The sequence below is a fragment of the Lolium rigidum genome, chromosome 2 (assembly GCF_022539505.1).
Source record: "Lolium rigidum isolate FL_2022 chromosome 2, APGP_CSIRO_Lrig_0.1, whole genome shotgun sequence".
NCBI lineage: Eukaryota > Viridiplantae > Streptophyta > Magnoliopsida > Poales > Poaceae > Lolium > Lolium rigidum.
The window spans coordinates 17770984-17842823 of record NC_061509.1 but is presented as its reverse complement, the minus strand read 5'-3'; the positions used below and the strand labels follow the sequence as shown (position 1 = coordinate 17842823).

At 44.4% G+C, this 71840-nt stretch overlaps 4 protein-coding genes and 6 non-coding genes across 10 annotated transcripts in view; 2 read left to right on the top strand and 8 right to left on the bottom strand.

The window, feature by feature from the left end:
* LOC124691359 (phosphopantetheine adenylyltransferase-like) overlaps positions 1-1602 on the top strand; it is a 2894-nt gene extending 1292 nt beyond the window's left edge. Inside the window, exons 3-6 of the mRNA XM_047224643.1 lie at positions 96-155; positions 361-455; positions 990-1059; positions 1164-1602. Coding sequence (XP_047080599.1) covers positions 96-155; positions 361-455; positions 990-1059; positions 1164-1325 — 387 coding nt within the window. The 3' untranslated portion in view covers positions 1326-1602. The remainder of the gene's footprint in view (positions 1-95; positions 156-360; positions 456-989; positions 1060-1163) is intronic.
* Positions 1603-1878: 276 nt separating this feature from the next.
* LOC124693973 lies at positions 1879-1965 on the bottom strand. Its single transcript, XR_007000410.1, has one exon. It is a non-coding gene; the product is annotated as a small nucleolar RNA SNOR75 (small nucleolar RNA).
* Positions 1966-5460: 3495 nt separating this feature from the next.
* Positions 5461-6537, top strand: LOC124689276 (BTB/POZ and MATH domain-containing protein 1-like). Its single transcript, XM_047222830.1, has one exon. The coding sequence runs from the start codon at positions 5461-5463 to the stop codon at positions 6535-6537; it is 1077 nt and encodes a 358-aa protein (XP_047078786.1).
* A 7501-nt stretch (positions 6538-14038) lies between these two features.
* Positions 14039-14125, bottom strand: LOC124693972. The gene has a single exon (XR_007000409.1). It is a non-coding gene; the product is annotated as a small nucleolar RNA SNOR75 (small nucleolar RNA).
* Positions 14126-33903: 19778 nt separating this feature from the next.
* On the bottom strand, positions 33904-34487 carry LOC124689275. Its single transcript, XM_047222829.1, has 3 exons — positions 34392-34487; positions 34080-34316; positions 33904-33995 (listed from the first exon to the last, which is right to left on the bottom strand). The coding sequence occupies exons 1-3, from the start codon at positions 34485-34487 to the stop codon at positions 33951-33953; spliced, it is 378 nt and encodes a 125-aa protein (XP_047078785.1). The 3' UTR covers positions 33904-33950.
* Positions 34488-48853: 14366 nt separating this feature from the next.
* Positions 48854-48940, bottom strand: LOC124693971. The gene has a single exon (XR_007000408.1). It is a non-coding gene; the product is annotated as a small nucleolar RNA SNOR75 (small nucleolar RNA).
* Positions 48941-49084: 144 nt separating this feature from the next.
* LOC124693898 lies at positions 49085-49171 on the bottom strand. Its single transcript, XR_007000342.1, has one exon. It is a non-coding gene; the product is annotated as a small nucleolar RNA snoR1 (small nucleolar RNA).
* Positions 49172-49330: 159 nt separating this feature from the next.
* Positions 49331-49419, bottom strand: LOC124693897. The gene has a single exon (XR_007000341.1). It is a non-coding gene; the product is annotated as a small nucleolar RNA snoR1 (small nucleolar RNA).
* Positions 49420-49482: 63 nt separating this feature from the next.
* LOC124693900 lies at positions 49483-49573 on the bottom strand. Its single transcript, XR_007000344.1, has one exon. It is a non-coding gene; the product is annotated as a small nucleolar RNA snoR1 (small nucleolar RNA).
* Positions 49574-64142: 14569 nt separating this feature from the next.
* Positions 64143-64981, bottom strand: LOC124686028. The gene has a single exon (XM_047220036.1). It carries the CDS (start codon positions 64950-64952, stop codon positions 64152-64154), a length of 801 nt encoding a protein of 266 aa, XP_047075992.1. The 5' UTR covers positions 64953-64981; the 3' UTR covers positions 64143-64151.
* Positions 64982-71840: the final 6859 nt, after the last annotated feature.

Here is a 71840-nt window from a genome sequence, read left to right as displayed (position 1 = left end):
GGCTATGGCCATGGCAATGTAGCTTTGGCATCTACACTTTGTCCTAATCAAATTATCTGAAGGGCATCTTTGTTTTTTGGTGGCTTGTGTTGCAGTATGCCTACCTTATACAACCAATCGAGATGCGAATGGAAAATGTCAAGGGTTATATCAAGGTATACTCCCAACAGATCCTGCAAAGCTTTTTTATATGTAGATCAACAAAATACATTAGTTGCCACCAAATATCTCATGGTCCATGTAAGCAACTTTGCGACAATTTTCAGCTAGTGGGCTCGGATTGAGATTCTTAGCATGTCCTTATATATATCGATTGTCTTGTCCTAAAAAAAGATTCTTGACATGTATCTACATTTACAGTCCGTCAAGCCTGATCTCGAGGTTCATGTCGAGCCAATCATCGACCCTTATGGCCCCTCCATTGTTGATGAAGCTTTGGAGGCAATCATCGTCAGGTTAGGCAGGCTTCTCTTTATTTCAGGCTCAAAGTATTATTTTTTTAAATGGAACCTAACAGAGTAAAAAAAAACTCGAACAGAGTAATGCGCTTTTGCAAATGTAATTTCAAGGACTGGATAGAGTCCTGCTAGACACGGAAAAATGCTTGTGATTACATTTTCCAGTTATGTGATCGATTATACTGTTTTCCTTATTACCATAAGTGTAGTTTTTTTTACAAATTCGTAGAGCTTTATTGATTAACGAATTAGGATCACCCCAAAGGCATCTCCTCCTATCAATGCTAGCTTGGTAGCACATAGATGGGATGGGCAGCCATGTTTGCTTCACGTCCAGAAAAAGCAATGCTAACACTAGTCAAAGCTCTACTTATCTCCCTAATTTCTTGGCAAATAAGTCCTAATTTCCGAGAGGTTATCATCATTCGCACTACATAGGTTCGCAGAAAAATCGAGAGTCTATGATCACCTGTTTTGGTTTATAGCTCCGCAGAGATTCTAATTTTATTTGCCTGCAATTCTTGAGGGCAGCAAGGAGACACTGCCAGGTGGGCATGCTGTCAACAGGAAGAGGGCAGAGAGAGGACTCACACAACTGAAGGTTTGCTTGCGAGATCACTACCTATTTATTTTCTTTAGTTCACAAAAAGTGTCTACTGGATGAGTGTAGGTAGATCGTTAACTGTTTTTTTTCATTCCTTGTAGATTGAAGTGGTGGAACTAGTGCCAGAAACATCAACAGGAAACAAGATCAGCTCTACAGCATTCAGAAAGATGGAAGCTGACAAGGAACTGGAGGAGCAAAAGCTGAATCAGCAGGGGCAACAACAAACGGTTCAGTTGGAGTGCAAAACAGTCTTAAGCTGAAGAACAACGTATTGGAAGTTGTGTGCTATACAGTCTACTTTACATACAAGTATATAAAAAGCACAGCAAAATGGAACTGCTCTGAGACTCATGTAACACTTGTTTCCAAGCATAAACTACAGAAAAAAAATCTCAGTTGAACTGCAGGAGACGTATAACAGAAGATGCATTATATTTTTTAATTTGCATACAAGCATACACGTATAACAGAAGAACTCTGCTTCCACTCCTGTAAATTTGCTACAAAGCTTAAACTGCAGAAGAATTACAAAATTCTAAAATCTAGCCACAAGTATTTCAGAATTAGTTAACATGAACTGCTGCAAGTAAACGGGACAAATGTTTCACATTTCCTGTCGCTGAAAGGGGTTTTCGGAGTTATCATTCAACATGCATAATATCTCCCTTTTGCAATCGAGATTGGGTGGGTATTGAGAACTATGTACGGATCATGAAATAGAGCATACACCAATTTTTTACTCGGTATGCTAAGAAAAAATTAAACTTCAAACTGCTGCGAAAAACTAGCAAGGTAAATACTAAACAAACACTGTTCTCTCAGACAAATGCCTTGTTTGTCCACATGGTGTAATAGAATGGATTACATCAATCTTGTCATATGTTTTCATCATCACAGAGAACACGAACGAAGGGAAGACGCAAAACAAGATCAAATCGTGAGGAATAAACAGATCCTGCTTAGATTTTTTTATGTGTCCTGCTATACACACGACAAGTTATGTCTGATACTCGTACGATTCTAGGTACTCTAGCTATGAATCTTCTCCTGCGAGGCAACTAGAGGCAAACGCAGTTTGGGTTTGGGCTGGGCTGAGACTTTGGTAGATCCCGCGTGACAAATATTATTCTTTTGAGAAAAGTCCAATTTACAACCCTGAATTTGTCTCAATGTTCACTTTACAACCCTTATCTTTGCTTTGGTTCAAGTTTAACCCCCAAACTCCATAAACTGTTCGGAATACAACCCTTACCCGGATTTGATAGGTTTTGATCCGGTTTTCTTGCCATGTCATCGTTTAACCCAAAGCATACATATCATCAGCACATACGCATTGTCTCTCCAAAGTACATGTTCTCGCTGCACGTATCCAGAGTTTCAGACTGCAGGCCGCTAGTAGGGTTGGGCGTTCGTCGCTGCACAGGGCGATTGAGGAGGAGCAATCAATCCTGCCGTGTAATGCGTCTTGTGCCTATATACTAGATGCATCGGTTGAATGCAGGCCGGCCGGCATACATGTGAGGCCGGTCTCCATGGACTTGTGAGACTTTGAGTCTTAGTGTCTGACCGTGAAGTAAAGCTGGGTGGTACGGACATCGCCCTCTAATGGCGATGGCGACGCCGCAACAAAAGCTACGATTAAGTGTATCAGTCTCAGTTCCTTTGCTAGACATACATGTGCATGGGAGGTAAAAATGTTCATGTGATTCATTAAGCCATAATCAGGCACTAAATATCTAACTACGGATTTGTTGTAATTCAATTCTTTTGATTCATTTCTTAATTAAGCCAATTGGTCAGACAGTCAATATCCAACTGTGGCCTTGGAAATATCACGGCGGTGGCTTGGGCAGGGGCAAGGGGCACGACTGCAGCCAAGTAGGGCACCGATGGTAGCCTGGGCAGGAACATGGCGATGCTTGATTGATGAGAGATAGACGATAAAGATGTATGTACGAGGAGGTACATGAATACTTTTTTTTGAAACGAGGCAAAGGCTTGCCATTTTCATTAATAAAGAAGAAGTACAGAATTTGGCCAGATTATTAGCGGGAAACCGGCCGAAAACCGAAACAAGTGCCCCGACGATCGTCATGGAGCACGACCGCCGCAGGGGCACAGAGCCACCCTGGCAACCCACACAAGATACACAGGCCACCGGAGCGAGAAGTCGTCGCGGTTGACCTTCAACGTCATCGTCATCACTCTTCAGCGACTCCGACTTCACCGAAGAACCAACCACCAAGACCTCGCCGAAGCGGCACCGTGAAGCTCAAGCCGGCCACCGCCAAACAAGCGACTCCTCGTGAAGCAACAGGCAGCTCCGACTCTGATGACGAGCTCTGAAGAGGATAAGCGCAAGGCATGCGCCCAAGAAAATCATCGCCAGAGGGCCATCCTGCAGGTCATCGTACGCTGCTCAAATGAAGAATCTCGACAAACCATAGCAGCTCCGACTCCACCGCAAGCGAAGCACAAGACGAAGAAGCTCGGACGCTCGCTGAAGCCAAGGTCTTGACGCTACCAGACCATCGCTCACCACCGCCATCGTTGCCACACAAGCCACCACACGGACCTCACACATCGCCGGCCACCTGCCGCGATGTCGTACAAGTCCAGCCTCAGGAAAGCACGCTGGGGAACAAAGTCTTCAAGACGACGCCCCCAAGAGGGAAGCGACGTGGATCGACGCCGTCGTCCGGCCCTGCCACGGCCTAGGCTTTCACCCGAAAAACAATGCTCCGGGAGCGGAGGAGGTCGAAAGCTCCATGAAGGCCCCCAAGAGGATAGCGACATCCGCAGCTGCCGCGCCATCAGCTTTCGCTCGGAGCAGCCAAACCTCCGCACTCCCACGTTGCCGAACGGAGATGAGGGAGACCCACAACGCCGCCGGCCTGCGAACCACTGGCACAAGCACCTCCCACGCGGCGACGACGCCACACCACGTAGGACCATCAACCTCACCGCCGGCAGACCCCACTGCAGCACGAAGCACCAACCATGCCACAGCCCCTTGGAACAGCCACCATGCCCGTCGCCACGCCCGCCCTCTACAGCCTCGCCGCGGAAGCCAAGAAGGAGGACGCGGCCACAGCCCCGGCCGCCAACAGCCGCAGCGCAACCCCCTGGCAAGCCCAAGCAGGCCCGCCGGAACCCATCTGGGCCCGCGCGCGCCGCCTTGCGCCATCCTCCCCCGCAGGCCGCAGCACCTCAACCGCTCCATGGCCGGCCACCACCACGCCCGCACGCACAGCAGCCCCGCCCGCGCGCGTCCAAACCTCCGGTCCCTGTCATGGAGGCGTCCCTCCAGATCCTCCGCGCCAGGAGCCGAGAGGGGCTAGATCCCCGCCGCCCCCTTCACCGGCGTCGCTCGGCTTTGCCCGGCGGCAGCCTCGGGGGGCGACGAGGAAGGGGAGATGGTGGGGAGAGGTGGCGGCGGCGGGGGGCTAGGGTTTGCCCCCCCTGTCGCCCGGAGGAGACGACGAGGGGAGCGGAGCGGGACTTCCTTGTCGGTACATGAATACTTGTACATGTAAGATGTTGCGTTGGAGTACATGAAAAAACCTCTAGCAAGAAAAACCGGGTCAAACCTATTAAACGGTTAAGGGTTGTATTCTGAACGGTTTAAGGAATTCAGGGATGAAATTTGAACCAACTCAAATATAAGGGTTGGAAAGTGAACTCTAAGACAAGTTGAGGGGTCCAAATTGTACTTCTCTCTATTCTTTTTTACTTCCCCTTATACTCTTTCGCTGCTTGGGCGGACTGTTCTAGTAGGAGGTAGCAGCCACTTCTATTGTTTCGGTGCCGATCACCAACCATGATAGTCCATTCGATTATTTACACAAGGAAAATTTGAGTTGGTGCACATTAGAATGTACTACCGGATTTCGCACACGTTTTTGAGAGGCTTGGCCCATTCAAATTAGGTAACCTCGCTGGAGCTCGACGCATCTCAATCCAAAAAAAAATGTCATTTGTTCATCCCGGTGAAAGTATATTAACTTGATAAGTGATAACCCCAATTACAACTCTAGAACAGAGGGAGACCAAAGCAGACGCAGCTTTGTTTCCTACAATCATACTCCTTATCGTGGACGGCTGGTTAGTTTGCATATAATACTAGTAGTTGTTTGTGTTCGCGCGTGTTATACTAGTTCCTGTCCGTCTCGTCTTCAAGTTAGAGTCCGATTGGGTTGAGGGGTTGCCTGCAGTTCGTGCGACTATATATACACAGCGGGATGTGTATTAGCTATAGAGGGAAGAAAATAAGAAACAAAAAATCTGAGCCAAATTCTGATCGCGCCCGTGAACTTCAGCAATCAAGTTTTCCCAACTTGGACGCAGCATCGAGGTAGACGAGCGGCAGTACTCACGAATTCACCCTCATCTGCAATGGCGTTTGCCGGCGTGTCTATCGTTGGCGACGGTGAGGTTGTGGGACATGCCATCAATGTCTCCACGGCCAGTGGGTACCACCTGCTCGTGGTCAACCGCTACTTGCATTCCAAAGCCACTACACCTAATGGAAAGAGAATCCAATCTCTCACTTTCATGGTCGGAGGCCACAATTGGTGCATCGACTGCTATCCTAATGGTAACAGAGAGTGTGCCAACTATGTATCTCTCTATCTCCGCCTTGTTGATGAACATGTTGCAGAGGCCTTGAAGGTGCAGTTCGAATTTAGTTTCGTCGACCAGCTTGAGAAACAAAATTCGACATATATTCGTGCATGCCAGCCAAAGAACTTTTCGAGCAGTCATCCATCTTGGGGTTTCAAGAAATTTATGAAAAGCAAAGCCCTTGAGAAATCAAAGCATCTAAAGAACGATTGTTTCACCATCCGATGTGACCTCGCCGTTGCCACCACCGTGGACCTCTTCATCAAGGTACCGGCGTTTTGTCTGCAACAACAAATCAGCGATCTCCTGCAGTCTAAGGAGGGAACCGACGTGACATTCAAGGTTGGCGATGACATGTTTGCTGCCCACAGGTGCATCCTTGCAGCTCGGTCCGCAGTCTTCAAGGCAGAGCTATTTGGCCCCATGAAGGAGGGCACGATAGCAAGTGTCATCCACGTAGAAGACATGGAAGCAATAGTGTTTAAGGGCTTGATAAGCTTTATTTACACCGATTCACTACCCGAAATGGAGAATGACATGGTAGAGGAAGGGGAAGGTCAGGAAGCACTGTGGCTGCAACATTTGCTTGCAGCAGCGGACAGATACGATCTTCAAAGGCTGAAAGTACTATGTGAAGAAAAATTGTGTGAACACATCGACGTGAGCTCGGCGAGGGATATATTTACTCTAGCTGAGCGGTACAACTGTTATGGATTGAAGGAGGTCTGCCTTGAGTTCATCAAAACTCCTACTAATTTGAAAGAGATAACGGTGGGTGACAGCTTGGACGACATATTTAGAACCAGCCCCTCTCTTCTAAAGGAGCTCATCAAGAAGTTCGCTTTATAAAATCGATAGAAATATTTAACTCCTGTTATCTAATATCCTTGATTTAGGGTTTGTACTAGTGGTAGATTCTTTTCAAATTTTAGACATGTCAGTCAATTTTTTTTTTTGTAGAAGTCGACCCCAGTTGGAACAACCTGGCAATTGGATTGACCTTTCCGTTTCATCAGTTCCACGATTCAAATTCAATCCTTGTGGCTTACACTAGTTTGAAATAACATAAATCCAAATCATAAAATTATTACTTATGTGAATTACGATGATTCGTTTTACTTCTTTATTTTGAGTAATACCAGAATTCTTAGAGAGAGATCAATTAGTCGATTAGCTTACCCCGTGTTGACAAAGTATGCCGTCGTCGTCTCCCTACCCTCGATGCTACCTGAGTAGGTCATCGAGCATCGTTATTCAGCTCCCTCATGGTAGACAGTGAAGAACGATCGCATGAGAGGTGTCAAAGAGGCATATCTCTTTGTGCCTCCAAATTATTCAAAAATTCCTAACAACCAAAGTTGCTACATCTGGTTGAGCAGTTAATTTCTACTTGAGATTTCACCAAACAAGCGGACAAATGCTCGAATTTGATCGCGCGGCTGGAGGTGTCTCCACTGATCCGGCGCAATTCTTTCTAATGATTTTTTATTGAGAAAATAATAATTTACATAGGGAATAAATGAAAATATAAAACTAAAAGGTCCATGTAGCGTCACTACCCTAGTCTACTCCTCATCCTCGTTGTCGATCACGACGAATTTCAGGATTGCCCACAACCTGTTGGCAGCCGGCGGAGCATACGCCGGTGCTGCCGGTGGTGGAGGTGGAGCAGCCCACGGATTGAACGATGAAGGTGGATGCGGCGGCGGGTGCGAGACTGGGTTCTACAACGCCTGTTCGAGGGCCTTATTCTCCGGGAGGCCTGACGGCATTATGTCGGTGGCATACCGGGGCAACGGCGGAAGCGGCTGCGGCACCTCCTCTTGATCTCCTCGCCGGCAGGTGCACGTCCCGCCAGTTGCCGGCTTGCCGCAGGGCAACCAATTGCCGTGCATTAGCCGCGCCATGTCGACGCCGAGCGGTACCCTGTTCGGTCGCGCCTCCTTCTTCACGCCGTTGTCGGACACCTCGAAGTTGTTCTTCTTCTTCCCCATGGTGATGCGTTGGCGCGCGATGGCAATTGAGGGAGTGGAGGTGGCGGTGGTGTGGGTGATGGCAGGGACGATGTCGGTCGCCTTTTAAAGGCTTGGCGTGCAGGACACAATGCCATTGGTGGCGGCAGGCCAGCCGCTGCCCAACAGGCCTGGTGCGCGTGCAAAAGACGAGGCAACGCTATAGATGGCGAAGACTGCGGCACAGACGCGGAAGCGAAGACCGCCGAGGTGATGTATTCGAAACAAGCATTGAATTAGGTCACTACCATGCGGGCCCGTGGGAGAAGCCAGCGGTCACACGGCGCGACCGAGCAGCATCCGCCCATACGCATCCGAGACGCAAATTTGAACCGGCGTTTGCGTCTCGGCGGACAACCCGGTTGCTATACGTCGGGCCGCTGGACTAGGGTGCAGGCGCATATTTTGATCGCCCAGCCACAAACGATCATTATGCATCCGTTTCCATCGGACTATTAGAGATGTCCGGAGTGTCAGTTATATTGGCTGCGGATGAAATTCAGAGATGGCCCTTGTTGGACTGGGCAAAAGAGGCGCACGAATTAGTTAGTGTTGTGCTTTTGCTACGGATGTGTTTTACAGAGATCGGATGTAACTTGTCGTGCGTGAAGCAATTTCGTCTTTTTATGTAGGTCAACAAAAATACTTTAGTCGTCATCAAATATCTCTGGGTCCGCCTAAACAACTTCGCAACCATTTTCAGCCAGTAGGCCTGAACTGAGATTCGATTTACAGTCCATCAAGCCTGATCTCGAGGTTCTTAACATGTATCTCGATTTACAGTCCGTCGAGCCAATCATAGAACCTTATGGCCCATCCATTGTATATGAAGCTTTTGAGGCAATCATCCTCAGGTTAGGCAAGCTTCTCTCTATTTCAGGCTCAAAGTATTTACTACTCCCGCGCAAAATAACTTTTTTTTAAATGGACCCGAGCAAAGTAATGCACAAGTGGTTTTTTTTTTGCAAATTTAGAGCTTACTATTTTGCATAGGCATCACCGAAGAGTATCAGCATCTCCGAAGAAGCGAGAAAACCTAGGTTATAGTAAATCCACATGCATCTACTCCTATCAATACTAGCTTGTTTAGCACATAGATAAGCTTCACACTTTAACATCTGGAATAAATATGATAACTTCATATGGAGTTTGGTTTCTGTCTATGGGGCTGCCCAGGATGCCGGTAAACTTGTTTTCCTTCGTGAGATGGTTAAAGCAAAAGACAATCTGCATCCTATCATTATTGGGGGGGGGGTTAATTTGCTAAGATACCCCCAGGAGAAGAGCAGGGGCATGTTCGATACTCATTAGACTTTCTTATTCAATGTTGTCATTGATAGCTTGGATTTAAGGGAGGTTCCAATGGTTGGGAGACAATTTACTTGGGATAATAGTCTCCCATAGCCTACTTACGAGAAACTTGACCGGGTACTGGTGGACTTAGATTGGGAACTTAAGTTCCCTCTAGGCTCGGTACGAGTCCTGCCTCGCATAGAAGTTTTGTCGGATCATGCTCCTATTTTACTTACAACTGGGACACCTTCTTCACAGCGTAGACGTCCGTTCAAATTTGAACTTAGATGGCTACAAAGGGAGGGTTTCACGGATATGATTAAATTTATATGATACAAACCGGTTGCTGGGAACACCCCAATCCAAAGATGAAATAATAGGCTACGCGCTACGTGTAGATACCTTGAGGAGTGGTCTAAGCACATGACTGTGCAACTCAAAAGGAAGAAGCTCATCCTATCATCAAAAATAGATGATCTAGAGGCACTCGCTCAGGTACGACCATTGACAAAGCATGAAATTAAACTTAAAAGTCAATACAATGCAAGGTTAGCTGGTCTACTACAGGAGGAGGAACTCAAGTGGTACCAAAAATCTAAGGCCCAATTCCTGTTGGAAGAAGATTCGATATGAGATACTTTCATAGTGTGGCCAATAGTAGGCACAAAAAGAAACTCATTCATTCTCTAGTCCAGAAAAAGGGCTTGATTGAAGGTCATGAGCAGCCCCAAGTCCTATATTACATCGCATTATAAAGGCCTGTTTGGCGCCCCTGAGGAATCTGATATATCTATGAACGAGTCCAGGATTGATGATATACATTAAGCGTCTCCAGAAGAAAACGCGATTCTGTCCTCTCGTTATTCAGAGGAAGAGATAAGAAAATCGGTTTTCCAAATGGAACATAATAAGGTGCCAGGTCCGGATGGTTTTTCAGTTGAGTTTTATCAGACCTTCTGGGACATAATTAAAGAAGATTTATTGGAACTGTTTAGTGAACTCAATAAGGAGCAACTTGAGCTGTTCCGTATCAATTTTAGTGAAATAATTATTTTACCAAAAGTGATAGATGCGGAACGGATCCAACAATACATACAAATTTGTCTTCTTAATGTTCGCTTTATATTTTTTTACCAAAGTGGCGACTATTAGACTAAATTTGGTGGCTGATCATGTGGTGCTTCCATCCCATACTGCTCTTATGCGAGGTAGATGCATCCTAGATGTTGTTGTCACTTTGCATGAAACAATTTATGAGATGCACCGCAAAAATTTGAATGGGTAATACTCAAATCGACTTTGAAAAAGCCTACGATAAGGTTAAGTGGTCTTTTCTTCAACAGACATTCAGGATGAAAGGTTTTTCTGAAGAGTGGTGCGCTCTAATTAATAACTTTGTTTTTGGAGAAAGTGTTGCCATAAAGGTCAATGATGACATTGGTAGATATTTCCAGACAAAAAAAAAGGTTTGAGGCAAGGCGATCCACTATCCCCAATGTAGTTCAACATTGTGGCGGATATGCTTGCTATTATAATTGAGCGGGCTAAAGTTGATGACTAGATTGAAGGGGTAGTTCCTCATTTGGTTGATGGGGGCTTATCTATCCTTCAATACGCCCATGACAAGATTCTATTTATTAATCATGAGTTGGACAAAGCAAGAAATCTGAAGTTAATTCTCTCAGCGTTCGAGCAGTTGTCAGGTCTTAAAGATTAATTTTCATAAAAGTGAATTGTTATGTTTCGGTGAAGCCAAAGACGATGCTAGCCTATATGCCGAGTTATTCGGATGTGCGCTTGGGAGTTTTCCAAGCAGCTATCTAGGCATTCCGATTCATTATCGAAGACTAACGTTAGCTGAATGGAAAATTATTGAGGAAAGACTCCAAAAAAGTCCGAGTAGTTGGAAAGGAAAATTATTATCCCTCGGGGGAATTTTAGTACTCATAAATTCAGTACTTACAAATATGGTATTCTATATGATATCTTTCTTCCAGTTGCCCAAAGAAGTCTTGCATGGATTGGATTATTTCCGATCAAGATTCTTCTGGCAAGGGGATAATGAGAAGAAAACATATCGGTTAACGAAATGGAGTGTTGTTTGCCGTCCAAAAGATCAAGGAGGACTAGGAGTTCATAATCTTGAAGTTAAAAACATGGTCTTGCTAGGAAAATGGTTGGCCAGGTTGTTAACTGAGGATGACCGATGGCAGCAATTATTGCGGAACAAGTAAGTGGGCTCAAAAGCATTATCTCAGGTTCTTTGGAAACCAGGAGATTCACACTTTTGAGTTGGCAGTATGGCTACTAAGAAGCACTTTTTCCCATTTGGTTCCTTCTCCATTAGGAATGGGCCGAGATAAGATTCTTGGAGGATAGATGATTGGGTACAACTACTCTTCGAGAACAATATACGGCTTTGTACAATATTGTTCGGCATAAGGGAAGTACCTTACAGAAGGTGATGGAAACTTCTCCACCCTCTATATCGTTTAGGCCTGATCTTATTGGTCCCAGACTAGTTTCATGGACTGAATTGCTACAGAGGTTAGCTTCAATCCAGCTGGTTTAGGGAGTCGATGAATTCGTTGGAGTCTTACCAATAATGGTAAATTGTCGGTCAACTCCATGTACAAAGCTTTAACTATACCTAGCCAACCGTTGTTAATAATAAATCCATTTTAAAGATGAAGATACCTCTTAAAACAAAGATCTTTGTAGGGTATCTTCGTCGGGTTGTTATTCTAACTAAAGATGACCTGCCAAACGTAACTGGCATGGTTGTACGACATGTGTTTTCTGTCATGAACAAGAGAAAATAAAACACATTTTCTTCAGCTGTCGGGTTGCAAGGTCTATATGGTCAATCATTCAGATAGGTTCTACCTTATATCCACATCGCAACATTGCAAATATTTTTCGCAATTGGCTAAATGGGGTCGAGTCTAGGTATAAAACGCTTATCAGGGAGGGAGCGATTGTTGTCGTTTGGTCACTTCGGCTATGTAGAAATGAAAAGGTTTTTAATGATAAAATTCGTCTCTTTTGCAGGTTGTTTACCGCGCTACGACTTTGCTCCGTTCATGGTCGCCGCTCCAACGTCTGGAGGATCGCAACCTATTTACGGAGGTGTCTACACGGTTGGAGAATACGGCCAAGAAGTTTATTTCCTAATATGGGTGGTTGCATAATAGGTGTATTGAGGCCAACGAAGTTTAGCCCTATCCATTTCTTTTTTGTTTTTTCTTCTATGAGTACCATGTTAAAGGATATTGATACTTAAACGATATGTGCATCTTAGTTATGCAAATGTTGGGTGTAATGCTTAAAACTTTTAAGTATAAAGCAGCATTTCTCGGAAAAAAAGCTTTCGCACCCAGCAAAATTAATGCTACTCTAGTCAAAGCTCTACTGATCTCCATAATTTCTTATAGACCTAATTTCTGGCCTCTCCGCTCGATTCAATTCTTGAGGGCTGCAAGGAGCCGCTGATAGGAGGACATGCTGTCAACAGGAAAAGGGCACAGAGAGGACTCACACAACTGAAGGTTTGCTTGCTAGATCACTGACTATTTATTTTCTTTAGTTCACAAAAGTACACGCTGGAGTGTAGGAAGATTATCAACTGTTTTTATTTCATTCTTTAGATTGAAGTGGTGGAACTAGAGCCAGAGAAATCTACAGAAAACAAGATCAGCTCTACAACATTCAGAAAGATGGAAGCTGGCAAGGAACTGGAGGAGCAAAAGCAGAATCAGCAGGAGCAACAAACGTTTCAGTTGGAGTGCAAAAAATTCTTATTTTTTGAGAGCTGCAAAACAGTCTTAAGCTGAAGAACAATGTATTGCAAATTGTATGCTATACAGTCTACTTTACATACAAGTATATACAAAGCACAGCAAAGAGGAACTGATCCGAGACTCCTGTAACATTTTTTGCCAAATATAAACTACAGAAGGATTACAGAAAAATTTCTCGGTTGACCTGCAGTACGTTAGCCAATCCCCTGATGTGAATCTCAAGTTAAACTGCAGAATATGTTGCAGAAGATGCATTATATATTTTAATTTACATACAAGCTTACAAGTATAAGAGAAGAGCTCTGTTTCGAGTCCTGTAAATATGGTACGAATTACAAAATTCTGAAATCTAGCCACAAGTATTATAGTATAGTTAACATGCACTTCTCCAAGTAAATAGTACTAAATGTTTCACATTCCCTGTCGCTGAGAAGGATTTTCCAAGTTTATCATTCAACATGCTATAAGATGTCATGAAATGTAGCATACAATTTTTTTTTAATTGTTATGCCAACAACACAATATTAAACTTTTTTTTTGCGAAAAAGTGAAGATAATACTAGCCCATCGTTCTTACAGAAAGATCCAGAACAAACAGAAAAATACAAGGAAGCCCTTCTAGATTCCAACTCCGGCGACGAACAGGAGCCGTCGGTGGCGCGCCGCTGCCGCTGCTCCGCCTTAGGCCTTGGATTGGAGCCAGCCCCGTGGCAGCCGGGAAGTCGCCAATCGCCGGATCCGTAGATCCTACTCGCTGGAGCGCCGTCGTCGTCGCGATGGACGCCACCAGCCCACCACCATCTTCACTTTCATCTTCAAACTCCGGATCCTCCACCACGCTAGATCCGGCCGGGACACTACAAGCGCACCAGATCCGTAGACTGGCGAGCTCGAGGAAGTCAGCCGCCACACGATGAAGCTCTAGGGAGCGCCGCCGCGGAAGGGGAAGCCAGCCGACACCAAAATCCGCACCGACGCCGCCTCCGCCTCCATGGCGCCGCCGACCGGGGTCCTAACAAGCCCTACACTATGTACAAGCCTAGATCCACGGTTCCCCAACCTCCCGCCGCCGGAGCGGCCGCCGGAGGCGGAGGAAACCGTGAATCGCTGGCGAGCAAGGTGGGTTGACGGGAAGGTTTCAGAAAATCGCCCCTCTCGCTACAGTGGTGGGAGAGAGGAAGCGTCCAAGTCGCAACACAATATTAAACTTGAAACTGCTGCGGATAACAAACTTAACAACACCTGTTCTCTCAGACAAATGTCTCCTTTGTCCACATGGTGTAATAGAATGGATTACATCAGACTCATCATCCGTTTTCATCATCACAGAGAACGCGAAGGAAGGGATGACAGCAAAACAAGATCAATTCTTGAGAGCTGCAAGGAGACACTACCAGGAGGGCATGCTGGAAGAGGGTAGAGAGAGGACTAGCACAACTGAAGGTTTGCTTGCGAGATCACTAACTATTTACTTTCTTTAGCTCACAAAGTACCATCAGAGGAACGATGGAAGACCATTAATTGTTTTATTCTCATTCCTTGTAGGTTGAAATGGTGGAGCTAGTGGCAGAGAAACCTATAGGAAACAAGATCAGCTCTACAGCATTCAGAAAGATCAAGGGCCTATTTGGTTCCCGGCCAAAGTTTAGTAGTAGCCACACTTATGGCAAGCCATATTTTGTGGCAAAATTACTCCATTTGATTGGTGACCAAAGTTTGGCAAAAAAAAAAAAAAAACCAGTGGCAGTTGTTTGGTATGCTGCCACAAACGTTTGGACTGTCGCCAAAAGTTTGACAAATAAATGAGTTACACAGCCATTACAGATAATAGTTGAACCAAAAATATGGTAAAGAGATTATCAGTAGTTCAAATTCCATTACAGAACTTAGACCATTCAGTTCAGGTAGTGCATAACATTCATAACAAATGGTATGTTGAACCAGATGATTAACAGGATCTTATCAAGCTCTATTCAGCAAATATTGATAAGCAACAAAAGTAGCATTCTAACCAAACAAATTCTAGTCGTTACGTGAGTACCACACAAAGACAAAACGAGGTTGCAACCAACCTGTAGTGTTCACATATTTCAGAGCATCTCTAGCTGCGTCCCACAAACCGGCTGACATAGGCATCCCCAATGGGCCTGCCAAAGATGGTACCCGGGGACTCGAAGAATAAGAAGACTCGGAAGCCCATTTAGCGTTAAGGAAAAGATAGGTTGTATTAGGAAAGATAGAGATTTGTAATCTTACGGGTTGGGTACGAAACCCTCCCGAACTCTGTAACTTGTGTATTACGAAATCCTCGGCTCCACCCTCTATATAAGGGGGAGACGAGGGACAAGGAAGGGATCGAATCTACTGTCAACAGAACCCTAGTTTTCATAATCGGCGAGTACTTTTCGGCTGAAACCTTCGAGATCTACTTGCCCTCTACTTCTAGCAAAACCCTAGTCTACAATCTGTAGGCGTTGACAAATTAATCCTTTGTCAATTGGCGCTGTCACGTGGGAATTAGAGGTTGCAAGGAGCTGATGTCGATGGCACGTCCAGAATCGTCGACTTCGTCGGTGGCTAGCAATGCGATGGATCGAGGTAAACGGGAAAAAACTGATCTAGTCGATTTTATTCCTCACCCGCCCTCCCGTATGGATGCATGTGCCTATCTGGAGGAGCTCATCGTCATGACGTTCGGAGAATTCCGATTTGGCGTCAACAAGGAAGGATCCTACCGTCTCAAAGTTCCGATCTCGTCGGAATTTTCAGCGGTCGATTCTGACTTTTCGTCGAGTGACGAGGAGTTTTCGTCGCCACGCTTCATCGACACCAAGACAAGCGGAAAGCTCGCCAAGATCTTCAGCAACACATCTTTCGAGTCGTCTGCGGACTCCTTTATAAGCAGCAATTCCGACAGCGCCGACAGCTTCAACTTCATCGACAAATCTGCGGCCATCGGAAAGGTCTTCACCAATCTATATGATGGTGTCACCAATCCCGACAAAAATCAATGCTCAAAATACCATCAAATTTGTGCAATTGAAGAGGCAGGCCGAGCAGAACCAGAGACGTCAGAGGCTTTCGACGATTTGGGAAATCCATACGTCGATCCCGCTGATCTTAGAAGAGGCTTAGGCACTAAATATGCTGGGTCTTCATCTCGCGTAAGAGTTCAACTCCCGCAGGAAGCATGGGACAGGGCCGCAAAAGCCATGGATGGTTCAGAACCAATGACCACCACTGCTACTGTACAAGAACTACAAGCATATCAATATAGACTTGCTCGGGTGAGTACAGAGCTAGAAAAACAGATAGCATCCCTGAATAGAAGAAAAGAGGCAGCCTCCGCGTCCAGCAGGCGTCGAGCAGAGCTCAGTCGACAATCAGAAACTTCGGGAGATAGCCATAGAGACGCTCGGAGGAGAGCAAGATCTCGGCTGCAAAATATACCTGAAGAAGAAAGAGGAAACATAATTCAAAATCTCGACATGTCCTTCATGTCGATTGATACAAGGGGAAATATCATCCCGAAAACGCCAGAAGCAGGATACATGGCAACGCAAGCTTACATCCTCGCGTCCAGACCACCCCCTGGGGATCCGAGAGAAGCATTGTTCAATATGGCAATGGCTGGAGTTGGAGTTATGGGAACATCGTTCGCAGCCACGCCTCCCGAAGAAAATCCTAGGCAAAATAGTCCACGACCCACCGCAGCGGTTCAAGATCCACCAAGAACAAGTGGAGCAAGAGACACAGCAGTTCAAGTTAGGGTGGATAGAGCGCGACAAGAAAGAAGAGAACGTCAGCATTCACCAGAAGTTGCCGACGAAGATATGTGTGGACTCCCGTGCTTTACGAGAAGAGTTCGAAAGACTCGAGTCCCAAAAGGGTTTAAGTTACCCGAGAATTTCAAGAAATTCGACGGCCTGCAGGATCCCGAGGATTGGCTCGTTGATTATCTCGAGATGGTGAAGCTAGTAGGAGGAACCAGAGCAACAACCATGCAAAGTATCCAAGTTCACTTGAGTGGTGCCGCGAGATCTTGGATAAAGAAACTTCCCCCAGGCTCCATCGACAGCTGGGATAATTTCGAGGATATCTTCGTGAGAAATTTCCGATCCACCTGCAAGAAACCTGCATCATTGGAAGAGTTGAGGGCGTGTCGACAGAAACACGACGAGTCGATGAGAAAATATATACAGAGGTGGAACATCATTAAAAACTCGGCAGAGGATATATCTGACGAGAGAGCAGTAGACGCGTTCGTGGCAGGAATTCGGCGAGGAGATTTCGTCGAAGACTTAGGGAGAACTAACCCTAAGACAATATCAGCACTGATGGAGATAGCCAACAAGTGGGCAGATGGAGAAGACGCAATATATAACAAGCGACACAGGTCGCCAGAAGAGGATCGCGGTCGAAATTTTCAAAATAGAAGGCGATTTTCTCGCCAGTTCTACAACAACGACGCTCCCGGCCATATATCGGCTGGTTTCCGGGAAATCCTGGAGGGAATAGTCGAGATGACTACCAAAGGAGTAATGAGCAACAAGGCGACAATAGAGGTGATTCTCGCGGTAACAGGCAAAATAGCGGACCAAGGTTTCAAAGACCTTATGTGTCCCCCGAGAAGATGATGAACGGTCCGTGTCAGATGCACTTTTATCTCGACAGCAACGGAAAGAGGCAGTCAGGGCATCTCCAAAAAGACTGCCGCAATTTTCAAGCAATGTTGCGAGCGGCAGGAATTGCAAATGCCCAAGCAATGAACAGAAACCCCCAGGGGCCAAGGAGTCAAATCCACCTTCCACCTCCTCCCGCAATTACGGACGAAAATCGGCACCAGCTCAGAATAGCGGCAGCACCACATCCACCACCATACGTTGATCCTAACTCCAATGGTGCGGTCTCGATGATTTAGAAAGCTAGGCCATCCAACAGGGCGCAGAAGGTAATTTCACGGCAAGTGTTCATGGCAGAGAAGATGCCTCCACCAACAGTTGAGTACCTAAATTGGTCAGGGCAAGACATTGGCTTCACAATTGCGGATCATTGATACGTCTCCAACGTATCGATAATTTCTTATGTTCCATGCTACTTTATTGATGATACCTACATGTTTTATGCACATTATATGTTGTATTTACGCATTTTCTGGAACTAACCTATTAACAAGATGCCGAAGAGCCAGCTTGTTGTTTTCTCGCTGTTTTTGGTTTCGTAAATCCTAGTAAGGAAATATTCTCGGAATTGGACGAAATCACCGCCCAGGGTCCTATTTTTGCACGAAGCTTCCAGAAGACCGAAGGGGAGTCGAAGTGGGGCCACGAGGTGGCCAGATGACAGGGCGGCGCGGCCCAGGCCCTGGCCGCACCGGCCTGTCACCTGGGCCCCTCGTGCCGCCTCTTGACCTGCTCTTTCGCCTACAAATAGCCTCCGTCGCGAAAACCCCAGTACCGAGAGCCACGATACGGAAAACCTTCCAGAGACGTTGCCGCCGCGAATCCCATCTCGGGGGATTCAGGAGATCGCCTCCGGCACCCTGCCGGAGAGGGGATTCATCTCCCGGATGACTCTACACCGCCATGGTCGCCTCCGGAGTGATGAGTGAGTAGTTCACCCCTGGACTATGGGTCCATAGCAGTAGCTAGATGGTCGTCTTCTCCTAATTGTGTTTCATTGTTGGATCTTGTGAGCTGCCTAACATGATCAAGATCATCTATCTGTAATACTATATGTTGTGTTTGTCGGGATCCGATGGATAGAGAATACTATGTTATGGTGATTATCAATCTATTGTTTATGTGTTGTTTATGATCTTGCATGCTCTCCGTTATTAGTAGAGGCTCTGGCCAAGTTTTTACTCTTAACTCCAAGAGGGAGTATTTATGCTCGATAGTGGGTTCATGCCTTCATTGACACCCGGGACGAGTGACGTGAAAGTTCTAAGGTTGTGATGTGTCTGTTGCCACTAGGGATAAAACATTGATTCTATGTCTAAGGATGTAGTTGTCGATTACATTACGCACCATACTTAATGCAATTGTACTGTTGCTTTGCAACTTAATACCGAATGGGGGTTCGGATGATAACCTCGAAGGTGGACTTTTTAGGCATAGATGCAGTTGGATGGCGGTCTATGTACTTTGTCGTAATGCCCGGATTAAATCTCACTATATTTATCATATCATGTATATGCATTGTTATGCTCTTCTCTATTTGTCAATTGCCCGACCGTAATTTGTTCACCCAACATGCTTTTATCTTATGGGAGAGACACCTCTAGTGAACTGTGGACCCCGGTCCTATTCTTTACATCGCATACAATCTCATCGCAATACTTGTTTTACTCGTTTTCTTGCAAACAATCATCTTCCACACAATACGGTTAATCCTTTGTTACGACAAGCCGGTGAGATTGACAACCTCACCGTTTCGTTGGGGCAAAGTACTTGGGTTGTGTTGTGCAGGTTCCACGTTGGCGCCGGAGTCCCCGTTGTTGCGCCGTATCACATTTCGCCACCATCAACCTTCAACGTGCTTCTTGGCTCCTACCGGTTCGATTAAACCTTGGTTTCATACCGAGGGAAACTTGCTTCTATACGCATCATACCTTCCACTTGGGGTTCCCAACGGACGTGTGCATCTACGCGTATCAAGCTAAATTTCTGGCGCCGTTGCCGGGGAGATCAAGACACGCTGCAAGGGGAGTCTCCACTTCTCAATCTCTTTACTTTGTTTTTGTCTTGCTTTATTTTATTTACTACTTTGTTTGCTGCACTTAAACAAAACACACAAAAAAATTAGTTGCTAGTTTTACTTTGTTTACTGTCTTGCTCTCCATATCAAAAACACAAAAAAAAAATTAGTTACTTGTCTTTACTTTATTTGCCTAGTTTACTTTATTGCTACTAAAATGAGTAATCCTGAAGTTGAAGTTCGTTCTTTTAAGCAACAAGGTGGAGAAAGTTTTAAAGATGCTTGGTACAGAATTAGTAATGCTCATCATAGGTGCATTAAGAAACACTCCACCACTATCCTTCTTAGGAACTTTTATGTTGGTTTATCTAGTTGGAATAGGTATGTCCTTGATGCTCTTTCGGGAGGTAATTTCCTAGGTACTCCCGCCTTAGAAGCTAGTTGCATCATTGAGAGTCTAGTTGGAATACCACCTGTTAATGAAGTTAAAATTGAAATCTCTCTTGAGGATGTTATGAAAAAATTGGAAGCCATAGAGAAAAATTTTCCAAGTATTGAAACTAAATTGGAAATGTTATTGGATAAAACTGATGAACTTGATAAATCCCTAGGAGGAATTGATGAAAGAATTAGTGTCCTAGGAACTTGTGTTGCTCACGATAATCAAACCAATAGAATTGATGAACTTGAAAAAGCTATGGGAACCTTGGGTTCAACCTTCTCTTCTCTCAAGTATAATGAGAAAGCTTATGTGGGTAAGGAGCAAAAATTTATGTATGTCTCTAAAGTGCCTAAACAAAAGAATTATTATAGGCCTAAAATTGCTAAAACTCCTAGCACCACCATAGAAAATTTAGATAATGGAGCACCTAAAGTACCCTCTCGCAACAAGTTGTGTTTGCATGAAAAATAATGATGTTGATGCTTCTACTCTTGATATTACTTGATTTGCACTTTCGCGCCTAGCCGAAAGGCGTTAAAGAAAAGCGCTTATGGGAGACAACCCATGTTTTTACTACAGTACTTTGTTTTATATTTGAGTCTTGGAAGTTGTTTACTACTATAGCAACCTCTCCTTATCATGTTTTTGTGCCAAGTAAAGTTTCTATATCAAAGTTGATGTTATATTTGGGATCGCTGCGCAGAAACAGCATTGCTGTCTGTCACGAATCTGGGCACAAGTCTCTGTAGAAAATTCTAAAAAATCTGCCAATTTACGAGCGTGATCCTCAGATATGTACGCAACTTTCATTAGTTTTGAGTTTTTCCATTTGAGCAAGTCTGGTGCCATTTTAAAATTCGTCTTTACGGACTGTTATTTTTTGACAGATTCTGCCTTTTATTTCGCATTGCCTCTTTTGCTATGTTGGATGAATTTCTTTGATCCATTAATGTCCAGTAGCTTTATGCAATGTCCAGAAGTGTAAAGAATGATTGTGTCACCTCTGAATGTTTGAATTATTAATTGTGCACTAACCCTCTAATGAGTTTGCTTGAAGTTTGGTGTGAAGGAAGTTTTCAAGGGTCAAGAGAGGAGTATGATATACTATGATCAAGAGGAGTGAAAGCTCTAAGCTTGGGGATGCCCCCGTGGTTCATCCCTGCATATTTTAAGAAGACTCAAGCGTCTAAGTTTGGGGATGCCCAAGGAATCCCCTTCTTAATCGACAACATCATCAGGTTCCTCCCCTGAAACTATATTTTTATTCAGTCACATCTTGTGTTATTTACTTGGAGCGTCGGTTTGTTTTTGTTTGAATAAAATGGATCCTAGCATTCACTTTGTGGGAGAGAGACACGCTCCGCTGTTGCACATGGACAAATATGTCCTTAGGCTTTACTCATAATGTTCAAGGCGAAGTTTCTTCTTCGTTAAATTGTTATATGGTTGGAATTGGAAAATGCTACATGTAGTAATTCTAAAATGTCTTGGATAATGTGATACTTGGCAATTGTTGTGCTCATGTTTAAGCTCTTGCATCATATGTTTTGCACCCATTAATGAAGAAATACATAGAGCTTGCTAAAATTTGATTTGCATATTTGGTCTCTCTAAGGTCTAGATAATATCTAGTATTGAGTTTTGAACAACAAGGAAGACGGTGTAGAGTCTTATAATGTTTACAATATGTCTTTTATGTGAGTTTTGCTGCACCGTTTCATCCTTGAGTTTGCTTCAAATAACCTTGCTAGCCTAAACCTTGTATCGAGAGGGAATACTTCTCATGCATCCAAAATCCTTGAGCCAACCACTATGCCATTTGTGTCCACCATACCTACCTACTACATGGTATTTCTCCGCCATTCCAAAGTAAATTGCTTGAGTGCTACCTTTAAAATTCCATCATTCACCTTTGCAATATATAGCTCATGGGACAAAATAGCCTTAAAAACTATCGTAGTATTGAATATGTACTTATGCACTTTATCTTTTATTAAGTTGCTTGTTGTGCGATAACCATGCTTCGGGGAACGCCATCAACTATTCTTTGTTGAATATCATGTGAGTTGCTATGCATGTCCGTCTTGTCTGAAGGATCTATCACCTTAATGATTGGAGCATGCAAATTGTTAGAGAAGAACATTGGGCCGCTAACTAAAGCCATGAATCATGGTTGAAGTTTCAGTTTTGGACATATATCCTCAATCTAATATGAGAATAATAATTGTTGCTACATGCTTATGCATTTAAGAGGAGTCCATTATCTGTTGTCCATGTTATCCCGGTATGGATGTCTAAGTTGAGAATAATCAAAAGCGAGAAATCCAAAATGCGAGCTTTCTCCTTAGACATTTGTACAGGCGGCATGGAGGTACCCCTTTGTGACACTTGGTTGAAACATGGCATTGCAAAGATCCGGTAGTCCAAGCTAAGTAGGACAAGGTGCGGGCACTATTAGTATACTATGCATGAGGCTTGCAACTTGTAAGATATAATTTACATAACTCATATGCTTTATTACTACCGTTGACAAAATTGTTTCATGTTTTCAAAATAAAAGCTCTAGCAGAAATATAGCAATCGATGCTTTCCTCTTTGAAGGACCTTTCTTTTACTTTTATTGTTGAGTCGTTTACCTATCTCCCTCCACCTTAAGAAGCAAACACTTGTGTGAACTGTGCATTGATTCCTACATACTTGCATATTGCACTTGTTATATTACTTTATGTTGACAATATCCATGAGATATACATGTTATAAGTTGAAAGCAACCGCTGAAACTTAATCTTCCTTTGTGTTGCTTCAATACCTTTACTTTGATTTATTGCTTTATGAGTTAACTCTTATGCAAGACTTATTGATGCTTGTCTTGAAGTACTATTCATGAAAAGTCTTTGCTTTATGATTCAGTTGTTTACTCATGTCATTACCATTGTTTTGATCGCTGCATTCATTACATATGTTTACAAATAGTATGATCAAGATTATGATGGCATGTCACTTCGAAATTATCTTTGTTATCGTTTTACCTCGCTCGGGACGAGCAAGTAACTAAGCTTGGGGATGCTGATACGTCTCAAACGTATCGATAATTTCTTATGTTCCATGCTACTTTATTGATGATACCTACATGTTTTATGCACATTATATGTCGTATTTACGCATTTTCCGGAACTAACCTATTAACAAGATGCCGAAGAGCCGATTGCTGTTTTCTGTTGTTTTTGGTTTCAGAAATCCTAGTAAGGAAATATTCTCGGAATTGGACGAAATCACCGCCCAGGGTCCTATTTTTGCACGAAGCTTCCAGAAGACCGAAGGGGAGTCGAAGTGGGGCCACGAGGTGGCCAGATGACAGGGCGGCGCGGCCCAGGCCCTGGCCGCGCCGGCCTGTCACCTGGGCCCCTCGTGCCGCCTCTTGACCTGCCCTTTCGCCTACAAATAGCCTCCATCGCGAAACCCCCAGCACCGAGAGCCACGATACGGAAAACCTTCCGCAGACGCCGCCGCCGCGAATCCCATCTCGGGGATTCAGGAGATCGCCTCCGGCACCCTCGCCGGAGAGGGGATTCATCTCCCGGAGGACTCTACACCGCCATGGTCGCCTCCGGAGTGATGAGTGAGTAGTTCACCCCTGGACTATGGGTCCATAGCAGTAGCTAGATGGTCGTCTTCTCCTAATTGTGCTTCATTGTTGGATCTTGTGAGCTGCCTAACATGATCAAGATCATCTATCCGTAATACTATATGTTGTGTTTGTCGGGATCCGATGGATAGAGAATACTATGTTATGGTGATTATCAATCTATTGTTTATGTGTTGTTTATGATCTTGCATGCTCTCCGTTATTAGTAGAGGCTCGGCCAAGTTTTTACTCTTAACTCCAAGAGGGAGTATTTATGCTCGATAGTGGGTTCATGCCTTCATTGACACCTGGGACGAGTGACGAAAAGTTCTAAGGTTGTGATGTGTCTGTTGCCACTAGGGATAAAACATTGATTCTATGTCTAAGGATGTAGTTGTCGATTACATTACGCACCATACTTAATGCAATTGTTCGTTGCTTTGCAACTTAATACCGAATGGGGTTCGGATGATAACCTCGAAGGTGGACTTTTTAGGCATAGATGCAGTTGGATGGCGGTCTATGTACTTTGTCGTAATGCCCGGATTAAATCTCACTATATTTATCATATCATGTATATGCATTGTTATGCTCTTCTCTATTTGTCAATTGCCCGACTGTAATTTGTTCACCCAACATGCTTTTATCTTATGGGAGAGACACCTCTAGTGAACTGTGGACCCCGGTCCTATTCTTTACATCGCATACAATCTCATCGCAATACTTGTTTTATCGTTTTCTTGCAAACAATCATCTTCCACACAATACGGTTAATCCTTTGTTACGAGCAAGCCGGTGAGATTGACAACCTCATCGTTTCGTTGGGGCAAAGTACTTGGGTTGTGTTGTGCAGGTTCCACGTTGGCGTCGGAGTCCCTGTTGTTGCGCCGCATCACATTTCGCCACCATCAACCTTCAACGTGCTTCTTGGCTCCTACTGGTTCGATTAAACCTTGGTTTCATACTGAGGGAAACTTGCTTCTATACGCATCATACCTTCCACTTGGGGTTCCCAACGGACGTGTGCATCTACGCGTATCAATCATCCACAGCAAGTTCCTCGACCAGGACAATCGGCACTCATCCTACCCGCAGTAATTGTTGGCTTCGACGTGTCGAGAGTTTTTATAGATGGCGGCAGCAGCTTAAACCTTATGTATGCAGATACATTGAGGAAGATGAACATATCCCTGGCAAACCCGAAACCAACTGATACACGTTTCCATGGGATCACACCAGAGAAGCCAAGTTATCCGTTGGGCAAGATCAATCTCGACGTTCAGTTTGGAACCCGAGAAAACTACAGGATAGAGAATCTGGAGTTCGAAGTTGTAGACTTCCCGTCGCAATATCACGCTTTGTTGGGACGACCAACATATGCCAGGTTTATGGCGGTACCACATTATACGTACCTATTGTGGAGGTTGCCTGGACCCAAGGGACCTATCACAATTAAGGGAAGTTTCGCGCTGTCTGATAAGTGCGAGAAGGATTTTCATCGGTTGTCAGAAACTTTCGGGATGCAAGCAGAATATATGGCGCCAAGGCTCACTGATTATGATGTGCTGCCAGATACAGGGAGGTCTCTCAGAGAGCCAACCTTTAACACTACCAAGGATTCAAAAGAGGTGTAGATCCACCCGACGGACCCAAAGAAAACGACATCCATTGCAACAAACATGGATATCGCATAGGAAAGCGTGCTCGTCGAGTTCCTCCGTGAGCACTGGAAAATCTTCGCATGGTGTCCAGCTGACATGCCAGGAGTACCCAGGGAACTTGCCGAGCACCACCTCAACTTGGATCATCTCGTGAGACCAATCAAGCAACCTCTGCGGCGTTTTTCGGAACCAAACCGCAAAGCTATGTTATCAGAAATAGATCGACTCAAAGATGCTGGTTTTATAAAAGAGATATCTACGTAAGCCACGTGGGTAGCTAACCCGATGGATGGTGCCGAAGAAACACACGAAAGTCCTTCGCATGTGTGTCGACTTTACGTGTCTCAATAAACACTGTCCTAAGGATCACTTTCCCTCCCAAGGGTCGATCAAATCATCGACTCCACGGCAGGATGTGAACGTCTTTCCTTCTTGGACGCATACTCCGGTTATAACCGGATCAGATTAAAAGAAGAAGATGAAGCCAAGACAAGCTGTTCATAACACCTTACGGCGTGTTTTGTTACAAAACAATGCCCTTTGGTTTGAAAAACGCGGGAGCAACATATCAGCGGATGATGCAGAAGTGTCTTGCAACACAGATTGGGAAAAACGTACAAGTCTACATTGACGATGTCGTGATAACATCAAAGAAGGGGTCAACACTGATCGAAGATTTGAAGGAAACCTTCGACAACCTCGACAAGTTCTGTCTTAAGTTGAACCCGACAAAGTGCTCCTTTGGCGTTCCTGCGGGATAACTTCTCGGGTTCTTAGTATCAGCAAGAGGGATTGAAGCTAATCCCGAAAAATACAAGCCATCGTAACTATGAGGAAGCCAACAAAGTTGAAAGAAATACAACAGCCGACGGGGCGAGTCGCAGCTTTAAGCTGCATTCGTCGCTGAGCTAGGAGAAAAGGCGATGCCGTTCTACGCATTGATCAAACAGGGGGAGAAATTTTAATGGAACGAGGAAGCAGATAGGGCCTTCGAGAACCTCAAGCGCACAATTTCGACACCACCAATCTTGGTGGCGCCTAAAGAGAAAGAACCTCTCCTCCTATACATTGCAGCCACACCTCAAGTGGTCAGCACGGTTCTGGTAGTCGAGAGAGAGGAAGAAGGAAAGCTCCATGGAGTTCAGAGGCCAGTATATTTCATCAGCGAAGTACTGTCGCTCTCAAAACAGCGGTCCCCGCAATACCAGAAACTGGCGTATGGAGTATTTACGACATCAAGAAAATTACGACACTATTTTTCGGCGCACCCGATAATAGTGGTCAATGAAGCTCCTCTGTCAAATATATTGAACAACCCAGAAGCTACGGGTCGTGTCTCCCTTTGGGGAATAGAACTTTCCCCTCGGGACATCACGTATGAAAAGAAAGGCAATAAAATCGCAGGTTTTACCGCATTTCATTGCGAGTGGATGGAGCTACAAAACACGGGGCCTCCGCATTTATCGAGAACCCGGACTATGAACTTTGACGGGTCCAAAAGGTTGGAAGGCGCCGGAGCAGAGCGTGATATTGGTATCACCCGAAGGCGACAAGTTGAAGTATGTCTTACTGGATGACGTTCCTAAACGCGTCCAACAATGAAGCGTAATATGAAGCTCTCATACACGGGATGAAGATGGCGGAGACCGCGGCGCAACCCGACTGAAATTTTTTGGCGACTCACAGCTGGTGGCACAGCAAGTTATGAACCAATGTGATGCAGCTAATGAGAGCATGATAGCATACAAGGAGATGTATAATGAGCCGGAAAAACTGTTTGATGTATGCGAGGTAAACCACATCAGCAGATTGAGCAATGATGAAGCCGATGTCCTTGCAAACATCGGGTCACAATGTCTCGCGATCCCTCCAGGCGTGTTTTGGGAAGAAATAAGCGAGAGATCAACAAAGCCAATGAAAACAAAGAAAAAGGAGAAGGAAGAGAAATCTTCGGGTACCACCAAAGAACCATTGGAAGAAGAAGAAGAGGAACATGAGCTAGTCATGATGGTGCAAATTCCATGGATGCAGGCATACATATCATACATCCTAAGGAAAACAATACCCGACGATCCAGTTGAAGCAAGGCGAATAATTAGACGATCTAAAGCTTTTACTGTGGTAAAAGGGGAGTTGTACAAGCGAAGTATCTCGGGTGTGCTACAGAGATGTGTCACACCCGAAGAAGGAAGGATAATCCTGAAAGATGTACACGTAGGAATATGTGGGCATCATGCAAGCAGTCAAGCTATTGCGGCCAAAGTCTTCAGAGCGGGATTTTATTGGTTAACAGCAATTGAGGACGCGAAGGAAATAGTGCGAACTTGCGACGCGTGCCAAAGATTCGCCGCCAAACCTCACTCTCCGGCAGCAGAACTGATGCCAATCCCGTTTTCGTGGCCCTTTGCTCAATGGGGTCTCGACATGGTGGGAAAGCTACACAAAGCTTCGCCAGGAGGATATGAGTATATGCTCGTTGCTTTCGACAAATTTACTAAATGGATAGAAGCAAAGCCGATAAATTCACCGGACGGCGCGTCGGCAATCAAGTTCGTGAAAAGCATCGTCTTTCGATTTGGAGTCCCTCACAGCATCGTCACAGACAACGGCAGTAACTTTACATCCAAGGAGTTCAAAGCATATTATGCAGAAGTGGGCATCAAACTGAGTTTTGCGTCTGTCGCACATCCACAAACCAACGGTCAAGTCGAGAAGGCCAATGGCATCATCTGCAATGGTATTAAGAAGCGACTGTTGGGACCATTGGAAAAAGCTCGGCACACTTGGCCAGAGGAGCTGCCAAGCGTGTTGTGGAGTATTCGAACAACACCAAATACGGCGACACAGGAGACGCCGTTTTTCCTGGTCCATGGAGCCAAGTCAGTCCTGCCAATAGAAATAGAACATGATGCTCCAAGAGTTACAGAATACGATGAAGAAACTTCGAGAAAAGCTTTGGAGGATGATGTCAACGCACTTGATGAAGCTCGAGATGAAGTCCCGTCACGAGTCGCCAAATATCAACAGGACTCCGAAAACTACCACGATCGATGATTGCGTCCGAGATCTTTTCAAGTTGGCGACCTGGTTCTGCGACTCAATCAAAAAAGTCATGAAAAACTCGAGTCACCATGGCTTGGACCTTACATCGTCACAGAAGTAATCGAAGGAGGAGCATACAGAATTAAGGACAAGAAAACGGGGATTGCCGAGCCAAATCCTTGGAACGTGGCGCAGCTCGTGCGTTTTACGCTTAGATGCCGAAATATAGTCTCCTCTCGTAAACATACAATGTACTGAAACGCCCGCGAGTTTTCAGACGCACTCTTTTCCTTTTTCGGGGCACCGAGTGGGGCCGGGAAAGGTTTTTAATGAGGCGGGCTCGCGGTGCTGCAATATAATAAAGATAGTGAAATTGTATATCTTTTCGACAGGCTCGGGGGCTTCCCCCTAGAAGATACAACATATATATATATATATATATATATATAGTGCCGACAAAATACAACTCGCAAAAATATCTCGCCTTGGTATAAAATACCTCGCCAAAATAAAAATATATCGACAAATAGCGGTCAACATAAAGCTCGGGGGCTCGCACCCACAAAAATAAGCACAGTATTTATTTTGCCTTGGGATAACCTTGCATTATAAAACACTGCCATCAAAACGCCCGGGGGCTTGGCGTTGAAAATAAAAACATAGTGACTTTACAGTACAAAATACATACACAAGATACAATTCTCGGAACAGCTTATCTTCAGGGATTTCCCAGTATATTGTCTATTTTCAAGCGCTCATTATTTATAGCACGAGTGCTATGCTCAGCGTAGCTGCCCTTCATGAAGAATTCGGCGTCCATCCGAAGAAGTTCATCCATCATGTCTTCGGCAACAGGAGTAACAACATCGTCATATTTGCCGAAGTTCTTCTTCCTCTTCGCCATCTTGGCCAAGCACTTTGGAACAACTTGACCCACATCTAACTTCGGATAGCAGATTTTTATCATGATCATAGAAAACCTTGCGCCAGCAGCTAATTGGGCTCGCACAAAGCCGTGGATTCGAGGAGCATCCCGAAATTTGTCCAGCAAAGCAGGAAGAGTCTCTGGCATCTTGTTGCGAGGAAACATGGTGCCATAGACCAGAGACAGAGTCCTTGTACAGAAGTCGAGATAATCGCGAACCTGGAGTGCGCGATCCTGAAACCTGACAATCTGGCGAGTCCGTTCAGGTGTACCCCAAAAATTTGAACCATGATCATTGGCAAGCCGAAGAAGTACATTGGATCGAGCCTCGACACGTTCATCTTCAGTAGTAGCATCCAAAAAAGAACCTATTTTTTGCAAGAATTAGTAGGCAACAAGGAGATAAACAAATGAAAGTACGGCAAAGATAATGAAGCACACCTGCCATATCCAAGCTAGCATCCGTCGCCAGTTGAAGCATAAAATTTTCTCGAGACGTAGCTGCAGCAGCTTCAGCAACAGCGGCATCCTTCTCAATTATAGCATCTTGAGCTTGTTGGAGAGCAACCTTTTCCCTCTCGGAGGATTTACGAGATTGTTCCATGAGCATAAGTGATTGTTTCTTCGTGGACTGAAGCTGTTGTCGAAGTTCTTCCAAATCTTCCGCCGAATTCTTACTCGAAGAATCTTCAGCAAATGTAACAGCGACAGGGGTTTTCTTCGAATGAGACGAAGGAAAAACCTCGGAAGGACCAGGAGTTGACGTATAGTTGTCAAAAATTAACTGAAAACAGAAATTTCAACATCAATCATTGAGCAAAGATAGATTTCCATTCATTCTCATAATATATACATGTCCATTACAAAAGAAGGACCTCTAGAAACCTACTGAAGCAGTCATCGCCAAGAACACTATGGCGACAGTGCCAAAAGGGGGAGATAAACTAAAAAGGAAAAAAGCAAAGTGGTCTACTTGACCTCCGGCTTTGAAGAACTCGGAGCGGTTGTTGGCTTATATCCAAGAGTGGCGAGGATCTTCTTCGAATTGGGCTTTGCCGCTTTGATTAGCGACTGCCACCTCTTGGTTTCGATCTTCCCCGCGTCGCCAACTTTCGACCAGTCGACTTGTTGTTGACTCTCTGCAACCAAGGCCATAGTACCTTCGACGCCAACCTTTAGTCCCTCTTGACGAAGTTGGAGTCCAAGGTCTTCATTGCCAGTGAAGCACTTGGCGAGGTCAATAAAAACTGCGGGTTCCTTCTTTTTATGAAAGAAATAGGGGAAGAGCCGCGACAAGCTAGCTTCAGCTTCAGCTAGTCCATTACGAGCTTCCGTACCATGGATTTCCAGGAGAGAAAGCGCGTCCAGAAGCTCGTCATCTTCAGGATTGTCCAGCTCATACTCTTGGTGTGTTCTCCCTGCTTAAAGTATAAAAAAGAGGGTTATCAAAAGAAAAAAAAAGGGAGGCCAAAGCACGACGCGAGAAAGCAGCAAGGGGGTGAAGACTTACTAACAAAACGTCGACTCTGCGTTTCTAGTCGACTGAGGATTGATACGTCTCAAACGTATCTATAATTTCTTATGTTCCATGCTACTTTTATTACAATACTTGAGTGTTTTACACATACTTTACAACATTATTTTACATTTTCTGGCACTAACCTATTAACAAGATGCCGAAGTGCCGCTGTCGTTTTTCCATTGTTTTTGGTTTCGTAAATCCTAGTAAGGAAATATTCTCGAATTGGACGAAATCAACGCCCGTGGTCCTATTTTTGCACGAAGCTTCCGGAAGACCGAAGAGGAGACGAAGTGGGGCCACGAGGTGGCCACACACCGCGGGCGGCGCGCCCAAGCCTTGGCCGCGCCGCCCGTGGTGTGGGCCCCCGTGACGCCCTTTGACCTACCCTTCCGCCTACTTAAAGCCTCCGTCGCGAAACCCCCGTACCGAGAGCCACGATACGGAAAACATTACCGAGAGGCCGCCGCCGCGAATCCCATCTCGGGGATTCGAGAGATCGCTCTCCGCACCCCGCCGGAGAGGGGAATCATCACCGGAGGGGCTCTACATCATCATGCCCGCCTCCGGATTGATGCGTGAGTAGTTCATCCTTGGACTATGGGTCCATAGCAGTAGCTAGATGGTTGTCTTCTCCGCTTGTGCTATCATTGTTATCGATCTTGTGAGCTGCCTAACATGATCAAGATCATCTATTTGTAATGCTACATGTTGTGTTTGGTGAGATCCGATGAATAGAGAATACTATGTTAAGTTGATTATCAATCTATCATATATGTGTTGTTTATGTTTTTGCATGCTCTCCGTTGCTAGTAGAGGCTCTGGCCAAGTTGATACTTGTAACTCCAAGAGGGAGTAATTATGCTCGATAGTGGGTTCATGCCTCTATTAAATCTGGGACAGTGACAGAAAGTTCTAAGGTTGTGGATGTGTTGTTGCTACTAGGGATAAAACATTGATGCTTTGTCTAAGGATATTTGTGTTGATTACATTACGCGCCATACTTAATGCAATTATCTGTTGTTCGCAACTTAATACCGGAAGGGGTTCGGATGATAACCTCGAAGGTGGATTATTTAGGCATAGATGCATGCCGGATAGCGGTCTATGTACTTTGTCGTAATGCCCCGATTAAATCACATAGTAATCATCGTTGATATGTATTGAATCTTTATTTGTCAATTGCTCACCCGTAATTTGTTCACCCAAGCATGTTAGTTATCTTATTGGAGAGACACCACTAGTGAACCTGTGGACCCCGGTCCATTCTTTTACATCGGAATACATTCTATCGCTTTTACTGTTCTTTGCAAACAAACACCATCTTCCACTCGATACGTTTAATCCTTTGTTTTCAAAGAAGCCGGTGAGATTGACAACCTCACTGTTACGTTGGGGCAAAGCATCAATGTTTTGTCTAAGGATATTTGTGTTGATTATATTACGCGCCATACTTAATGCAATTATCTCACTACACCACAGCACTTGAACCCCAACAGATAAGTTGGTCGGGGAAGCCCCTTTTACCGACCAAAAGTTGGTCGGGAATCAGTTTTGCCGACCGATTTTATTGGTCACCGTAAGTCCGGTCGGCATATGTCTTTCCCGACCGACATAGAATTGCCGACCGACTGTTGGACACCATTGCCAAAGCTTTCCCGACCGACATTTCTTTTCCGACCAACATTTCTTTTCCAACCGACATTTCTTCACCGACCAACGGTTGGACAACACAAGCATTGGCGACCAATTTTCTGTTGGCCCTCATCGTGAAAGATTTTCCTCCAACAGTTGGACAGTGTTGCTTTTGCCAACCAACATGATACAAATTACCGACCAACATTCAGGTATTTCAGATATTGAATGGCAAAAATCATTATATTCACATATATCCACAATAGTATACATTCATATCCTCTAAAAAATGCCATGGGGAGGTAAAGCACAACCATCAATAATGATATGCATTAAGTTCATACAACAATGATTGTTCATATGTTCTCAACTCATTACAGCATAATAAAGTTTACAAAATAAGAGCTTGTCGCCGCATAACCAGGTTTACAAAATGGAAGCCAAATGATTACCATATAACCAGGCTTACAAAATGATAACAGAAAGGTAGCCTATGAGACCAAATTTACTCCATTACACAACTCATCTTGTTGATGGGAATCATCCAGCTACTTGGTGGTTTGCAGCCAATCATTTTGCATGATAATTCATATTTGAATGGGACATCTGCACAAACAAGTACAAAGTGATACAGTTAGCAAACTAGTGAAGGAAGCATGTAAATGGTGGATCACTTGGATACTAAGACTAGTAGCATGAACATGAGGTAACCATGACATACTATTAGATTGAGCTATGTAGCACATCAAAAAACCACCTACTGAAGGAAGCATAAAACAGACTAGATACGCACTGTCTTCCCGCACCGCCTCTTCAGCTGAATCCACTCACATCTTCCCTCAATTCACTGAAGGAAGCAAGCTACAATCTTCTATATTTTGGTGTTGCCTTATATTTTGTTTTATTTCATTACATTTGAAAGCAACACAGGAGAGGACAGCTAACCAACTAGACTAGGTTCGCTTCTTGTCAAGTACACAGAATTCATTCTATTGATTCTTGTTTCCTTCCATATTACAGAGTATATGAAACAGTCTTGTATTTTATTCTATTTAGAACAGTGCATCACAGAACAAGGGTGACTGCCTGGCCAGTTGCGAGTTGTGCCAAACGATGTGTGTGGTTGATTAAAAAATCATCAGTACAGAAGAACACTGGTATTCAGATTACTACGAACTGCACAGGACTAGGAAATCATCACATATTGTCTCAAAGCGATTAGACGAACAAAATCATCCGAGAGTGCAAAACTAACAGGCTTTGAACTAGAACAGCTAGTATAAAAAAAAGAATCAGTACACGAGGTTTCTCGTAAAATCAAACCAACAAGACAACTAACGTGGGCTTTGCATGAATTCCAAATAGCATACATGCGGCTGGGAGATTTAGACATGGCAAGTTGCATTACGTCATTATATGTGAAGTATTATGTCAAATTGCAAGTCTAAAATATATTTTTACACATAATTATTTAATTATTACAAAAACTAACTAAATTGTACCAACAAGCACATACTACAGGGAGGAAGAGCAGATAGTACACAAGTGTCAGCTTTACTCACATCATCTTCAGTTTCTCTCCTCGAAACTGATTTTCAACCAAAATACCTCAGCGACGAGATGAGCCAGACGCTGCTGGTTTGTAGGGCTTCATCTATCAAAAATGTTGCAGCTCAGCATAACACAAACGACAAAACATATGATGTGGATAAAACACACATGCATGAATGGCGATTACCTTGCTAGATGGCCATGCAATGGACCTTGTGACAGCATCACCGATGTATCTTAAATCATCATACTGATATGGCAGCGTAGCACCCCTTTTAATCGCCACATTCACAATTACCTCATAAGTCGCAGGCCCAAGGGGCTCCCCACCCACAAGTGTGTCTGGATCAACTGAGAGAACTGTTGCCTTAGCAACAGGAGATTCAGGACCAGTCCAAGAGTATAGAAGCACATCCATCCCTATCTGAAAAGAACAATATTTCAGAAACATGGAAGCCAGAAACATTTAATATGCAGCAAGGATGAGTGAGAAGATTACAAGGCTTTCATCTTGGTGTGTTAAAGAGTCTTTTAGATTTGCAACACCTCTTCTATGAAGATAGTCATCTTCCCCGTCCTCTTCATCATCTTCCATGTCATTATCATCCCCAAGTTCAATTCTTGAGTTCTGCCAAAAACAATATGTAACTTACTACATGCATGATGAATGTAATGCAATGAACAGATTACGCATGCAAAATAGTTCATAATGCAATGAACAGATTACGCATGCAAACGAAAGGCTATAATCTGAAACAATTATAACCTACTATACCTTTGGAAGGTTGGTCTGTAGGATTTGCATTATCACTTTCATTTGTTCCCCTGGACCTCAAAACACGTCTTTCAGTTGTATTTTCAAGTGTTGAGGAGGGTGCCTGCATAGATATGTCACAATTATAAGCTACATTAGCAAGAAAAGGACTAGCACAACAAGAAAATGAACTGAGATAGATATGTCACAATTATACCTTTCGTTTTCTCTGTTTTGGGGGTCGGCTTGCTTCGCAGACATCTTTAAGTTCAGTACTTGTTCGGCGTAATCCTAGGCGTGCCATCCTTTCCTCATTTTCTGCCACCATCCTGTTTCTAGCTAGTTCATACTCAACTTGTGCTAGCTGTTCATCAGTGACCATCACATCTTTACTCTTTCCTCGTCCGCTTGCCATTTTTCCTGCAAAAGACGCAATATATGAATACATTGCTGAAAATATAAAGCATAAGAGAAAAATTGTACACATGGCTTACTTTTTCTTAACAACTAGTCCATCAATATCTGTCCTACTAGAAAATACAAAATTAGGCTGTAGTTCTATTTTTAAATATCAGCACCACACAACAGTATTTAAATAAGCAGCCAAGTTTATCATGTAGAAATAATAGTGGCACCCATCACTATACACTGTAGGAATAAAGATACAGAAAGCAGTCAAGATTATTTTGCAAGACTAACTAATATAACAACATGCCAATCATGAGATGTTCATCACTAACAGTTCAGTGCTAAATAAGAAGGGCGTGCAGAAGCAATCAACAACAGAAATAGGATACAAATCATTCATGCCATGGCGCAGAACCAAGATGTAATTACAAATTGCCTTTGACAAAGGCCAACAAACAGTTGTCAAATGTTGTTCTCAGGTTAGCAATCTTTTCAGATGTGATTAAACCAGGCATCATATATTTGTAATTGCATGATGCATTTGTGGTCACACATAAGTGGAGCAGCTTCCTCATAAATTTAGTTTTTTTTTCTCAAAACGAATTCCTTGTTCAGGTTTAGAAATTATACAATCGAACCTAACATTTTATTTTTATGGCCTCTACATGTTCTGCTTTGTGAAACATAGTCAGATGGAAAGGAAAATAGAGCGAGCTTCTCTGCATTGATCTCAAGACGCGGCATCTACAGCTTGATCATTTTAATGAAGTACAAAACTGCTGATTCTACGGAAACAATGTCTCAAGGCCGCGACCTACGACTCCACCTGAAAAAAAATACGAGTGCGTACTGCTGCATCCAAAACAAGAAGGAAACCAAGGCCTGCCCCCATCTACAATAAGAAGGAAGCACGCGTTTTGCCTCGGCGAGAGTATCACGACCACGCGCGCATAAAATCCAAACGAGAGCATCACAATCAAAGAACGCCCTTGTTTAATTTTAGCGATTGTGCGAGCGCCAGCACGAAGCACGAATCGAAGCTGAACATATAAGAATGAATCAATTAGGGCTGCGAGTTTCTCACCAGGCGTTTCTGCACTAGGTTGTTGCGTCCCCACTAGGAGATCTCGAGAAAACGGCTTGGGGAGCTTCGTCTCGGACGAAAGGGGCCGGCCGCGGCAGAGTGTGTGGACGAAGGAGCCTCACCGGACGCTCAGGTATCACCGTCGGCCGGAGAGAGCACCTGCCGGCGGAGATCGATTGAGCGGCGGTGATGGAGGGAGGGACTGGAGGACGACCTGGAGATGCGGCGGCGGCCTCGACGGCCGATGAGGACGACTGGGAGAGGCGGCGGGCGGCCTCGCTGGCCGATGGACGGAGAGAGCTCGAAAGCTTGGCGGCGGAGAGAGCGCGTGAGTGTGGCGGCGGAGCGAGCCAGTGAGGCCGATTTGGGGGAGAATTTGGGAGCCGTATGTGCCAATAGGGTTTGGACTTTGGAGCCAAACAAAAATAAAGAGGGAAATTTTGGTGGGCTGGGCCATTTTGGCGCTAAGATTTTCAGTTTCCCGCCTATCGGCCCATGGCTGGCCACATGTTGGTCGGAAATACACTTGCCGACCGATAGTTGGACACCCATGTAGGAAACACCGACCAACAATTCGACGGGACGAATACCGACCGACTAACGGATGATGTAGTATTTCTTTGCCGACCAACTGTTCGTTAGTACTTTTCCCGACCAACAGTCCATCGTCAATAGTGACTTTTACCGACCAACGTCAGTTGGAAATTCAGTGCTGTGGTGTAGTGTCTGTTGTTCGCAACTTAATACTGGAAGGGGTTCGGATGATAACCTGAAGGTGGATTATTTAGGCATAGATGCATGCTGGATAGCGGTCGATGTACTTTGTCGTAATGCCCTGATTAAATCACATAGTAATCATCGTTGATATGTATTGAATCTTTATTTGTCAATTGCTCACCTGTAATTTGTTCACCCGACATGTTAGTTATCTTATTGGAGAGACACCACTAGTGAAGCCGTGGACCCTGGTCCATTCTTTTACATCCGAATACATTCTACTGCTTTTACTTGTTCTTTGCAAACAAACACCATCTTCCACTCGATACGTTTAATCCTTTGTTTTCGGCAAGCAGGTGAGATTGACAACCTCATTTGTTACGTTGAGGCAAAGTACTTTGATTGTGTTGTGCGGGTTCCACGTTGGCGCCGGTTTCAACGGTGTTGCGCCGCACTACATTCCTCCACCAACAACCTTCACGTGCTTCTTGGCTCCCTACTTGGTTCGATAACCTTGGTTTCTTGCGAGGGAAAACTTCTGCTTCGTGCGCATCACACCTTCCTCTTGGGGTTCCCAACGGACGTGTTGACTACACGCCGACAAGACTTTTTCTGGCGCCGTTGCCGGGGAGATCAAGACACGCTGCAAGGGGAGTCTCCACTTCCAATCTCTTTACTTTGTTTTTGTCTTGCTTTACTTTACTTTGTTTTCCGTCTTGTTTGCTTTATATCAATAACACAAAAAAATTAGTTACTTGCATTTAATTTATTTTGTTATCATGTCTAGCTATGTACTTATTTTTATTTTCACTAGTTAGGCTTAATGGAAAACAACAAAAAAATTAGAGATCTTTATGAACTTTATCTTGAATTAGGACATGATGTGTTTGAAGAGAAAATTAAAAAACCCATGGAACTTTGTTTGCAAAATAATTGTAGCAATGTTATTAGCATGAACTCTTTGAACACCATTATTGCTAAAGCTATGGAAGAATTTAAGCTTGGGAAGGCTGGTTTTGAGGAGCATGATATTTTTAGTCCCCCAAGCATGGAGGAGAAAATTTACTTTGATTATACTTTACCTCCTATATATGATGCTTGCAATGATGAATATGATATTTTCAGTCCACCTACTATTGAGGAGAAAATTAATTATGATTACAATATGCCTCCTATGTATGATGATTATGGTGATGAGAATAATAATGATAGCAATTTTATTGAATTTGCTCCCACTACAACTAATAAAATTGATTATGCTTATGTGGAGAGTAATAATTTTATGCATGTAGCTCATGACAAGAATGTTGTATGTGATAGTTATATTGTTGAGTTTGTTCATGATGCTACTGAAAGTTATTATGAGAGAGGGAAACATGGTTATATGCATCTTAATAATATTAAGTTTCCCTTCTTTATGTTGAGAATCTTGAAATTGTACTTGTGTTGCTTTTCTATGCTTGCCACTTCGTTCTTCATGAATCTATTTGTGTACAAGATTCCTTTTCATAGGAAGTGGGTTAGGCTTAAATGTGTTTTGAATTTGCTTCTTGATGCTCTCTTTTGCTTCAACACTTATTACTGAGCCCATCTTAATGGCTATAAAGAAAGAACTTCTTGGGAGATAACCCATGTTTTATTTTATTTACTGTATTGTTGAGTCTTGGAAGTTGTTTACTACTGTAGCAACCTCTCCTTATCATGTTTTTATGCCAAGTAAAATCTCTATGGTAAAGTTGATACTAGATTTGGATTACTGCGCAGAAACAGATTTGCTGTCTGTCACGAATTTGCGCAGAAGTCTCTGTAGGTAACTCAGAAATATCTACAAATTTACGTGTGTGATCCTCAGATATGTACGCAACTTTCATTAGTTTTGAGTTTTTCCATTTGAGCAAGTTAAGTGCCCCTTCCAGATGCATCTTTACGGACTGTTCTGTTTTTGACAGATTCTGTCTTTTATTTCGCATTGCCGCTTTTGCTATGTTGAATGAGTTTCTTTGTTCCATTAACTTTCAGAAGCTTTGTGCAATGTCCAGAAGTGTTAAGAACGATTGTGTCACCTCTGAATGTGTGAATTTTTAGTTATGCACTAACCCTCTAATGAGTTTGCTTGAAGTTTGTGTGAAGGAAGTTTTCAAGGGTCAAGAGAAGAGGATGATATACTATGATCAAGAAGAGTGAAAGGTCTAAGCTTGGGGATGCCCCGGTGGTTCATCCCTGCATATTTTAAGAAGACTCAAGCATCTAAGCTTGGGTATGCCCAAGGCATCCCCTTCTTCATCGACAACATTATCAGGTCACTTCTAGTGAAACTATATTTTTATTCCGTCACATTCTTATGTTCTTTACTTGGAGCGTCGGTTTGTTATTATTTTTGTTTTGGTTTGAATAAAGTTGGATCTCATCATTCTTCTATTGGAGATATTACGCTCCGCTTTTTCTTATGGAACACTTGTGTTCTTAATTATGCTTTAATGTTCATGGCGAAAGCCTATTGCTTCGTTAGATTGCTATATGGTTGGAATTGGAAAATGATGCATATGGTTTGACAATTTGGCAATTGTTTGAGCTCTCATAGATCATGTTTAAGCTCTTGCATCATGTAGTTTAATCTATTAATGAAGAACTACTGTAGAGCTTGTTTAATTTGGTTTGCATGATTGATCTCTCTAAGTCTAGATATTTTCGGGTAAAGTGTTTGAACAACAAGGAAGACAGTGCGGAGCCTTATAATACTTGCAATATGTTCTTGTGTGAGTTTTGCTGTACCTGTTCATACTTGTGTTTGCTTCAAACAACCTTGTTAGCCCAAAACTTGTACTGAGAGGAAATGCTTCTCGTGCATCCAAACACCTTGAGCCAAACACCATGCCATTTGTGTCCACCATATCTACCTACTATGTGGTATTTCCTGCCATTCCAAAGTAAATTACTTGAGTGCTACCTTTAAATTTCATTCCTCTACCTTTACAATATATAGCTCATGGGACAAATAGCTTAAAAACTATTGTGGTGATGAATATGTAGTTATGTGTCTTAATTCTTATAAGTTGCTTGTTGAGCGGTAACCATGTTTTCTGGGGACGCCATCAACTTTATCTTTGTTGGATATCATGTGAGATGCTATGCATGTTTGTCTTGTCTAAAGTAAGTGGACTTCACGATCAAATGGTTTGAGTATGCATATGTTAGAGAAGAACATTGGGCCGCTAACTAAAGCCATGTATCATGGTGGAAGTTTCAGTTTGGACATACAACCTCAATCTCTTATGAGAATATTAACTGTTGTTGAATGCTTAAGCATTAAAAAGAGGAGTCCATTATCTGTTGTCTATGTTGTCCCGGTATGGATGTCTAAGTTTGAGAATAATCAAAAGCGAGAAATCCAATGCGTGCTTTTTTCCTTAGACACTTGTACAGGCGGCATAGAGGTACCCCTTTGTGACACTTGGTTGAAACATATGTTATGCGATGAGAATCCGTGTTTCCGAGCTAAGTAGGACAAGGTGCGAGCACTATTAGTACTCTATGCATGAGACATGCAACTTGTAGGAAGTATTATGCATAGCACATATGAATTATTACTACCGTTGACAAAATTGTTTCTATGTTTTCAAAACAAAAGATCTAGCACAAAAATAGTAATCCATGCTTCCCTCTGCGAAGGGCCAATCTTTTACTTTATTGTTGAGTCAGTTTACCTACTTCTTTCTATCTTAGAAGCAAACACTTGTGTTAACTGTGTGCATTGATTCTTACATGTTTACTTATTGCACCTGTTATATTACTCTATGTTTACAAATATCCATGAGATATACATGTTACAAGTTGAAAGCAATTGCTGAAACTTAATCATCCTGTGTTGCTTCAATGCATTCTACTTTGAATTTATTGCTTATGAGTTAGCTCTTATGCAACTCTTATTGATACTTCTTTGAAAGTACTATTCATGAAAAGTTTTGCTATACGATTCATTTGCTTAGTCATTATCTTTGTTAGCAATCTTTTGTTCAGATCACTCCATTCATCTCATATGCTTTACAATAATGTTGATCAAGACTATGTTGGTAGCATGTCACTTCAGAAATTATTTGTGTTATCGTTTACCTACTCGAGGACGAGTAGGAACTAAGCTTGGGGATGCTTGATACGTCTCAAACGTATCTATAATTTCTTATGTTCCATGCTACTTTTATTACAATACTTGAGTGTTTTACACATACTTTACAGACATTATTTTACATTTTCCGGCACTAACCTATTAACAAGATGCCGAAGTGCCGATTCTGTTTTTCTGCTGTTTTTGGTTTCAGAAATCCTAGTAAGGAAATATTCTCGGAATTGGACGAAATCAACGCCCAGGGTCCTATTTTTGCACGAAGCTTCCAGAAGCGAAGAGGAGACGAAGTGGGGCCACGAGGTGGCCACACACCAGGGCGGCGCGGCCCAAGCCCTGGTCACGCCGGCCTGTGGTGTGGGCCCCCCGTGACGCCCTTTGACCTACCCTTCCGCCTACTTAAAGCCTCCGTCGCGAAACCCCCTGTACCGAGAGCCACGATACGGAAAACATTACTGAGAGGCCGCCGCCGCGAATCCCATCTCGGGGGATTCAGGAGATCGCCTCCGGCACCTGTCGGAGAGGGGAATCATCACCGGAGGGGCTCTACATCATCATGCCCGCCTCCCGATTGATGCGTGAGTAGTTCATCATTGGACTATGGGTCCATAGCAGTAGCTAGATGGTTGTCTTCTCCGCTTGTGCTATCATTGTTATAGATCTTGTGAGCTGCCTAACATGATCAAGATCATCTATTTGTAATGCTACATGTTGTGTTTGGTGAGATCCGATGAATAGAGAATACTATGTTAAGTTGATTATCAATCTATCATATATGTGTTGTTTATGTTCTTGCATGCTCTCCGTTGCTAGTAGAGGCTCGGCCAAGTTGATACTTGTAACTCCAAGAGGGAGTAATTATGCTCGATAGTGGGTTCATGCCTCCATTAAATGCGGGACGGTGACGGAAAGTTCTAAGGTTGTGGATGTCTTGTTGCTACTAGGGATAAAACATTGATGCTTTGTCTAAGGATATTTGTGTTGATTACATTACGCGCCATACTTAATGCAATTATCTGTTGTTCGCAACTTAATACCGGAAGGGGTTCGGATGATAACTCGAAGGTGGATTATTTAGGCATAGATGCATGTTGGATAGCGGTCTATGTACTTTGTCGTAATGCCCCGATTAAATCACATAGTAATCATCGTTGATATGTATTGAATCTTTATTTGTCAATTGCTCACCTGTAATTTGTTCACCCAGCATGTTAGTTATCTTATTGGAGAGACACCACTAGTGAGCTGTGGACCCCGGTCCATTCTTTTACATCTGAATACATTCTACTCGCTTTTATTGTTCTTTGCAAACAAACACCATCTTCCACTCGATACGTTTAATCCTTTGTTTTCAGCAAGCCGGTGAGATTGACAACCTCACTGTTATGTTGGGGCAAAGTACTTTGATTGTGTTGTGCAGGTTCCACGTTGGCGCCGGTTTCACTGGTGTTGCGCCGCACTACATTCCTCCACCAACAACCTTCACGTGCTTCTTGGCTCCTACTGGTTCGATAACCTTGGTTTCTTACTGAGGGAAAACTTACTGTTGTGCGCATCACACCTTCCTCTTGGGGTTTCCAACAGACGTGTTGACTACACGCCAGCAAGAATCTCTTTTTCTCGAGCAGAATGCTGAGTTACATTTTCTTCTAAACCCTTTTTTGCGTCGTCGAGTCTTTTTTGAAGATCCTCGACGGTTTTCGTGTGCGCACTCTTGCTTTGTTCCAACTCAATAGTGAGGGCGTCAGCACGCCTGTTGGCTTCTGCCAGTTTCTTTGCCAACATAAAGACAGATAAGCATTGCAATACAAAATAGTGACAAGAGAAATTCGACAAGGAAAGTTGGACAGAGCAAGTAGGTACCTTCAAGTTCACCGGCATGATCGCGGTACCCGATAAATTGGGTGCCGAAGCGGACGAGCTCTTTCATAAAAGGCTGAAGAGATTACAATGCAAAAAGGGTTAATATAGAAAGAAGGAAAAAGTCGACATCAAGGAGAAAAAGAGGGAAATTCAAAACAAAAAGTCAATACAGGAAACAAAAGAACAATTTACCTCTTCCATCAAAGGAGTCGAGGAAGAACCAGTTAATATAATTGGTTCCTTGCTTGATTCTACCCTGGCTCTCTTCGGCGAAGGAGCTCGAGGGCTTTCAGCTGGTGCTGAACGTTCAAGGTTTTGTGGAGGAGGCGAAGTTTCGCCACCCTCAGGACGAGTTTCCGAAACAACTAAAGTACGAGACGTGCTCGTTCGAGCAGTCTCGTCAATAGGTGCATCTTCTTCTTCGTCGTCACTGTAATAAATATAGCGACAGGATAAAATAGCAATTTCAAAAAGCATCGACAAAGGGAAAAATACAGTACATAGCAATTTCAAAGAACTCACGAGCTGACAAGAGCAGCATCATAAAGATCCAAAGTCTCTTCCCCGGCATTGGGTGCAGCTTTATCAGCAAGGGAAGCACCGGCTTTGGAGGTACCGGTGTCGACAGCCTCATCTCTTTTCCTTTTGCTCCTGGGAGAAGCAGCTGAAGGAGGAGAGCGTGTCGAAGAAGTTGCTTCAGCCTCGGCGTCCTTTTCAGAGGATGCCGCAGATTTTCGAGAAAATACGGCTTCACTCTCAGGACGAGACGTAGCCTAGTTGTCGTCAGTGACAACAGCCCTTTCTTCAACTTCTCCACCTTCGGGAAGGGGAGCAAGAGGTGACGCAGTTGCATGATTCTATTCAAAGACAGGAAAAATATCGGCATGAAGTATTTGAAGGTAAAAGATAGAAGGAAAATAAAGACGAGAACAAAAATATTACCTGCGGGAGTGTCTTGGTGGCGCTATATGGCGTCACACCGCAAGATGTCGGGACGCTGTCTTTCTTGTTCAGCGACGAGATCTTCTGGACAAGTTTCGCCAAGTCATTGACGGACAAGTCAACCGACAAGCGATCCACGTCTTTATCGCCAGCATACATCCAAAGGGGGTTTTTGCGAGCTTGAAGAGGCTGCACCCTAATCCTAAGGAAATACGTTGTGATCTGGATACCCGACAATTCTTGTCCACGAGTATTCTGGAGCTCGTGGATGCGAGTCATCAGGGCTTCTGTCGCCGCTTTTTCTGCGTCGGTAGCCTCTGCATCCCAGGATCGGCGGCGACAAATTTTCTCGGCACCGTCAAAAGGAGGAATATTGTCTTCAACAGAGCCATGATTCTCTTCACGGATGTATAACAATTTCTTGCGCCACCCTTGAACTGAATCAGGGAATTTGACGTCAAAATATTCGACGTCAGGGCGAACGCAGATCACAACGCCGCCTATGTTGTAGGCGACGCTGGAAGAGCCATTACGGCGACAGAAGAAGATACGTTTCCATAGGGACCAGTTAGGCTGGATCCCAGGGAAAGACTCGCACAATGTGATAAAAATAGAAATGTGGAGGATGGAATTGGGAGTAAGATGGTGAAGTTGCAGTCCATACATGAACAGCAACCCACGAAGGAAGTCATGGATAGGAGTGGAAAGACCACGGATGAGGTGGTCGACGAAACTAACCCGATATTGCATCGGTGGAGCTGGGTAGCTTTCTTCCTTGGGGAAGCGAATCGCATCTTGCTTCCCGCTGATGCCAAGCTTCTTCAGCATGTTGATATCCTGCTGGGAGATCTTGGATCTCTCCCACTCCAAGTTTCCCAGATCTTCGGCTGCCATCTTTGCTTTGGGCACGCTGTGCTTGGTGAGTTTGCGCGGTGGCATCAACTAGAGTGGAAGCAACGAGCGCGCGAGCGGGGGAGCACAAGAAATTTTGGGGCGCGTTGGAAAGCTTTTGCAGAGGAAGAGCAGATGGGCGGCGCGAGCGAAAGTTGTAGAGGAAGAAGACGATGGACTTAAATAGAGGTGCGGTGAAACGGCACAACTGTTGGATAGGAACGATATGGAGCAGATTGAGTACACGTGGACAAAGGGTAAAATTGGATTTTCACTGAGAACAGAAATGACAGAGGGCACAGTGCGTGCGCCAGAAAAAGTGGAGGACGTGTGTCCCCCACTTGCACGACGTGTCAATCAGATGGGGAATTTGGGCCCACAAGGCATTGAGATGAGCGGTTTTCGCATATTTCCAACACAGAAATCGTGGCTATCATCAGCAATGACGTCATTATGGTAAGAGAAAAACTCGACTAAGAAGCTGGGCGAGAATATCGACAACACAAGATTATTTCGAGAGCCTTTGATCAAATAACAAGTTTTTGCCCAAACGCTCGGGGGCTACTTTGGAAAAATAGAAAACTTCGAATATGACAAGATAGAAATGGCGAGAGCCTATGATCAAATGCAAGCATTTGTTCATAGCCTCGGGGGCTACTCCCATCGGGAGCGCTGGTCGCGCACCCGATAGATATAAAAATTTATCGAGAAGGATTACAAATATAGCGGCAGAGGATATTAATCGTGGAGCCTACACCCAAGCACAAGTTCTTGGCTGTAGCCTCGGGGGCTACTCCCATCGGGAACGCTGTTCGCGTGCCCGATGAATTTTGATCAAAATAAAGAAACAGAAGTGAGTATATTTCGAGTTACACAGATAACTCTGCATATACTCTCATCGGGAAGACAAAATAAGTCATCAAATATGACTCGATAAAATGTGCTATTCCAACAGCCGAAAAACACTCGACAATATATTCTCAGAGCGCTATAAGTCGCGAATAAATCTCTGAATGCCGCAAAACTTTGCGAAGGTAAGACCCCAGATCCGTTCTGAGCGGCGTGGCACCATCTCTGACGACGGACTGCTACTTTTTTCCGTATCAACAAATACGAAGAAAAATCCTAACGGACGCGTTAGGTACCCGATAAAATATGACTGAGACTCGACAGAATGGTAAGACCTTAAGCGGCACTCGTCGAAGTTTACACCGGTATTCCGAGATCATGTCCGGAGACGTGATCTTGAAGTAGGTTTTTGCGGATTGCCACTAGAGCGGTTAACTAGTACCCGATCCGTCGGATGAACTAGCCCCGACTACCGATATCCCCTGTACAAAATAATATTTGCATATCGAAAGATTATGTAATGAGTAAAATTGGAGATTTTCCCTGATTCTTCGATTCAAGAAAAATCTCGGGGGCTACTGACATAGGCATCCCCAATGGGCCTGCCAAAGATGGTACCCGGGGTTTATTAAAGGCCCAGGACTCGAAGAATAAGAAGACTCGGAAGCCCATTTAGCGTTAAGGAAAAGATAGGTTGTATTAGGAAAGATAGAGATTTGTAATCTTACGGGTTGGGTACGAAACCCTCCCGAACTCTGTAACTTGTGTATTACGAAATCCTCGGCTCCACCCTCTATATAAGGGGGAGTCGAGGGACAAGGAAGGGATCGAATCTACTGTCAACAGAACCCTAATTTTCATAATCGGCGAGTACTTTTCGGCTGAAACCTTCGAGATCTACTTCCCTCTACTTCTAGCAAAACCCTAGTCTACAATCTGTAGGCATTGACAAATTAATCCTTTGTCACCGGCCCCCAAGGGATTTGGGGCGCGCCGGACAAAATTTCGTTCCCGGCCGCGCGCCTCAAAGGCCCTTTCCGTCCGGCGCGGCCCAATACGGTGTCCGGCGCCCCGAGCCCGTCCCCGCTACACAGAGGGCGCTTCGGGCACGCCAGACACAACGAAATGCGAGGCAGGAGACGCGCGCCTGACGCGCCAGCGACTCACGAACGGACGCTCAACCGCCGCCTACCTAGCGACAGTGCAGTTGCCGGGAAGGGGAACCGTCGCAGTGGCAACCACGTCAATCGACGCGCGAACCGCTGGAATGGAGTGTGAACTCCGCGGAAGAGCAACCGCCGCTCTCTTCGATATCTGCGCCGCCATGCATTTGCGCTCAATAAGGCCCCTACGTATGCGCTTTCCGATCTAAAATCGGTCGGCGCCATTCATCTCTCCTCTCCTCTCTCACAATGAGCGACCTCTCTCAGCTGCCATCAGACACCGACAGCGAGGGTAAGCCGTCGGGATGGCGCCATTGGTGGGACAAAGTTGCAACGCCTAGCAGCGATGGTTCCCCGCCGCGGACAGCGAGGAGGAATGGGAGGCCGAGGAGGAGGAGGAGGAGGAGGAGGAGGAGGCTGAGGAGGCGGCGGCGGTCCGGGCGAAGGTAGAGGCGAAAGCGACGGCGAAGGCGCAGCCGGCGAGCACCGTCGACGACGAGGAGGACACAAGTTCCTCCGACGCGTCGAACGACACCGCCTCTTCGGAAGAGGTGACGAGCAGGAAGCGCCACCGTGAGGACAACGAGGCGGGACCATCAAAGAAGTAGTTTAAATTTTTTCAAAGTTTTTATATGTAATTTGTTTATGGTTTTTTAAAGTTTTTATATGTAATTTGTTTATGTTTCACCGCTTTGAATATTAGTACAACGTTACCTACACCGTACCTACAAATTTCTTCTATCAATTAAAATAAAAATTCCGTATTTTTAAATTTTAGGGCCATGTTTGAGGGACGCGGCTGGGGAGCAACGTCCGCCAAGCGCGGCACGAAGGAAATACGTTCCCCAAACGATAAATCCAGCGTCGTTTGGGAAACATTTTGGGACACGCGGCTGAAGATGCTCTAAGCCTTCCTTCTCTCATAAGAACTTGAAGAACCAGGCATGCAAAGTACCACCACTTGCATTGCACAACCAGCTACGTTTCATTCTTCTTAGAAGACAAATGCTCACCAACGATAATTCTTTGATAAGGTCGGTGGCAACAAGTGTCCCAAAGTGATATCATCGTAGCTGTGATTTCATCATTGGACACTCATCTTGGTACTTTGCTGCTTCTTAGTTTTTTTTACAGTAAAACCTCTCTTTATTCATTCAAAATCAAAGTTACATCTTTTCTTTAACTAGAAACAGTAAAATAAAATCGGTTGGCTCCTCAAGCCACACTTGCTGATCAATATTCCGGGCATTCCTAGTAATTTCGTGAGCCACAGAATTTGCTTAACGAAAATTATGCTCAAAGCGAATATTTGAGATTCTTAGTGGATATTCAGGTGGAAGGGTATTGTTTTCATGGGTTGCATTTGCGGCTGAATCATCACCAAGTGGATCTTCAGGTGGTGGTGTATAGCCATTGAGTTGACGGAACTAGAGGAGCAAAAGCTGAATCAGCAGGAGCAACAACAAACAGCAGTTCTAAGCTGAAGAACAATGTATTGCAAATTGTGTGCTATTTTTTTGATGAAAGGAATATATTAATATCAAAAAATTATGTGCTATACCGTCAACTTTTACAACAAGATACAAAGCACAACAAAGTGCTGGCACTGCTCCCAGACTCGTGTAACAATGGTTGCGTATAAACTACAGAAGGATTAGAGGAAAAAACTTCTCAGTTGAACTGCAGGACATAGCCAAATGCCCTGATAAACATCTCAAGTTAATCTGCAGAATAAATATATTGCAGAAGATGCATTATATATATTCAATTTACATACAAATATAACAGAGAACTCTGCTTCGACTCTTGTAAACTTGCTACAAAGCTTACACTATCGGAAGAATTACTACAAAATTCTAAAATCTAGACATAAGTACAGCATAAACAGAATTAGCAGACATGCACTGCTGCAAGTAAATGGACTAGATGTTCCACATTTCCTGTAGCTGACAAGGATTTTCCAACTTATCATACAACATGATATAAGATTTACCCTTTTACAATCGAGATTGGCTGGGTATTCAAATATGTATGGGTCAAGCCATAGAGCATACAACAGTTTTTTTACTCGTTTCTGAAAAAAAACATTTCTTTACTGGTTAAGCCAACAACACAAATTAAATTCAAACTGCCGTGAAAAAGTAGCAATGTAAAGACTAATCAGTCAGAGTTCTCTCAGACAAATGCCTCGTTTGTCCACATGGTGTAATAGAATGGATTACATCAGACTCGTCATCTGTTTTCATCATCACAGAGAACACGAACGAAGGGAAGACGCAAAGCAAGACCAAATTGTGAGCAATGAACTTCATGACGAATGTAATAGGTTACCAAATGAAAGCTGCAAGCTGGACCCCTATGTAACAAATGTAGATTGGGGAAATAGGCAACGATAAGGCGAAGCTCAGACGTTTGCTATACTCTGCTCAACGAAGTGCGCACACTTCTCGTACAAGAGGTGTCAGAAGAAGCGATGATCATCATAGCTGCTAATTATTCAAACCAGATTTCAATACAAACACCAATTCATTTTTTGAAAGGGGATCAATCCAAGCAGAAAAGCAGGGATCATGTTGGGTTACCCATTATGTCAGGGAGGACATCACAAATTTAACAACATAGGACCATTAACAGCAAGAAGAGCTGGAGCTCAGAGGGTTGCTTGATCTGCTCATGGAAGGGACGAGTCCCTTCTCATACAAGAGGTGTCAGAAGTAAGCGGTGCTCATCACGGCAACAGATCTAACAAGCACAGAAGTTCTTGTAAATACATAGATAAAGAAAATTAGCGTGTGATTGTGCTCAGACATTATAGCTGCAATCTGCTCAGCGAAGCGCATCGAGGCGCCTCTCGTACAAGAGGTGTCAGAAGTAAGCAATCATCACGGCACAATCAACACGGCAACAAGATCAAGACGACGAGGACAGAAAAATCAGCGAGAACCTAGCAAGAAGACACAAAACGTAGACGGCGGCGCCATTAGCGTCCCTGGGGAGGGGCTGGCGGGCGGCGGCGTTGGTTCTAAACCCTAGCAAGGTGCTGATTTGACGGCAATGCGCCAGGTCGAGTTATATATAGGAGTAGGAGATGGGTCAAGATTTAAATGGGCCTTTGGTCTCATGGGCCTGCAAAAAGCCCGGCCTGATTGTTATCGTGAGTTTGGGCACAATGCGCGTGTGCATTAGAATTCAGAGCAGGGGACGATTTTCAGGCCTTCGTATTAATATTCCTTGTTTGTTTTCAATTCAACGGTGATTCATTCTTCATTCTTTGTTCATTTCTCAGAGATGACCACGTCTCCTTTTCCGTGATATACACCTGCTCACCGCCGTTCATCTCCAAACAAATAACATTGAAGAAGTAATAAAATCAACACTAGCATTTGTTTCGACAACTTCCGTCTTGTGTTGAGCTCAAAACAAGCGGGTGATCACAGTTGGACATAGGTCGGTGCATTCAATATGAATGTATGTTCACGAATTTATCCCCGGTCCATGTCAACTGCTACAAAGACCCATTGAAAGATGTGATCCTATAGGTGTATACTCGTTGCAATTGCAAACAGAAGAAAAGACCACAACTTTCAAATTAAACCCAAACTTCGTACCATTCATATGGCAACCATGGACATAATAAGTTCCAAAAGAAACATTCTCCTTAGTCGGTAAATTCACACATAGAACCTGACATGTATGGGAATGATAAAAGAGTGACTAGGTCATGATAAGAAGATACAAAGCACTCCATGGGCTTTGACATCGACTTTCTTTGACATGATAGTGAAACATTAGGCGGCATTTCACATGGAGGTGGATTATAATATTTTGCTTGTCCAAGATTTTATCTTATTTTAGGATTGAATTTGTTACTGTGAGTAATTTTAGATCTACAATTCATGTTGTTCTCCTAGTGTAAGTTCAACTCATCACACCTAAGAAAACGAGCGGGAGGGGGGGGGGGGGGGGCTAACCCTCATGTCAAGATGTTTTTTGCGCGGGGGTTATTCCCCTAGAACAAGGTTATAGTCAGCTAAAACTAGTTGTGAAATACATCCTGAAATTTGGTTATCAAACAAGCGGTATTACCTCCAGTTTTACTATGATTTGATAGACATAATGCAACTGTATTTTGTTCACGCCTAATTTTCACAACGACGATGTTTGCTTGCGCATGTCAAACGCAATCACGATGGTGTTAATGTTGGATTGGGAGAGGCACCACGACATGATGAAGATCTTGATCGACTTGGATCAAACATAATTGAAGGCATTATCGTTGGAGGCGACAAATGGATCTCTCGAGAACAAGCAATCACAGCACTACACCGAGATTTGGTAATACAGATTGGCAATCAACATTTAAATTTGTGCGGCATGCTTAACCGACGCTCCTCCCCAAGTACTACCATAGTATCATCGACGACAAGCCCGTCGAGATGTATATACACATCAGATCTAAAAACATCACGGTGGTGTAGCACCGCGCCAGACCGTCTCCGAAAACTCGATCTTGTGTCTAACCTATAACTTGTGTCTAATCTATTTTCGCTAACCACAGTGCCTTTTATATGTTATATGCTATCTTTCTTTAAATTGCCTTTTATATGTTATTTTTTCTTACAGAAGATAATCTAGCCAAACGGAATCTGTAAGGAAGTAAAAGGTGCATTGTTTTTGTGATCAATATTAATCAATACAACACCTATTCATTGAATGTCATTTAGCTGGCGAATTGTTCATCCATCATTTAATATTATCCCGTTCACTAATATTATGAATTTGTTTGAGAACTGGCTAGCGGGGGTTGGAAAAAATGAAAAGTGCAAATCCAAGTTTGTGACTGTGCTTTACTTTGGGCCATGTGAAATATTAGAAATAATTATATCTTCAACATGTTTTATGTAGGTAGTTCCGTTGATTACACATTGGATCCGTTTGTGATCCTTCCTACGATCAACAAAGAAGCGCAAGGGTTTGGTTACTCGGTGCAACTGGCTAGAGAAGGTTTCACGGGATATATATAGCCAATGCAGTTGGCGTTTCGTTCTTAGTATAATATGTTAGTGTAGAGTCATTTCATGTTTTTTCTATTTTATATATGGTTGATTCATTTATCAATCCCCGTGTGATTCATGATGTAATCTATTGTCTTTTTTTCGCAAGCTGATGTAATCTATTATAAAACATGTTTTATAATAAGGTGATAAAGATCACATACATCGATCAATGCAGAGGCGCCTCCCTTTCAAAAAAAAAATGTTTGACTCGAACACTTAACTTACCGCGTAATTGCAATACAACTATAGCGCAACTCGTATGTACAGTATTAGAAATCATTGAGATCTCTTTCGTTTGTGTGTGCGGACCTCTCTGCTGTTGTAATCTTGGTGTGCTTTTGTCAACTTCAGTCGAGCTTAGTAGGTGCACCGTTGGCTGCAAGCGATACGTTGAAATGTTAACTTTGAGGGAGAGGACGTGTTTGCTTGGAAGAGAATCGAAGCTACTTCCGGTCTCGGTCATCATATATTCCAGAAGAAAAGGCTCGATCAAATGACGGCGTAAACACACGGTCTTTCCGTGCTCCTCTAGACCGTCTTAGAAAGAAGCAGCACACGTTGAGAACGAAGTTGAATTTGGCTCGTGTACGCCAACGGAAAGAACACGCCGGCACGCTTACACTTCTAGAAAAAGGGTAGGCGTGTATGTGAACCTAATCCATCGAAGCTTCTTCTCAACACAGTTGCAGAGATACGAAGTCTGGTAGCCGTGTCAGCTCCCTCTGAATTCCCCTCGTGCAACCTGAGAAAATCTCCTCAGACTCAACGCATTTGACCTTGAATGATCCATTCATGCATAGCTGTTTCCGATCAAGAAAGTTCAGATTTACTATATTTTAAAAATGTTGGTCCAACTTCATTTTTATTGCTGTGGGATTATTCATCTCTCGCATCTGTTCGACAACTTCCAAGTTGACCTAAAAGGCGGGGTGCTCACATTTGCACATAGCTGGGCGCGTTGAGATATTATCCGTGATCACTCCGGGCATAAAACCCGAATCCCGAATCCCGAACCCGAAATTCCCGATCCCGAACCCGTATATCCCGAACCCGAAAAACCCGAGCACCTATTCGGGAAGGTGTTTGCAATTCCCGAATTTATTTCAGGAATTTCGGGTTTGTAGTCCTAGCACCCGAATATCCCAAAAATCCCGAAAAGCCCATCAACATTTAAAATTTACGAAGCCCAAAAGCAAAGACGCAACCCAGCCCAAGTGGAGCGATCGATAACCTAGACTACCAGTACCACGACTCCACAGACACGAGCGCACGCACATGATGTGAGGATCTGCTCCAATTTTCCCCACGCTCGCATCTCCCTCGCTGGCCGCCGCCGCTCGCCATGGCCGCTCCCGCCGGCCGCCGCCGCTCGCCACGGCCGCTCCCGCCGGCCGCCGCCGCTCGCCACGGCCGCTCCCGCCGGCCACCGCAGCTCCCCACAACCGCTCCCGCTGGCCACCACCTCCTCGTCATCCTTGACGCTCGACGGGACACCTCTGCCTTCCATCCTCCTCGCCCCAAGACGGAAGCTACACCTTCAGCGTGTTGACTGAAAGACTGCTTCTGCAACACTGCTCAATTTTTTCAGTTTGTAATTTCGGGACATTCAGGAATTCCCGATCCCGAACCCGAATTATCGGGTACCCGAATTGTCGGGAACGAAATATTGTGAAGCAATTTCGGGTGTCATTTTTCAAAACCCGAAATATTTTTTTCCCGAATTTCCCGTCCCGAAATTTCGGGATTTCCCGAACGCCCAGAGTGAATCCGTGATCCACTGATCCACTTCAAACTACGACATCTGTGTGATGCGCACAGCAGCAAGTTTTCCCTCAGAAAGAAACCAAGGTTATTGAACCAGTAGGAGCCAAGAAGCACGTGAAGGTTGTTGGTGGAGGAATGTAGTGCGGCGCAACACCAGTGAAACCGGCGCCAACGTGGAACCTACACAACACAATCAAAGTACTTTGCCCCAACGTAACAGTGAGGTTGTCAATCTCACCGGCTTGCTGAAAACAAAGGATTAAGCGTATCGAGTGGAAGATGGTGGTTGTTTGCAAAGAACAGTAAAAACAGTAGAATGTATTCAGATGTAAAAGAATGGACCGGGGTCCACAGTTCACTAGTGGTGTCTCTCCAATAAGATAACTAACATGTTGGGTGAACAAATTACAGGCGAGCAATTGACAAATAGAGATTCAATACATATCAACGATGATTACTATGTGATTTAATCAGGGCATTACGACAAAGTACATAGACCGCTATCCAAGCATGCATCTATGCCTAAATAATCCACCTTCGAGGTTATCATCCGAACCCCTTCCAGTATTAAGTTGCGAACAACAGATAATTGCATTAAGTATGGTGCGTAATGTAATCAACACAAATATCCTTAGACAAAGCATCAATGTTTTATCCCTAGTACCAACAGCACATCCACAACCTTAGAACTTTCTGTCACTGTCCCAGATTTAATGGAGGCATGAACCCACTATCGAGCATAAATACTCCCTCTTGGAGTTACAAGTATCAACTTGGCCATAGCCTCTACTAGCAACGGAGAGCATGCAAGAACATAAACAACACATATATGATAGATTGATAATCAACTTAACATAGTATTCTCTATTCATCGGATCTCACCAAACACAACATGTAGCATTACAAATAGATGATCTTGATCATGTTAGGCAGCTCACAAGATCTATAACAATGAAAGCACAAGCGGAGAAGACAACCATCTAGCTACTCGCTATGGACCCATAGTCCAAGGATGAACTACTCACGCATCAATCCGGAGGCGGGCATGATGATGTAGAGCCCCTCCGGTGATGATTCCCCTCTCCGGCAGGGTGCCGGAGAGCGATCTCCCGAATCCCCCGAGATGGGATTGGCGGCGGCGGCCTCTCAGTAATGTTTTCCGTATCGTGGCTCTCGGTACAGGGGGTTTCGCGACGGAGGCTTTAAGTAGGCGGAAGGGTAGGTCAAAAGGCGTCACGAGGCGCCGACACCACAGGGCCGCGCGGCCCAGGCCCAGGCCGCGCCGCCCTAGCGTGTCGTCGCCTCGTGGCCCCACTTCGTTTCCTCTTCGGACTTCTGGAAGCTTCGTGCAAAAATAGGACCCTGGGCGTTGATTTCGTCTAATTTCGAGAATATTTCCTTACTAGGATTTCTGAAACCAAAAACAGCAGAAAACAGCAACTAGCACTTCGGCATCTTGTTAATAGGTTAGTGCCGGAAAATGTATAATAATCTTGTAAAGTATGTATAAAACATTCAAGTATTGTAATAAAAGTAGCATGGAACATAAGAAATTATAGATACGTTTGAGACGTATCAAGCATCCCCAAGCTTAGTTCCTACTCGTCCTCGAGTAGGTAAACGATAACACAAATAATTTCTGAAGTGACATGCTACCAACATAATCTTGATCAACATTAATGTAAAGCATATGAGATGAATGGAGTGATCTGAACAAAAAATTGCTAACAAAGATAATGACTAAACAAATAAATCATATAGCAGAACTTTTCATGAATAGTACTTTCAAACAAGTATCAACAAGACTTGCATAAGAGCTAACTCATAAGCAATAAATTCAAAGTAGAATGAATTGAAGCAACACAAAGGATGATTAAGTTTCAGCGAATGCTTTCAACTTGTAACATGTATATCTCATGGATATTTGTCAACATAGAGTAATATAACAGGTGCAATAAGTAAACATGTAAGAATCAATGCACACAGTTAACACAAGTGTTTGCTTCTAAGACAGAAAGAAGTGGGTAAATTGACTCAACAATAAAGTAAAAGAATGGCCCTTCGCGAGAGGAAGCATTGATTACTATTTTTGTGCTAGAGCTTTTGTTTTGAAAACATAGAAACAATTTTGTCAATGGTAGTAATAATTCATATGTGCTATGCATAATACTTCCTACAAGTTGCATGTCTCATGCATAGAGTACCAATAGTGCTCGCACCTTGTCCTACTATCTCGGAAACACGGATTCTCATCGCATAACATATGCTTCAACCAAGTGTCACAAAGGGGTACCTCTATGCCGCCTGTACAAGTGTCTAAGGAGAAAGCACGCATTGGATTTCTCGCTTTTGATTATTCTCAACTTAGACATCCATACCGGGACAACATAGACAACAGATAATGGACTCCTCTTTTTCATGCTTAAGCATTCAACAATAGTTAATATTCTCATAAGAGATTGAGGTTGTATGTCCAAACTGAAACTTCCACCATGATACATGGCTTTAGTTAGCGGCCCAATGTTCTTCTCTAACATATGCATACTCAAACCATTTGCTCGTGAAGTCCACTACTTCAGACAAGACGAACATGCATAGCATCTCACATGATATCCAACAAAGGTAAAGTTGATGGCGTCCCCAGAAAACATGGTTACCACTCAACAAGCAACTTATAAGAATTAAGACACATAACTACATATTCAGTACCACAATAGTTTTTAAGCTATTTGTCCCATGAGCTATATATTGTAAAGGTAGAGGAATGAAATTTAAAGGTAGCACTCAAGTAATTTACTTTGGAATGGCAGAAAAATACCACATAATAGGTAGATATGGTGAACACAAATGGCATGGTTTTTGGCTCAAGATGTTTGGATGCACGAGAAGTATTTCCTCTCAGTACAAGATTTGGGCTAGCAAGGTTGTTTGAAGCAAACACAAGTATGAACAGGTACAGCAAAACTCACACAAGAATATATTGCAAGCATTATAAGGCTCTACACTGTCTTCCTTGTTGTTCAAACACTTTACCCGAAAATATCTAGACTTAGAGAGATCAATCATGCAAACCAAATTAAACAAGCTCTACAGGTAGTTCTTCATTAATAGATTAAACTACATGATGGAAGAGCTTAAACATGATCTATGAGAGCTCAAACAATTGCCAAATTGCCAAACCATATGCAGCATTTTCCAATTCCAACCAAATAACAATTTAACGAAGCAATAAGCTTTCGCCATGAACATTAAAGCACAATTAAGAACACAAGTGTTCCATAAGAAAAAACGGAGCGTAATATCTCCAATATAAGAATGGCGAGATCCAACTTTATTCAAAACAAAACAAAAATAAAAGCAAACCGACGCTCCAAGTAAAGAACATAAGAATGTGACGGAATAAAAATATAGTTTCACTAGAAGTGACTCGATAATGTTGTCGATGAAGAAGGGGATGCCTTGGGCATCCCCAAGCTTAGATGCTTGAGTCTTCTTAAAATATGCAGGGATGAACCACCGGGGCATCCCCAAGCTTAGACCTTTCACTCTTCTTGATCATAGTATATCATCCTCTTCTCTTGACCCTTGAAAACTTCCTTCACACAAACTTCAAGCAAACTCATTAGAGGGTTAGTGCATAACCACAAATTCACATATTCAGAGGTGACAAAATCATTCTTAACACTTCTGGACATTGCACAAAGCTTCTGAAAGTTAATGGAACAAAGAAACTCATTCAACATAGCAAAAGCGGCAATGCGAAATAAAAGACAGAATCTGTCAAAACGAATCAGTCCGTAAAGATGCATCTGGACTGGGCACTTAACTTGATCAAATGGAAAAATTCAAAACTAATGAAAGTTGCGTACATATCTGAGGATCACGCTCGTAAATTTGCAGATTTTTTCGAATTTTTTACAGAGACTTGTGCCAGAATTCGTGACAGACAGCAATGCTGTTTCTGCGCAGCGATCCCAAATATAACATCAACTTTAACATAGAAACTTTACTTGGCACAAAAATATGATAAGGAGAGGTTGCTATAGTAGTAAACAAATTCCAAGACTCAAAAAAACAGTAAATAAAATAAACATGGGTTATCTTCCAAGAAGTGCTTTTTTTTAACGCCTTTCAGCTAGGCGCAGAAAGTGCAAATCAAGTATTTTCAAGAGACGAAGCATCAACATTATCTCCAGGGGTGTTGGAAGTTTCTTCCACAATGCATGTTATCTTATCTATGTAAGTTTCAGAGGCCCCCTTTTCATTACTCTTAGGCTTGCTATTCTCATCAAACAAATTTTCAGGAACAAGCCAATCATAATTCTTTTCTAGTGCCTCGAACATTCCTACAAGCTTGCAAGGTATTGATGTCTTAATCTCCCCTCCATCATTAACATTATTAGTATACTTAATTCTATCCATATCCATCTTTTTAAGGGTACTAGCAAAGTTGGTGTAAGAACCAAGCATTTTATATTTAGTAAAGACTTTTCTAGCCTCTCTTGCTACACCACCAAATTCTTTTAGAGGAGTTTCTAAGACAAAATCTTTCTTTTCTCCTTCCTCGTATCAGAGAGTGTAAGAAACATATGCTGAATTATAGGATTGAGATTAACAAATTTAATTTCCAACATGTGTACTAGAGAAGCAACAACAATTTCATAAGTAGGAGCAAGTTCTACCAAGTGTCTATCTTCAAAATCTTCAGCTATACTAACATGAGTGAAAAAATCTTCTATATTATCTCTTCCAATTATAGACCCTCGGCCTACCGGTATGTCTTTTAGAGCGTACTTAGGAGGAAACATGATGAAATAAACAAAAAGTAAACTAAACAAGTAAAGCAAAGACAACTAACTAAATTTTTTTGTGTTTTTGATATAGAGAACAAGACAGTAAATAAAGTAAAGCTAGCAACTAATATTTTTGTGTTTTGTTTAAGTGCAACAAACAAAGTAGTAAATAAAATAAAGCAAGACAAAAACAAAGTAAAGAGATTGGAAGTGGAGACTCCCCTTGCAGCGTGTGTTGATCTCCCCGGCAACGGCGCCAGAAAAATATGCTTGATGCGCGTAGATGTACACGTCCGTTGGGAACCCCAAGAGGAAGGTGTGATGCGCACAACAGCAAGTTTTCCCTCCGAAAGAAACCAAGATTATCGAACCAGTAGGAGCCAAGAAGCACGTGAAGGTTGTTGGTGGAGGAATGTAGTGCGGCACAACACCAGTGAAACCGGCGCCAACGTGGAACCTGCACAACACAATCAAAGTACTTTGCCCCAACGTAACAGTGAGGTTGTCAATCTCACCGGCTTGCTGAAAACAAAGGATTAAGCGTATCGAGTGGAAGATGGTGGTTGTTTGCAAAGAACAGTAAAAACGATAGAATGTATTCAGATGTAAAGAATGGACCGGGGTCCACAGTTCACTAGTGGTGTCTCTCCAATAAGATAACTAACATGCTGGGTGAACAAATTACAGGCGAGCAATTGACAAATAGAGATTCAATACATATCAACGATGATTACTATGTGATTTAATCAGGGCATTACGACAAAGTACATAGACCGCTATTCAGCATGCATCTATGCCTAAATAATCCACCTTCGAGGTTATCATCCGAACCCCTTCTAGTATTAAGTTGCGAACAACGAGATAATTGCATTAAGTATGGTGCGTAATGTAATCAACACAAATATCCTTAGACAAAGCATCAATGTTTTATCCCTAGTAGCAACAGCACATCCACAACCTTAGAACTTTCTGTCACTGTCCCAGATTTAATGGAGGCATGAACCCACTATCGAGCATAAATACTCCATCTTGGAGTTACAAGTATCAACTTGGCCAGAGCCTCTACTAGCAACGAAGAGCATGCAAGAACATAAACAACACATATATGATAGATTGATAATCAACTTAACATAGTATTCTCTATTCATCGGATCTCACCAAACACAACATGTAGCATTACAAATAGATGATCTTGATCATGTTAGGCAGCTCACAAGATCTATAACAACGAAAGCACAAGCGGAGAAGACAACCATCTAGCTACTGCTATGGACCCATAGTCCAAGGATGAACTACTCAAGCATCAATCCGGAGGCGGGCATGATGATGTAGAGTCCCTCCGGTGATGATTCTCCTCTCCGGCAGGGTGCCGGAGGCGATCTCCTGAATCTCCCGAGATGGGATTGGCGGCGGCGGCCTCTCAGTAATGTTTTCTGTATCGTGGCTCTCGGTACAGGGGGTTTCGCGATGGAGGCTTTAAGTAGGCGGAAGGGTAGGTCAAAGGGCGTCACGAGGCGCCGACACCACAGGGCCGCGCGGCCCAGGCCCAGGCCGCGCCGCCCTAGCGTGTCGTCGCCTCGTGGCCCCACTTCGTTTCCTCTTCGGACTTCTGGAAGCTTCGTGCAAAAATAGGACCCTGGGCGTTGATTTCGTCCAATTCCGAGAATATTTCCTTACTAGGATTTCTGAAACCAAAAACAGCAGAAAATAGCAACTGGCACTTCGGCATCTTGTTAATAGGTTAGTGCCGGAAAATGTATAATAATGCTGTAAATATGTATAAAACATTCAAGTATTGTAATAAAAGTAGCATGGAACATAAGAAATTATAGATACGTTTGAGACGTATCAGGCTGCCAAGGCCGCCTTGGCCGACGCTGCGTCGTCTGAGAAGACGCAGGCGTCGATCACGAAATGCCTCGCCGACGTCTCCTCGACCTTTATGTCCCGCGACAAGAAGGCCGACCAAAGGTGGGCCGAGCTGCTCAAGAGGCAAGAGGAGAAGCTGGAGCTCAATAAATGCAGGGACGACAAGTCCCTGCTGAGAACATCGACAGAGGGAATGTCTCCCCGGACGCGAGCGGCGCACAACTTCTTCAAAGGCCAGATTCTCGACGACATCGAAGACAAAATGGCGGCGGCGGACGCGGCGGCCCTAGCGGCGGCATCGGCGGCGGCGGCGGCGCGGCAAGAGCGAGGCCGACGCGTCTTCTCTTGCTACACCTGCGTCGGCCTCTGCGTCGGCGACGGAGCAGACGCACCATGCACAGCAACAGGCAGATCGCGACGAGGTCATCGTGCTCGACGGGCCTGCGTCGACTCTGGATACGACGTCGTCGCCCAACCCTTCTTCTAATTTGCATGCACCACCGGTCTGTAATATGATCGCGCACCCAGTACTTTGATCGCCGCTACTCTGATTGCGACGAATCGGCGGGAACGATCTCTTTTGAATGCATCTATTTGAATTTCTGATTGGGGGCAGCGTTTGGGGGACGCGGCTGGGGAGCGACGTCCCCCAAACGCGGCACGAACAAAACACGTCCCCCAAACGCTCGATCCGGCGCGGTTTGGGGGACGGTTTGGGAAACGCGACTGGAGATGCTCTTAGTGACGTGATTGCGTATATATGTGTACACATCTGCGTCTTCTTTGCAACTGCAAGGGAAACAAAATACAAGTCTACAACCTTCGACTCAAACGGTCAAATCAATAACTTTGAACCGGAGCATAAATTATGAAAACTTCAACAGAAGACACAATTTTCCTTAGTCAGACATAAATTATGCACGGATAACGTGTAATGATGTTCGAATGATAAAGGAGTGAGCATGCCATGACAAGGATACACGGTAGTACACAATATGGGCTTTGACATTGAAAATATAGTATCTTTTACACATGACGGTGAACTAGTATAAGGTGGAATTAGACATTGAGGTGAATTTTAAAAGTTTGCTTGCCTAACTGATTTTTCCTCCTATTTTAGAGTTGGGTTGGTTCATGCTAGGTTTTTTGTTTTTTTTTTTGAGGAAAATGTAGTCGACCAGCCATTCGAATAGATAGAAAAGAAACAGGTTTATTTACAAGACGTCGCCTCAGTGGTTACCCATGACAGGCCCGGTTGACAAGAACACCGAAAAACAAAAAGAGAAAAAGACTAGTTGTCTCCTAGGTCATGTGTGTGGGCATAGGCCCGCTGCATGATCTCCTCCCGCACCAGCGGCAACAACTTGCTTCCCTTCTTTTCTCCTTTGGGATTTTGGATATGGTGTCATCCCACCAAACATTATTTATGGGTATTGAAAAATACTGAAAATATCACATAAATTACGCGCGGATTATCCTCGCTGTCCCCTGGCAGGATCGGTGCTCCACGAACCGAAGCAAGATGGCAGGTGGTTCTCTCGGTGACGACTTGGTAGGTGCGGTGCGACGATGTCCAGTGGTTTTATAAGGAAGCTTAGTGTCACCTCTAATAGTATCCATGGTGCTTCTTGTAGGGTGTAGCTACTCCCTTTTTTATCTTCGCTTTTTTTAAGAGGGTTCTGTCATCACTTCGTATCGGTTTAGCCATGTGACTTTATTTATAAAACGAGACGAAAATCTATTTCAAGGAACGAAAAGAACAAACCGATATGCATGCACTTCTAGAAAAAAAAAAAGCAAGCGTACGTAGAGAGTGAAACCTAATCCATCGAATCTTCTTCTCAACAGAGCTACAGAGATACGAAGCCTGGTGGCCGTGTCCAACTCCCTCTGAATTCCCCTCGTGCAACTTGGCAAAGTTTCCTCTGCTTCACGCCTTCACCCCTTGACCTACCGAATCTCCTCAAACTCAAAGCCTTTGTTTGACCTGGAATGGTCCATTCATGGCTGTTTCCGGCCAAGAAAGTTCAGATTTATGTTACTCACCAACTTTTATTGGTGTGGGATTAATTAAATTAATCAACACTAGCAGCTGTTCGACAACTTCCATGTCGAGCTCAAAACAGGCGGGGTGCTCACATTTGCACATAGCTGGGTGCGTTGAGATTCACTGATCCACTTCAACTACGACATCTGACTTATAGACGTGATTTCGTATATATTGTGCGTACATCTGCGTCTTCTTTGCAATTGCAAGGGCAAAAAGTACAAGCCTGCAACCTTTGACTCAAACGGTCAAACCAAAATCTTTGAACCGGGAAATAAATAAATTATGAAAACTTCCACAAAAGAGTAAAGACACACTTAACATGTAATGTTGTTGGAATGATAAAGGAGTGAGCTCGTCATGACTCATGAGAAGGAGACACGGTACACGATATGGGCTTTGACATCGATCGAAATTACATTTTTTACATTTGTTTTTTGAAATGGAGAAGTTCTACCCTATGCAGTCAATGCATATGGTTTGTATTTAGATTTTATTCAACAAAGATCTAGCAAAATCATGCTTCACACAATCTGAAGCCACCACTTGACATCTACAAACCCAGCAATAGGTGAAGAAACATAATCAGGACCTTATGCCTTAAAAACACGAACAACGCCTCATCAGCTAATTACCGAGAGCATTATTGAGTTACCCTACGGAGAAACAAGAGCACGCGTCCGGACTAGCAGACCCTCGACAAACGTCTTATGCTCGTCACTGCCAGGGGCGGAGCCAATAGGGTGGAAGGGTGGGGCGGGCCCCACCCTAAGATTTGGCCCAGCCCATATGTTTTATATGGAAAATAAGACCCCACCCTAAGATTCTACCCCACCCTAGCAAAATGGGCTGATTTCGCCATTGGTCACTGCCATCTACCGATGGTGCATCTTCATGGCAAAGATATATATACATAGCCCTTGCCATACCTGTCATCGACGCCACCATGTGGCGCCACAACACCCGCACCTTGCACAGGTCCATCACACCGCGTCTGTCACCGACGCCCCGCTGTACCACGCCTCCAAGACTCGTTATCGTCGATGTTGTAGATGCACACCACACCACCACTTGATGCTCCCAAATGGTAGTCTGAAGCCGAAAGCGCCGCATCGTCCGATCCGGGTTAAATTAAAGCTCCGACATTTATTATGGATAGGAGGGGAGTAGCTCAGAAATACAAAGTATTTGTATTTGATATATCCAGGTTTTTAAACACACGGTCAGCTCAGAAAAGTATGAGCATGTATTCTAGAAGAAGGCCGATGAGATGACGGCTTAAACACACGGTCTTCCCGTGCTGCTGTAGACCGAAATAAACAACACACGTTCACAACAACCTTGGGTTCCGCTCGTGCACACAAACGGAAAGAAACGAGCACGCGTATGCATGAACTTCCAGAAAAGGAGCACGCGTATACACAATGTGAAACCTACTCCGCCGAATCATCTTCATGAGCGAGCGGACCAGAGATGGTAGGATGGCTGGTGGTGTCCAGCAAGCTTCGTGAATTCCCCTCGTGCAAGTGCAACCCGAGAGAGTTTCCTGTGCTCCCACCACCAACCTCCTACCGAATGTCCTGAAATCTCAAATGCTTTGACCAGGAATGATCAACTCGTGGCCTTTTCCGATCACGTCAGATTATCCAAAGTCGCCAACACTTGTATTGGCGTGGGATCAACAAATTGACTAGTAATTTACAACAACAGCAACAAGTCGGAGGAATTAGTTTTTTGACGAGTATACTATTTTACAAGCTCCCCAGATGTAGTCTGAAACTGCGGCATCTTATCGTTGGACATTGACAGTTTCAAGTCAAACCAATCGCGCGATTTTATATTTACACGGGGACGGAGGATGAAGAACCGGTAGCTTGACCGGAGCCGGCCGTAAAAATGGAACGAATTAACTAACGAACGAACTGGGAATCTCGCTAGCTAGTACGGGTGGTGCTTTGGGCGGAGGCCGTGCGCGGCGGCGAAGAAGCCGACGATGGCCGGCCGGTATGGCAGGTAGGACTTCTTGGTGGTGGTGGACGGCCTCTCGGTGCCGGTGGCGGCGGGCTTGCTGTAGAAGAGCCTGTGCGCGGTGGCCATGTCCATCTCCGTCACGGGGGCGGCGCCCTTCTTCTTGCTCTGCTTTGTCTTTGGCTGCGAGGAGGAAGAAGAAGGTTTCTTGGCCGCGGGCGCCGCGGAGGCGGGTGGCGTGGTTGTTGTTGTTGTCTTGGGCGTGGAGGGCTGGATGAAGAGGAACTTCTCCTTGCCGTCGCTGTTTGACCTGCGCCCGGCGCCGGAGCCGATGAGGTCGCGGATGCGGAAGCGGGGCACGGACTGGCCAGTGGAGGCGCTCTTGGGGAAGGTGGCAGGCTCGCGGGCCGGCGACCCCGGCGCGGACCGCGGCGTCCAGGCGCAGTAGGTGTCCGGCGAGGGCGGCGCCGTGGCGGAGGAGGCCGAGGCGGAGGCGGAGGCGCCGTCGTGGTGGCGGTGGAAGACGGGGTAGGCCGGGATGATGCGGCCGTGCGCGAAGAGGTCGTCGGCGAGGGCGTCCGCGTGTGGCGCCGTGACGAGCGGGCGCGCGAAGGCGAACTCGAAGCTGTCGTCGCTGGCTACTGACGTGGCGTCGTCATCTTCGTCGTGGTGTTGCTCCTCCCTGTATTCCTCGTGCTGCTCTGTCTCCGGGACGTCGGCGTCGTCGTCGGCGTGGTCGCCGAAGCTGAGGATGGTGGCGAGGCGCGCCATTGGTGTGGCTAGCTAGCTTACTGGTGGTGGCGGGGAACGGGAGGCGGAGGAGAGGCGAGACGGACAGATGTGGTGAGGAAACCGTGTGTGTGAGTGTGACTGTGCACGGCGCGCGCGTTTATAAAGGGAAGGGTGAGGCGATGACGCGTGACGCGTTGAGGTTGTGGGCGTGAGGAGCAAGGGAAAGCGAAAGGGATTTGGGATTTGTGGGCGCAAGCTATGGCCGTGCGTGCATTTGAGGTTGCTTGGAAGCGAAGCCGCACGGACGCGGCACGAGGGAGGGAGGCTGGCCCAGACAGACAGCGACGCGGTCTCCGTTTTGTTTCATCTTCTAGGCGCTCCATGGTCCTTGTTCTTCTTGGCCTGCTGCTTCCTTGCCCAGTCCGGTACCGATGGCTGGGGACTCTGCTACGTGGTTCACCATCGACGGTTTTCACTACGATTGTTCTTCCCTTTGTTGTTCCCTCTCGCGGTCTCGCCTCGTTTATTAGACAGAAAACATTTCCCCGTATCGAGCATCTAGAAGTAGGGGGCCGCAAGCGACTGATGTTGGAGCGAGGGCCATGTGGGGTCCGTGAAAAAAAAAACTTACACTACATAATAACAAGAATCAAAAAAATATGACATTGACAAGTGCACATACTATCTCATTTTGAGCTGTATTCAACAAAATCGGACAAACTAATTCCCTCGCGTGACGCGTCCTCGTGTTATGCTATCTATTATTTCATCTAGGCATGCAAGACATTATACCCTATATAAAGTTCAAACACTTTTGCACACTTCAGATTCATTTGGACACTGTTCATGTGCTATTTATCCTTTCCTTCATCTAATGATGGTGTGACACGTAGTTTCTTTTCTGATCGGTACATTGATTCACCGCATAGGTTGTTTTCAGTTTGCATTTTTGTTCACCGGAGAGTTACCGGTAACCGGTTCCCGGTTTCTTAGGCCTGCCTTCCTTACGTGCTCTTTTTTATTTGTTCCATTGGCTAAAGTGTCAAAGCGGCAGTCAAAGGTGGCAGGTAAAGCGGATCCTCCCTCGAACAATCTAGAGTGAACAATTTGTGTACGTCGCCATACCCACTCCGCCACCTCCACCGGATATTCCTTCCTGCCTCCTGGTCAATCTCTGGCCAAGATTCCACACGAGCAATCCGAGGACGAAGCAGCCGCCAGGCGGAGGAGCCTCGGGGGCGCCCAGCGACCGAGAGAATTAGGGTTGCCATGGCAGCTGTCCAGCAGAGCAGCGTTGAGGGCTCGCGGCGGTGGGGAATTGCTGGAGGAGACCGACTCGGTGCCGTGTCAACAAGCAGCAGCCCAAGGCGAGTCCAGGGCTGGCCGGGATGGTGGCTATTCGTTGGAGGAGGACGCTGTGTTGGCATGTGGGCGAACAGAAGGATAGTTCGCGTCCTAGCCCAAGTTTTCCCAATCCCCGACCTCTCCTAGCTGAACACGGAGATCTCAAATAGCAGTGATCGGAGCAGCACGGGGAGAGGAGCGGCATCGCACCGAGTTTCCGAAGCTGGCCAAGGCATGGCGGCGGCGCGAGCCGATCTGGCCCCCGCGCGACCTCGGGAGGAAGTTGGAGTGGCGGCGGTGCCGTCGGCATTGAGACCGGACGGCGAGTAGGGAGCAGCCAGGGAGGTTCTTCTCTTTCCCTTCCACTGTCGCGGACTCTACTACGCTACGTCGAGGCTCCAGCGTCTCTTCCTGCTCGCCTGGTCTTCCTAGGCTGCATCGACGCGATTCTCGCCGAGGCGCAGTGGTCGCCGTCGCTTCAGGGCATATGGGTTACCTCCACTGCAGCGGTCTCTATCTCAGGTACATGTCGCCTCTCCCTTCCTCCACTATCCGCCTCTCCTTTCTATGCTTTTCCCCTTCTTACATTCATCCATCAGGTTGCAGACGAGCAAGGAACCCCAAAATCTTCCTCGCCGGATCTCTTCCCTGCCTTGAGCGCCCCATGGCCGGCGGCGGTGGCGTCGGTCGGGTCCTCCTCTGTCTCCGAGGCTCTCCTGCCGTCACGTGCTCTGGCTTCTCCCATACATCTCCTCACCTGGACGGCGGTCCGCGAGCTGCTGGTTGGTTTGCTGTGTGGGCGCAGGATGACCAGCAGCGCCACCACCTGCTCTGAGGCTGGGGGCGCGGCGTTGTGTGGACGCAGCCTGCACCACCCGGACGACGACCCGGAGTCCAGGATGCGCACAAGGCTGTCGGCGAGGTGGTGTGCGAAAGACAATGGCTGAACCGGTGTACTGGTACGTGTATCACTGCTAGGACAATTCAGATAATTCGCGTAGCTAATACTTACTGGGATAAAGATGGTCAAAGCATTGAGGCCCAGTGAGTTGCAGAGCTCCTCATGTGCTATTTTCCTTTACAATGTTTTACTATAGATATGTGGAGAATAATGATTTATATGATATTAATTATTGATCCAAAACATATCTGATTTTGTAGATTCCATTATTTAAGTTGGATATGGTTCAAAAAATCTATGTCTATCCCATACTTGGCTGTTGTAAATTTGATTATGTTCTCTTTGCATGTTGTGGTGTCGTATTTTAGACGACACCGAATATTTAATTTCCATCGTTTAAACGTGTTAACAATATATTGTATGCAGTTCTGTGCTAGGAAAAAAATTAAGTACATGTGAATATATTTTCTGTTAAACCCGCTGAGCATTATTGTATATGTATCACTATTTCTGTATGCAAGTTCTATGCTAGGAAAAAAAGGTTTCATTACAGGTGGGCATACTTGCTCTACTTCAAGATAGCTTTCCATTTCTCATCCAAGTTACTTTGTTAACTCATCTGTAGCTGAACTGTTTGGAAAAGCAAAAGAGTGTAGTCCTTGGAATTTTGATTGTCGGATTACTCAAAGGACTTAATTCCTAACTGTTTTCATGCCTTAGAACACTAAATGCAACATGTTCTCACACATGAGTTATTTGTTCAAACCAAGTTAGTTGTAGCAAATTAGTGGAAAGGGATACATTTACCAGTTGATCAGATAAGTTTTCTTCAGAGTTCATTGCTATTCTTGCTATCCGGAGTAGCAACATGTTATCAAAATAATTTTTCCGGTCGAAGCTCTAGCTTTGTGACCTCAGGAACAACATAATACTTACAAAAATTAGGCAAAAACACCTCAGTACTGGTAGGTACAAACTAATATGTCAGCTCCCCCTGTACGCCTCTTTTCGTGGATCAAAAGGAAGTTGTAAATTTCCCGGTTTCATTAGCTAGATAAAAGAATATTGGTTCTAAAAAGTCTCTTTTTTTTGGTCAAATAAATTTCTAAGTTCACCGAGTTATTGTTTCTTTGGTTGCATTCAAAACCTGAAGTTCTATGGTTTGACCTGCCTTTGGATATGCAAACAGCCTTCCTCAGAGTTATGTCAGAGCATCTGAAAAGAAAGATCAAAAGACTGGACAGCTTACATAAGAATTAAGTTTGGTCATACAGGCCGCCAGGTATATATTATACAGAACATCTTTACTCTAATTCCCCTTTTTCAAAAATAACCGTTGTTGGATCAACTCACTACCCCACCTTTATGTCCGCATGGTCCAGTCTTAGGTGCTGCAACTGAGTGTTGCTGCCAAATCTTGTGTTGGCCATCTACCTGCTCTGTCCTGGTTAGACCAACCGGGATATATATAAATTATACAGCGAGGGACATGTCCTGCACTGTGCTATTTGTCACAAGTGATGCTATTGGGTAATATCTATCCCGGTTATAACTCCAGATATGCTTAGACAATTGCCTATAACTTAGAGATTCAGTTAACTTGCAATTGCCTATATATATACACACGTTTTTATGTTCAGTTACTTTAACTACTCTGTACAAAAATGTGACACTTTAGTCCTGTCCTTTTATAGCTCTTACTTTGCATGGAACTTTGTAGTTATCCTCGCTGTCTCTTCCATCACGTGTTATAGTTTGAATCAACGGTGCCATATCATCTATTTGGCTTACTGAGCTATACAATCTTTGTTCATATAATTAAAATGGAGGGTTGTGTGCCAAGAAACCATAATCGACCTGTCCAGTCAATATATTCATCCCTGAAGCATGAAGAAAGACCCAATAATTTATTCTGCATCCTGCCAATTTTTTAGTGTTACTACAATACATAACCGTTTGTACCTCTGGCAGCACACATTGGAGATAGTACTCTTCTTTCAGGGTACTTATCTAACATGGCATACGATTTATTATCTATTTCATTTGCATTGTTTGGTTATTGCATACTGTATTTCATTGCCATTTTTGATAATTTCTCTAGACTATAGAAATAACCATACTTGCAAAGTTGTACTACCAGCTAAATGTATACTCATTGTCCACAGTGCAAGAAATGAGAAGAAAACTTAACTGAACTATTCCCAACTAAATAGATCACTGCATCTGGCCACGTAAATTTGTTGGGACAGATTTGTTGGGACATATTTCAACTGAACGGTATAGGCTGCAGTAGATCAAATAAAATTAATTCCATCATTTTTCCCTTGCAGCAAATATAATTAATCTAGATCAACTGAACTCCAGCTAAGCAAGAGCCCAAATTGATGAACCAAGTAGGTTATGTGAAAAAAAATATTTTGTCTCAAGGCGTGCCCACAAATTGTGCTGTAAAATATTAGCCACCTATCTGCCGCTTTAGCTGGGTATGAATAGCACACAACTAATGTATTTGTTCATGCCCTAGCAGAGCCAAAGATGGAAAAAATCATCATCTTCTTTTCTGACGAGGACAGTGACACAAGGCACAGACAGGTAGCAGAGTTGGAGAATAGCTAGATCACCTTCCTTATGTTATCGTAGTGTAGGTCAGAAATATTAGATAATCTCTCCCCTTCCAATATAAATCCATCTACTATATAATCCAGTAAACAAGCTGATGGGGTTCGTAGCATAGAAAACAAAAAAATTTCCTACCGCAAGACGACTAAATCCAAGATCTAATCTATGGAACACCCAAGATCTAATCTACAAGATCGAAGCAACGAGATTGATAAGATACTAACCCTTGAAGATTTCCAAAGCCTACGAGATCAGATCTCGTTGTTGGTGTAGACGATCATCCCCAGTGCTGCAATCCGGCAGCACTTCCGTACTCGGTCGCGCGTACGGTGTCGATGAAGCCCGTCCTCTCCCCGTTCCAGCGGGCAGCGGAGGTGTGGTAGATCCCCTCGGAATCCCAGCAGCACGACGGCGTGGTGGTGGTGGTGGAGGAGAAAAGCTGCGAGGGCTTCGCCAAGCCGGAACGAGCTGTATGGAAGAGAGAGGGGCGGCCGGAACTTGGCTGTGGAAGGGGTGAACGCTCCCTGCCCCCTCCCTCTTTATATAGGGGGAGGTCGATTTGGGTGGCCCCCAATGCCCCAAACCCATCTAGGGCCGGCGGCCAAGGGGGGAGGGGAATTCTTCCCCCCAAGTTGATCCCCCTAGGGTTTTGGGGAAAACCCTAGGGTTGGTCGGCTCGGGCCTTGAGGGGCATGTGCCCCTGGCCCATTAGGCTAGGGTGCACCCCCTCGGCCCATGCTAGGCCTCCTAGGGTCGTGGGCCCACTGGTGGGACCCCCGGAACCTTCTAGAACCTTCCCGGTCTTTCACCGGAAAAATCCCGAACTTTTCCGAAACTTAGAAATCAACTTTCCTTATATGAATCTTATTCTCCGGACCATTCCGGACCTCCTCAGTGATGTCCTGGATCCCATCCGAGACTCCGAACAAACTTCGTCTCCATACCATATTCCAAATCTACTTATGCGACATCGAACCTTAAGCGCGTCACCCTACGGTTCGCGAACTATGCAGACATGGTCGAGACTCCTCTCCGAGCAATAACCAATAGCGGGATCTGGAGATCCATAATGGCTCCCACATATTCAACGATGACTTAGTGATCGATTGAACCATTTACATACGATGCCAATTCCCTTTGTCTCGCGATATTTTACTTGTCCGAGGTTCGATCATCGGTATCTCCATACCTTGTTCAACCTCGTTACCGACAAGTACTCTTTACTCGTACCGTGGTATGTGATCTCTTATGAACCATTCATATGCTTGCAAGCTAATCAGATGACATTCCACCGAGAGGGCCCAGAGTATATCTATCCGTCATCAGGATGGACAAATCCCACTATTGATCCATATGCCTCAACTCATACTTTCCAAATACTTAATCCCACCTTTATTGCCACCCATTTACGCAATGGCGTTTGATGTAATCAAAGTACCCTTCCGGTGTAAGTGATTTACATGATCTCATGGTCGAAGGACTAAGGCAACTATGTATCGAAAGCTTATAGCAAATTGAACTTAATGACTTGATCTTATGCTACGCTCATTTGGGTGTATGTCCATTATATCATTCACCTAATGACATAACCTTGTTATTAATAACATCCAATGTTCATGATCACGAAACCATGATCATCCATTAATCAACAAGCTAGTTATACAAGAGGCTTACTAGGGACTCCTTGTTGTTTACATAACACACATGTATCAATGTTTCGGTTTAATACAATTATAGCATGGTATGCAAACATTATCATAAACACAAATATATATTATAATAACTATTTTATTATTGCCTCTTGGGCATATCTCCAATGAGTCTCCCACTTGCACTAGAGTCAATAATCTAGTTTACATATGTAAAGATATAACACCTTGGCCTTCTGGTGCTTATCATGTTTTGCTCACGGGAGAGGTTTTAGTCAACGGATCTGACATGCTCAGAAACGTATGTATTTTGCAATTTATTTGCGTCTCAACACGCATCACTCATTTTCCAAATGAGTCGGCATTAATTGTATATGCTTAGTCCTCTGGTGGAACCTTAATTCCGCGGTCTGA

Coding starts and splice junctions, on each gene's coding strand:
- LOC124689276 (XM_047222830.1), top strand. CDS start 5,461: ATGGCGTTTGCCGGCGTGTCTATCGTTGGCGACGGTGAGGTTGTGGGA.
- LOC124686028 (XM_047220036.1), bottom strand. CDS start 64,952: ATGGCGCGCCTCGCCACCATCCTCAGCTTCGGCGACCACGCCGACGAC.
- LOC124689275 (XM_047222829.1), bottom strand. CDS start 34,487: ATGGAAGATGATGAAGAGGACGGGGAAGATGACTATCTTCATAGAAGA. Junction 34,317..34,391: donor CACACCAAGATGAAAGCCTT/GTAATCTTCTCA, acceptor TGTTCTTTTCAG/ATAGGGATGGATGTGCTTCT. Junction 33,996..34,079: donor TTGCATGGCCATCTAGCAAG/GTAATCGCCATT, acceptor CATTTTTGATAG/ATGAAGCCCTACAAACCAGC.